This window comes from Oncorhynchus keta, chromosome 17 (genome assembly GCF_023373465.1).
Source record: "Oncorhynchus keta strain PuntledgeMale-10-30-2019 chromosome 17, Oket_V2, whole genome shotgun sequence".
Taxonomy (NCBI): domain Eukaryota; kingdom Metazoa; phylum Chordata; class Actinopteri; order Salmoniformes; family Salmonidae; genus Oncorhynchus; species Oncorhynchus keta.
In genome coordinates, this window is record NC_068437.1 from 40,796,266 (window position 1) to 40,868,354 (window position 72,089).

Genomic DNA, 72,089 nt, shown 5'->3' on the forward strand with positions numbered 1-72,089 from the left:
GATTGATTCAATAAGGATTCAAAATGATTGGAAAATCCTATTGTACATGTATCTCGTGTTGTTGCATGTCAAGACCTTCTCAACATTTGGCTTTGGGTAATGTATATCATCCCTGATTGTGCATTACTGTGTACATGTAATGTAGAATTGTGCGGTATATAACTGTGCAGTGTACTGTAATTTGTTAATGAGGCACAGTACTGACTTGAATGCCCCTCTCCTCAGCATCATCTCTCAGCATCATCTGCCAAACCCACCTCATCTATCGAACCATACTACACAGTCATTAGAAAGCTATAAATGTACCGTTTATGCCGACTTTATCTTGTTTGCATGTGGCTTGGATTGAAATTAGCTGGTATTTTCTCTGTCCTCTATACTTTTCAGAGATCAACCACCTCCACTTAAAGCAGAATGAAACCTCCCCAATGGGAGCTCTCTTCAACCAGATGTTCACTATCTGACAACTCTGAGTGCACATTTTCCATTCCACATAAACACTTGGAAAACAAATAAGAGAAGACTGGGAATAGAGTTTTGGCACTATAAACTGGCATGAATTTCTGGTTTGTAGACAATACAAAGCAGTAGCTAGAATGACTACACATTGGGGGAGAGAAAAATACACATTTGTCAGTGTGAATTTCCATTATATTCTTGTCATCCTTTCTGGTTCCACAAGTTATTTTTAGAATTTTGTTTATTAATGTATGTTTATTAATCTAAAAGTCAAAAATGAGAATCTGATTTGATCTGCGTTAAAAACTGTTCCTTTTACTCATAACAAAGCATTAGAATGAAATGCAATGGAGAGAAAACATGCATTCCTGGACTGCCCCAGAGCTAAGAATTGTCAGGTCTGTTTGATGCCCAGTGCTGTAGTAGGCTAGCCATAACATTCAATAAGACTGTGACTTGTGGTGCTCATCTTCATTGGATTGCCACTGGACACCTGGGCTCATAGTCTGTTGGGGGGTTTCATCATGTATGATCTACATTCTGTGTCTCTGGAACTAACGCTGTAAATTGCTCAAGTCATTGTACGTATCTGTCCTTAATACTACATTGATGTGCCTCCTCCAAAATGAATGTAAGTTGTACAGTACACATGGTTCAACACACAGAGTTGTGCATATTACTGGCAAGATATGTATCACACTAAACCATGAATGCTGAGCACAGTCCATACTTCTTAGCTGCCACGTTGCAACATCAATTATTACCGCACAGTGTGTCCAACTGATTACCATTCAACATACAAACGCATCATTTATTAAGACTTTAATGTTTTGTATAGGCACCCAAGTTGACCCTTCTGGAAAAGACACAGGAATTTCACATGTGAGTGTAACCGATGTGAAATGGCTAGCTAGTTAGCGGTGGTGCGTGCTACTAGCGTTTCAATCGGGTGATGTCACTCGCTCTGAGGCCTGAAGTAGCTGCTCCCTTTGCTCTGCAAGGTCCATGGCTTTTGTGGAGCGATGGGTAACGCTGATTTGAGGGTGTCAGTTGTTGATGTGTGCAGAGGGTCCCTGGTTTGAGCCCGGGTATGGGCGAGGGGACGGACTAAAGTTATACTGTTACATTGATGCTGTTGACCCGGATCACTGGTTGCTGTGGAAAAGGAGGAGGTCAAAAGGGGGGTGAGTGTAACCGATGTGAAATGGCTATCTAGTTAGCAGTGGTGCATGCTAATAGCGTGATGGGTAACGATGCTTTGTGGGTGACTGTTGTCTGTGTGCAGAGGGTCCCTGGTTTGAGCCCGGGTAGGAGCGAGGGGACGGACAAAAGCTATACTGTTACATGAACACATCTGAAGTGTTCCAAAAACACATGTTTTCATGTGAGCACGTGATCTTATGTGAAGTAAAGCAACATGTTATAACATGAAACTACACATGTGAAATCATGTGATTTTCCACAGGTGAAAACATTGTTTTTCTGTAAGGGGAGGAACGACATTGTAGCAATGTTCTACTAATTTAAGACACTACAGTACTGCATGTACAAAGCCTGCAGCGTACTACTAACCATAACACTAAAAGATGCAGCCTGTGGTACAGAGTCATTATAAATGCACATTTCTTGGAAAGATTTAAATGGTTTGTGAATTTAAATGCTTTTCGCCTCTAGTTTAAAGATCCATTAAAGCCATTCAAAAGTAGGATAAAGTTTGGTGTGTGTGTGTGTGTGTGTGTGTGTGTGTGTGTGTGTGTGTGTGTGTGTGTGTGTGTGTGTGTGTGTGTGTGTGTGTGTGTGTGTGTGTGTGTGTGTGTGTGTGTGTGTGTGTGTGTGTGTGTGTGTGAATGGCACAGTCTGGAGAGAGAACACTTTGTATAATAAGACTAATGCGCTCTCAGCGACACTTCTCTCTCCTGCTCAGGGAGGACGATAGTGGAGACAGCATGGAGGTGCACTGAGCTGAGCCCAGCATGAGAGACACAATACAGAGAGGTTCACAACAGATGGAAGGAGCTTATGATTTAATAACATTGTTTATACCTGCTGGGTTGATAACATTTCAACACATTGAGAGGAAAGACTGCGTGCTGATGAATGTCAGCCAGAGGACACAGAACTGCGTATTTTTTAGAGGATGACTTTCAATGTTTCACTTTAACTATGTAGTATAATATCTGTAAACTAAAGATCTTATAAAAAGGGCATTAAAAAAACTTTGGTAAGGGGTTCATTTTAGCATATTAGTCAAAAGATCCACTCAAACTACTCTGACTTTAGCAGAGTAGCTAATTTGATTCTGGGTGCCGGGATTACACTCAAGCTGATTTACTTCAACTAGTATTCCAGTTTATCTCAACCTATATCAAATTGAACAGTGATATTATTGCCCATGTTGTTTGGTGGTTACAACATACATCCTTTAGATATTCAACAGTTGTAATAGTTTCTGCAACAATATCAATATCAAGACAAGCCTGACCTCTAACCCCAAATATTTTAAGAACCACACAATAATACATGTGTTACATTTTGCTTTGCAGCAAAAACCTCTATTGGCTTTGTTGGATCATGAAAATTCCCTTATGTAGAGAAAAGAAGAACAACTTGCAATTGTTATTAAACATGTGGCTATGGTTATGTGGAAAGGTTGAAAATTACACTGGATTTGCAAAACATCTTATGATCAACATTCGGAGCTCCATGCAGCCAATACAAACCAAAATCAAATATTTCACAATGGCTGTTTTATCTTCTTGGTTTAGTGGTTGTAAAAAAAAAATCACTTGCTAGCAAAACGTCAAACAGGACCATCCTCCTGATACTAAAGTTCTGCGATGGCAAATCAACTGGAATTTCATCATTTAATTTAGTCCAATCCCCCAAAAAGAAAACAAACATATATTATCAGACTGAATGACATTGATTTTGCCTGATTTGTAACCTCGCATTAGGATTGTCAGCTTCCAAGACACTGGCCAATGATATACAGTTGGTGACATAGCCTGTGTACTCTAGAAATGTATAGATGATACATTAGCACACTGGGAGGAGGGAGATATTGAAATATGTGTCCTGTTTGTTTAACTTGGAACAAGGCGCAAATCTTAGCACATTTTGGAAATGAAGGAATATTTCTATCTTAAACACATCTTATCCCTGACAAGAAATGAATCTGAATGTGTGTTTTTTCTTTTTATTGACTTGCCACTGGGAATTAGATTTCCAAGGCATTGTAATAGTGTTTTATGAAGAATGTCTTTCCCTGAATGATGCATACTGCTTATTGCCTGCCAACTCAACCAGGGCAGGGGCATACTGTATAAACCAATCTAGCTGGGGTCTGTTTGGACTGCTGTGGATTTTCAGAGGTGTTTGTCAAAATGTCCTCTACTCTCACTGTGGTCTGGAAGACAGAGTTATAAATGCTACCCTGCTCAGGCCCAATGGGTGCAATGAAAATCCACACAGCTCTAAATGGTACTTACTTGTATTGCATAAGCTTTATTCAGAAAGCCTTTATGATAATTTCACACACCCACTCCCAACACATAATTCTCATTGACAAACCATGAATTAGTAGGAATATATTTTTCTAAAAAGCATCTTCTTCGCAGCACAGATCTGTCATCTGGGGATCTCTGTCATGTGGTGGATATTCTTGTTTCTGCTGCATGGAAGATTTCCATGATGTCATAGGGTCTATGACATAGACCAATATCATCTCCAGAGTGATGAGGATTGTTTACACACACACAATAGAAAAGTCCTTGTCGGTTCTATAAATGTGTAAAGGTTTTATGTCACCCTCATAAAACAGGATCAGATCTGGTTTTGATTGTAGTCTGATCTGGTGCTATTATTGCAAAAGCATTCCTCATATCAGGTTTTCAATGGCTACATTTCTGACACCTAACATACAGTAAATATACATATACACTACATAACCAAGAGTATGTGGACACCTGCTCGTCGAACATTTCATTCCAAAATCATGGGCATTAATACGGAGTTGGTCCCCGTTTTGCTGCTATAACAGCCTGCACATTTCTGGGAAAGCTTTCCACTAGATGTTTGAACATTGCTGCGGGGACTTGCTTCAATTCAGCCACAAGAGAATTAGTAAGGTTGGGCACTGATGTTGGTGTTCGATGGGGTTGAGGCCAGGGCTCTGTGCAGGCCAGTCAAGTTATTCCACATCGATCGAGCCAAACCATTTCTGTATGGACCTCGCTTTGTGCACAGGGGCATTGTCATGCTGAAACAGGAAAGGGCCTTCCCCAAACTGTTGCCACAAAGTTGGAAGCACAGAATCATCTAGAATGTCATTGTATGCTGTAAAACAGCCCCAGACCATTATTCCTCCTCCACCAAACTTTACAGTTGCCACCATGCATTGGGGCAGGTAGCGTTCTCCTAGCAACCGCCAAACCCAGAATTGTGATTCACCCCTCCAGCTGACACTTGGCATTGCACATGATGATCTTAGGCTTGTGTGAGGCTCCTTGGCCATGGAAACCCATTTCATGAAGCTCCTGACGAATAGTTATTGTGCTAACGTTGCTTCCAGAGGCAGTTTGGAACTCGGTAGTGAGTGTTACAGACGATTTTTACACACTACGCGCTTCAGCACTCGCCGGTCCCATTCTGTGAGCTTGTGTAGCCTACCACTTCCCGTCTGAGCCGTTGTTGCTCCTAGACCTTTCCACTTCACAATAACAGCATTTACAGTCGACCGGCCAGCTCTAGCAGGGAAGAAATTTGACGAACTGACTTGCATCCTATGATTGTGCCACGTTGAAAGTCACTGAGCTCTTCAGTAAGGTCAATGTTTGTCTATGGAGATTACATGGCTGTGTGTTCAAATTTGTACATGTGGCTGAAATAACCGAATCTACTAATTTGAAGGGGTGTCCACATACTTCTGTATATGTAGTGTATGTTATACATGTACTGTTCTGTACTGTAGGGTGCATGCTCACACACTTACAAACTGACACACATACTTAATCGACTTAACTCGAACGTGTTCACAGTTATACTGTACACACACACACACACACACACACACACACACACACACACACACACACACACACACACACACACACACACACACACACACACACACACACACACACACACACACACAGTGAACCACAGACAGACGCATATCCCTCTGTGACTAATGAACTGATTTGAGTGTTTTCTTTGGCTCATTTGGTCTTCTTCATTAATCAAACCGGGAAGAAACTTCCCCTGGCCCTTTGAACCATAAAGAGTCAAAACACAAATAAAAGTGAAAGTTTGCCTCAGAAAGGCTGAGCCGGTGAACTTGAGCAACGTGGCTGGTGTTCCTGCGTGTGTAGATTTATGAGATAAATGGTTGTCCAGAGTGTTCTCGGTAATGTGTATCCACAGTACTCATCATCAGAAAGCTGAGAGAGAGGGATGGCAGCCCTGGAGACCATACAGATGGACTCCCAGATCACCTTTCAATACCACACTGAAAGCCCCGCTCTCTTAGCTGCTAATGTTTATGTAAATAACTTGAAAAGGAAATGTTCGGTTCCCCACGGAATGTTAATCGATTTACCCAGACAATGTATTAAATCACTACATAGCCAGCCAACAGTAAATGAGAGAATAACATTTTTTTGGTAACAATTTATTTGGATAGTCCATCTGTAGATGCTCTATAGACTATCTACAGACTATCAGTAACATTTCAACATTTCATAACTATCTACTAACCCTATCCCTATCCCTTAAACCTTATTCTAAACTTAACCCTTACCCTAGCCCTTATTCTAAACCTTACCCTAACCCTAACCGTAACCTCAGCAAGCAGTTGCTTATCAACAGATAGTCAGTTGCTTATCAACAAATAGTTTGTTGATAGTATGACCATCTGTAAAACATCTACAGATGGATTATCCAAATAAAGTGTGACCCGTTTTTCTTTATAGAATCATTTGGATTACATTGCATTTCACTGTAAAAGTATAGATATCTTGATTTGGTTTAGTGGCAGCAGAGAGATGAAATACGGAATGTTTGTTTATGCCTGTACATCATTTGCCTGAACCACTGTTCGTTGGGCTAGCTACACATTGGAGCTGGTGTGATTTACTGTGTTGGATGCCTTTCCCATTGAGTCAGCAGGGAAGAATGCACCTTGACCCACGTCTTCCAGTAAACCTTAGACAGTCAATTCATTGTAACTGGAATACAAGAACAGTCAAGACCCTATATTTAAGCATATGCTATTGGTCATGTCCTTGTTTTTCACCAGGGCCAGGCAACACAAAAATGTTGTGTGTCCTTGTAATGTCAGAGTAATCACTAAATGCAATTGATTTTACATTTAAAAGTTCTTAATTTTCCTAAAGTCATTTAATAATAGTCTGCTGATAAAATAGTGTGTACTTTGACTTGCTAGTTCATTATTAAAGAGATCTAATGACTTGCAAAAGCTAAATTAGGATGATTAATTGACCCTCTGTTCCCAGAACCTCTGTTACCATGGAACAGTATGGATGCTTGTTTTGAAGTGGTCTGTTGTTGTGCACGGCAAAGGGAGGGACCTGCCTGCTTAGTTACTCTAACAATCATCTCCTAAAGTCTGTGAAGCAGTGAGTCGGTCAGGCAGGCAGTGGTGCCAGTGGTGAGATCAGACGCCAGGGCAGCGAGTAGCTCAATATTCCCAAACAAAGAAAAGTTGTTTTGATTTGACCCACTATTGCATGTGACTTCAGAATAATCCTTGGTATGATACAAGTCTCTTTCCCGAAACTCTTGAACCTTGGTGTGAGTTGCATGTTACCAAATCAGTTTGGTAACAGGATTTAATCAGCCAGTGCTGGCACGAGCAGCCATAGGCTGAGCCTATAATAAAAGACTCAGTGGACTCAGTGGAAGATGTTTTCATTCACTTTCTTGTTTGAAAGGGTAACACATCTACTAGACTTACTGTGCTCCCACTCAAACTTGAGTGTTTTTGTTTCCATGGCTTGCTGGGAATAACAACAAATGTCATGTGTTATTTCAAGAATCAGGCTACAGTATTATCAGTATATATGTATACAGGACACAGTATTAGAGGTTATGTTTACTGCTGCTATTTTTACAAGTGGCTATTGTAATGGGGAATTCCATAATATATGAATGTCTGGACTTATAGTATGTTGCATCATTTGTCTAGACTTATTTAACATAATTTAACACATAAAGCCCTCAGCCTGAACTAGTGGCTGGACTGTGTGAACCTAGTAGATGTCTCTGTTTCTTTTAAGGCTGAAAGTTGAAGGTCAGGTGAGATTACAACACTAAAGTGATGGTGGAGATCAGAGGACATAAGAGAAACCAGCATATTTCATTTAATTTCTTCATCAATGCATTGTCTCAAATAATATGTGCTTTGAAGTTTTGCATGAAATACTTCCCTCAACCTCTGGGTTCCACCATAGGGAATTCCTCTCCTCTAATTGGGACATTAGACTTACTCAAACTGCATTTACAGTCAAAGAGCAATGCTTGCATTTAGCACTGGACTATGATTTCATTACAGATGCTTTATTTATTTATATAAACTGATATGACTACGAGGCAACGAATCGATGATAGTGCGACAAGCCACCCTATCCATCTCCTCCCAACCTCCCCTCTCATCTTGGCTAATCAACAGGTCAACCTGCTCCACACACCATTCATCCATCGCTGCTTACAGCATCCTAATAAAGTCTATCCCTCTCTTGAACTGTGTTTGGCTGACACATACTCCAGCCTAAAGCGTTGGCGCCAAGTGCACAGCTGTGAAAACAATCCTTTCACATGCATTTCCCAATTTTAGAGCTTGAAATCATTTTACATGTGGGGTCTTCCCAGCTCGCACATTTGGTTCTTTGGAAGTTGTGGGAACATATGTTTTCAGCTTCACATTGGTTCTATGAAGGAAGCCATACGTTTCCTAACCGGTAAAATGTAGCTTTTTAAAAACATTCTGAGAACGTAAGTAAACATTTCGCATGTTCTGGGAAAGTTTATTTTTAGGTTGCATGGAGGTTCTGGGGGTATTTTACTCTGGTTCCTTAAGTTTTCTTGGGAAGTTTTATTACCGTTCTGAGAACGGAAATTATAGGTAATTTCAGGTTTTAAAATAAATTCCTTAAAACTTACACTGAATGTTTCAATAAAACTTCAAGTAACACTGCTAGCTTGTTTTGAGTTAACATTTTTTAATCTACAAGCACAGATAGAACACATGGAAAATAATGTATTTAGGCATTAATCAGATAACACATATTTTTTTTATTGTGATATTCTAACTTATTATATATTCTGTTCTATATCCATGGAACTAGTCTACTGCGCCACCAGGATGGAGCCAGCATGGCATGTTTTTTAACTCATACAAAGCTGTTATTTTTTGTCTATTCAAACAGACCCCATCAAAGGAAACAAAACACTCGTTAAGATCAACACCTAAACACACTTTAAAAATATATATATATTTCACCTTTATTTAACCAGGTAGGCCAGTTGAGAACAAGTTCTCATTTACAACTGCGACCTGACCAAGATAAAGCAAAGCAGTGCGACACAAACACATATGGGATAAACAAACGTACAGTCAATAACACAATAGAAAAATCTATATACAGTGTGTGCAAATGTAGTAAGATTAGGGAGGTAAGACAATAAATAGGCGAAATTATTACAATTCAGCAATTAAAAACTGGAGCGATAGATGTGCAGAAGATGAATGTGCAAGTAGAATGTGCAACAATATGGGGTTGAGGTATTTGGGTGGAATATTTACAGATGGGCTATGTACAGGTGCAATGATCGGTAAGCTGCTCTGACAGCTGATGCTTAAAATTAGAGAGGGAGAAATGAGTCTCCAGCTTCTGTGATTTTTGCAATCCGTTCCAGTCATTGGCAGCAGAGAACTGGAAGGAGAAGCGGCCAAAGTAGGAATTGGCTTTGAGGATGACCAGTGAAATATACCTGCTGGAGCGCGTGCTACGGATGGGTGCTGCTATGTTGACCAGTGAGCTGAGATAAGGCGGGACTTTACCTAGCACTGACTTATAGATGACCTGGAGCCAGTGGGTTTGGTGACGAATATGAAGGGAGGGCCAGCCAACGAGAGGATACAGGTCGCAGTGGTGGGTAGTATATTGGGCTTTGGTGACAAAACGGATGGCACTGTGATAGCAAATTGGATGCAGTCTGAGTAGAGTGTTGGAGGCTATTTTGTAAATTACATCGCCGAAGTCGAGGATCGGTAGGATAGTCAGTTTTACGAGGGTATGTTTGGCAGAATGAGTGAAGGAGGCTTTGTTTGCGAAATAGAAAGCCGGTTCTAGATTTAATTTTGGATTGGAGATGCTTAATATGAGTCAGGAAGGAGAGTTTACAGTCTAGTCAGACACCAAGGTATTTATAGTTGTCCACATATTTAAAGTCAGAACCGTCCAGAGTGCGGGCAGCGATCGGTTGAAGAGCATGCATTTCATTTAAGCATTTAAGAGCAGTTGGAGGCCACGGAAGGAGTGTTGTATGGCATTGAAGCTCTTCTGGATGTTTGTTAACACAGTGTCCAAAGAAGGGCCAGATGTATACAGAATGGTGTCGTCTGCGTAGAGGTAGATCAAAGAATCACCAGCAGCAAGAGTGACATCATTGATATATACAGACTAGGCATCCTCAACTGACGGGATGAGGTCAATATCCTTCCAGGATACCCGGGCCAGGTCGATTAGAAAGGCCTGCTCGCAGAAGTGTTTTAGGGAGCATTTGACAGTGGCCCAGTAGCGGATACAAGCAATGAGGCAGTGATCGCTGAGATCCTGATTGAAGACAGCAGAGGTGTATTTGGAGGGCAAGTTGGTCAGGATAATGTCAATTAGGGTGCCCATGTTTACGGATTTAGGGTTGCACCTGGTGGGTTCCTTGATGATTTGTGTGAGATTGAGGGCATCTAGCTTAGATTGTAGGACTGCCGGGGTGTTAAGCATATCCCGTTTTAGGTCACCTAACAGAACAAACTCTGAAGCTAGATGGGGGGCGATCAATTCACAGATGGTGTCCAGGGCACAGCTGGGAGCTGAGGGGGGTCGGTAGCAGGCGGCAACAGTGCTGCTTCCTGCTTGCTGAAGTGTTTTAGGGAGCGTTTGACAGTGATGAGGGGTGGTCGTTTGACCACGGACCCATTGCAGAGCCAGGCAATGAGGCAGTGATCGCTGAGATCCTGGTTGAAGAGAGCAGAGGTGTATTTAGAGGGCAGGATGGTCAGGATGATATCTATGAGGGTGCCGGTGTTTACGGATTTAGGGTTGTACCTGGCAACAGTGAGGGATTTATTTCTGGAAAGGTGGATTTTTAAAAGAAGATGCTTGTTTGTTTGGGAACAGACCTGGATAGCATGACAGAACTCTCTGCAGACTAACTCCACCCCCTTTAGCAGTTCTATCTTGGTGGAAAATGTTGTAGTTGGGGATCAAATTTTTGGTGGCCTTCCTAATCCAGGATTCAGACACGGCTAGGACATCAGGGTTGGCGGAGTGTGCTAAAGCAGTGAGCAGCCATCAGCAATCTTAGGGAGGAGGCATCTGATGTTAACATGCATGAAACTAAGGCTTTTACGGTTACAGAAGTCAACAAATGACTGCACCTGGGGAATAGGAGTGGAACTGGGGGCTACACAGCCTGGGTTAACCTCTACATCACCAGGAACAGAGGAGGAGTAGGATAAGGGTACATCTAAAGCTATAAGATCTGGTCATCTAGTGTGTTGGGGACAGAGAATAAAAGGAGCAGATTTCTGGGCGTGGTAGAATATATTCAGGGCACAATGTACAGACAATGGTATGGTAGGCTGTGAGTAAAGTGGAGGTAAAACTAGGTGTTGAGTGACGATGAGAGAGGTTTCGTCTCTGGAGGCACCAGTGAAGCCAGGGGAGATATCCGCATGTGTGTGGGGTGGGACAAAAGAGAAAGAGAATATAAAACGTTGTGGGAAGGTTGTTTTCAAAATATCCATAGGACAGCCACGCTCTCACCAAGCTCTAAGAAACATGTTTCTCAGAACGTTATGTGCTAGCTGGGCAAAGTAATGTGAAGTAAAGTAGTGAAAGATGTAACCGTTTTAATATAATTTCAGTGACAGCCTTTTAGAATATTGATTTCTGACAATATTGCAACAATGCAAATAATGTCAAATAATTGCCATTTCAAAATAGTGTACATGACTTTATATGTGCGTGTGCATATTTTTTATTTAACTAGGCAAGTCAGTTAAGAACAAATTCTTATTTTCAATGACAGCCTAGGAACAGTGGGTTTACTGCCTGTTCTGGGGCAGAAAGACAGATTTGTACCTTGTCAGCTCTGGGGTTTGAACTTGCAACCTTCCGGTTACTAGTCCAATGCTCTAAACACTAGGCTACCCTGCCGCCACAGCTAAACTGACCATATCATCCAGGTTCTACGTGATAATGCTCGTTGTGGCCATTAAAAAGGGGATTTCCTCCTTGGCAGACTATTCAGGCCATAGGCCCAAGTCCCAGATCCCAGCAGGAGATGTGATCATATCCAAAGTAATAGCCTTAGACAGAGGCTTCACAGCCCATAATAGTGCTTCAAGGTCACTCTCTCTGAGGCTTTTGCAGTTAATACCCTTAACCAAGAATGAAAGAGTTCAGGACTAGGATTTGATGTGATGGATTTAAACGGGCCGTACATTTAAACACACCGAGGCAGCTTTGACATTGAAGTGGTGTTAAAACAATACAAATGAAGTGGTGTTAAAATATTTTAATGTACTACTCAAGTCATTTTTGGGGTTTCTATTTTTTAAAACTTTAACTCCACTAAATCATAAACTATATCCCGAGTCAAAAACAGTACAAGGGGATAGGCAGGCTGGTAGTCAGAACAGGCAGAGTTGTAAGGCAGGCGGGTTGGAGTCAGTAAGGGCAAGGGTTGAAACCAGGAGGACTATAATCAAACAGAGACTGGGAAAGATAGGAGCAAGGGGAAAACCGCTGGTTGACTTGGCAAACAAGACGAACTAGCACAGAGAGACAGGAAACACAGGGATATATACACTGGGGATAATAAGCGACACCTGGAGGGGGTGGAGATAATCACAAGGACAGGTGAACCAGATCAGGGTGTGACAGTAACGCATTGTCATTCCTACTGCCTAAACACAAATAGCATGTTTGTAAATGATGTCTAAGAGTTGGAGTGTGCCCCTGTCTGCTTGTAAAGAAAAAATACAAAAATACATGTGTGCCTTTTGTTTGCTTAATATAAGAGATTTGATGTATAGCAATTACTTTTACTTTTTACTTCTACTCAAGTGTGACAATTGAGGACTTTTCCCACCACTGTACTTAAGTACACTTAAAATCAGATGCTTTTAGACTTTCACTCAAGTTGTATTTTACTGGGTGACTCACTTTTACTTGAGTCATTTTCTACTAAGGTATCTTTACTTTAGCTCAAATCTGACAATTTAGCACCAGTTCATTCACAGTACAATTGACACTTTCTTGCCTGTCACCTTGGACATTGTTTACTGTCCCTCTCTGTGTCTCTGTGTCTCTGTGTCTCAATGTCTACCTCTGTCTGTCTGTCTGTCTGTCTGTCTGTCTGTCTGTCTGTCTGTCTGTCTGTCTGTCTGTCTGTCTGTCTGTCTGTCTGTCTGTCTCCCTCTTTCTCTTCACCTTTCTCATGAAGCAAGTCAACAATAGGCAGGCCCAGGTGGATGAGAGGAAGTTGTGAAAGCTGGTACAGAGCAGAGGAGGATCCAAGAGGAGTAGGAGGAGACCTTGGACCTGAGAAAATAAATGACAGAAGGTCTGGCTGGCTGGAGGTCTGGAGTCATATCAGTAAAGTGTCTTAGAGTAGGAGTGCTGCAAGGGAGGGGTTTCTGATCCTAGATTAGTACTCCTACTCTGAGGCGTTTTGGACCCGATTCAGACTTAGGAAATGTATCCCTTTCCTACGCACACCTTTTTCTACGCACTTCTCAGTAGTTGGTATTCATACTTACCTTATGCAGTTGTGTAACGGGCTTTGCAGACGTTGTTCCCTTGCGGGCACTGAATACATTTAATTCAACCACTGAAAAGCTTCCCACATGCTGGCCAACAGATTTTCTCATGGATTTTCTCGAGTGGACTAATGAAACAAATACCAAAAGATCATTTGGGGTTTTCCTTTAAGTTCAAGGTCAGAACATTCATAGAGAGAAAAGTGCATATAAAGGGAATTGCGTTCCATTTATGCACACTAAACTCAGGTCGGAATTTCCCCCAATGAATACGAGCCCTGGTGTCCTGTGTGCTAAGAGTGGGGTGAGAGAGCCTGAAACCTCATGGAGCTTCTGGCACTGTAGTAGGATCATCTGTCGCCCCCGGAGACCGGAGGAGGTGGATTGTGGGGCGATGAGACCGGGATGTTGAGCAGACTTTATTAAGGTCTGTGTGTCTCAGGGGGGAGTCGAGTGTTTAGGATCTAAATGTTTTGGTGAGCTTCACGGTGGAAATGGGAGACAATACGGTGGAGTTCTCAGAATTTCCTCTATATTCTCCTTTTGAAGTCTCCTTTTTTAAATGAAATAAAAAGGAAAGGAAAGTATTAACAGTACAATTTCAGATGGGAACCATAGAAATGAAGTCTAAATAAAAACAAGAATGTTCACGAATCACAAATATTTGGTGCCTCATAACAGTTTAACTTCTGAGAACCTTTGTGTAAATAATATTGTTCAAGAATAACAAATATTTGGTGCCTCATAACAGTTTAACTTCTGAGAACCTTTGTGTAAATAATATTGTTCAAGAATCACAAATATTTGGTGCCTCTTAACAGTTTAACTTCTGATAACCTTTGTGTAAATAATATTGTTCAAGAATAACAAATATTTGGTGCCTCATAACAGTTTAACTTCTGAGAACCTTTGTGTAAATAATATTGTTCAAGAATCACAAATATTTGGTGCCTCTTAACAGTTTAACTTCTGATAACCTTTGTGTAAATAATATTGTTCAAGAATAACAAATATTTGGTGCCTCATAACAGTTTAACTTCTGAGAACCTTTGTGTAAATAATATTGTTCAAGAATCACAAATATTTGGTGCCTCATAACAGTTTAACTTCTGAGAACCTTTGTGTAAATAATATTGTTCAAGAATCACAAATATTTGGTGCCTCATAACAGTTTAACTTCTGAGAACCTTTGTCTAAAAGATGTTCCCTTTGGCGTTCTTGCTTGTATCGAGGCTGAAGTCATCTTTATAACCTAGACTGATAGAAAAATCATACAACATTATCATAAATCCACACCAAAGATTTCATTTTTCCCTCAGTAGATATGCTGGAGAGTCATTATTGAAGTAATCTGAACTGCATCAAGGTGGAGTATTGTCCATATTTGACTAAATCTGACCATAGTGGAATATTGTTTTATTCTTTTCTCATAGGTTTAATATATAAATGGAGTTTTTCGCTCAGTGGGGGATTTAATACTGTAATTTGCCAGAGTAATTGTGCTCAGTCAGTGCAGGATCCAGCATTTCCCACAATGCTATTTTCGGTGCAGATTTGATATAGCAAATATGGCCTGTCCTAGAAAGTCACGTTTTCTGTGGGGATTTGTTGACTGATTCATGTGGTTAATTACAATGATCATTCGGCTGTCTATGAAGAACAGATGGACAATGGATTTGATGGTCATGCTTGGTGAAGTGTGAATAAATAAGGGGACATTTGTTCAGTCCCAAACCTCAATGTTGGTAGAGTTTTAAAAGGAATGGTGGAGGGAGAATTCACCAACTGAATTTAGCCTGAGGATAGAGTACTGTAATGATGACAGCTGGCTTCTGAAGCGACTATGATCTCTCTGGAGCCAGATTGGGAAGTGCCTAGAGTGTAATTTAGCTAGGATAAGACATTAAGTTTTCAGCCACCAACGTAGCATCACTGTAGGAGAATTATGATTTATATTGGTTTACCTTAAAAGAAAACTATACCCAGAAATTATCTTTTGGCATTTGTTTAATTAGTCCATTGTTGATATTGGCCCAAAATGTTTTGCATGTCAGCAATCAAATTGACAAGATATGTAACATTCAAAATACAGAAATCTGGCCCGTATGATGCATTTATCATCATATAATGCCAAACGCAGCATCATATATTGCCAAACGCAGCATCATATAATGCCAAATGCAGCATCATATAATGCCAAACGCAGCATCATATGATGCCAAATGCAGCATCATATAATGCCAAACGCAGCATCATATAATGCCAAACGCAGCATCATATGATGCCAAATGCAGCATCATATAATGCCAAACGCAGCATCATATAATGCCAAACGCAGCATCATATAATGCCAAACGCAGCATCATATGATGCAAAATGCATCATACGGACCAGATTTCTGTATTTTGAAAGTTACACATATCTTGCCAACTTGATTGCTGACATGCAAAATAATTTGGGCCAATATCAACAATGGACTAGTTAAACAAATACCAAAAGATAGTTTCTGGATGGAGTTATCCTTTAAGGTACACAATGCTGTTCTGGATAGGCCTATTGGTTTAGGCAGAATATTACCAATACATCAGAACACTATTTGCCGAATTTCCAAAGGGAATTATCTTTGCTGATCTTAAAGGTATACTCACCGTGCTTCTATAGCTGTGCACTGTTGCTTTATGCATTGCTGTGAAGCTGACAGATAATCAGGGTCAAAGGTAGTTGAGGGAATTCGCTGAAAGGTTCTATTCTGTTGGCTGCTGTCATCTAGTGGACATTTGATGGTAGCATTGATGGTCTCAGTACATTTTCAAACAAACCCTAAATGAGTACAGTCAATTTAGTTGAAGTTTTTGATTGGCCTACAGTATTAGAATTGACTGGGAGCATTAGTTTGAGAAGACTACCATCTTCTGGCACATTGCAGTAGGACACTGAAGTTGCTTCATTATGTAATCTTGGCACATAGAACCAGACCCCATGTTCACTCTGACCAAATACTTAATGGTAACAGTCTGTCACAAGAGACTACTTTAGTAGATGATGGGAAGCATTGAGGATCAAACAGCGTGGTAATATTACAGTATGCATGCCTGAGCTGGGTGAAAACGTGGACGATAGACAGTGAACCTGGAAAATCCTTCCAAGAAATATTCCATACATCACACAGTAGTACACATGATGAATCAGAATGTATCTGCCCAGTGAAAATCTCATATTCTGTTAACCCAAATCATGTTGTTCACCTGTCTTATGCTCATATTTGTGGTCAAAGCATAAATTGGAGAAAAAACACTTCAAAAACTCCATCTCAAACCTGTATCTCAAACAGAATGTTTGAAAACACTTGCTATTTTATCATAGAGAATTATGTCATCCTTCCTCATTGGCTAAGCTGGCCAATCAGCGGTCATCTCACATTAATATTTGTAATGGCCGGTGTACGGCCACACCATTCGGTTACACTTTATTTGGATAGTCCATCTGTAGATGCTCTACAGACTATCATTAACATTTCAATGAACTATCTGTTCTGTAACTATCTATCTGTACCCTTGTCCTAACCCTAGCCCTAACCATAACCTTAGCAAGCTTTTTAACAGACCTAATTTAAACTCATTATAAAGAAAAGCATTTCACTGATATTGTAATGAATTATAGGTCATATTTCATAGAAATCTGAAATACGGGCCAGATACTTGAAGGGTTTGTTCTAGATGTAACAGTTAGTACTACATGTTTTACTCTTCTGGCTCTGTTGCATAACTCCAGTCCTAGAATTCTGTTAGAACTTAAGCATGTCCTGAAGAAAGTTCCTCACATATTTAAGTTTGTCAATAGATAACTTTACTTCTACAATAGATAAATGTACGTCTACAATAGATAACTTTACTTCTACAATAGATAACTGTACTTCAACAATAGATAACTGTACTTCAACAATATATAACTTTACTTCTACTATAGATAACTGTACTTCAACAATAGATAACTTTACTTCTACAATAGATAACTGTACTTCAACAATAGATAACTGTACTTCAACAATAGATAACTTTACTTCTACGATAGATAACTGTTCTTCTACAAAAGATAACTGTACTTCTACAATAGATAACTGTATTTCTACTTCTACTATACTTTTTGCAAAGCTATGTCTATTTGGACATGACTTTTACTGTAACAGCATAAAGACAATTACCTTCTCCCCTTTTCTAGGAATTTAATGAAACTAGATAAATATTCACTCACATATCAATTATTTCACATCCTCACAGACTGTGGTATTACTAATAGGGCTAGGAGAAGAAACTACGTTACACAAGGGCAACTCTTTGAATTGGAGTGTGACCAAAAACAACCCATTTTCTTTTAATTTCCCCTGTGAGAATATAATGTTTGTCCAACTTATTGTGTTCTAATTTAGAGATTCTATGGTGGCCCCATCCATCTTTCCAACTTTAACACTGTCTCTGCATTCCCTGGCAGCTTCATGACTGCCACATCTCATCAGCATGAGAGTGTCTCACTGGTCCTAAAGAGAGAGGAGTTCAACTTCGAATTGGAGGATGAATTATTAGTTAAGGAAAAACTGAGCTCTTTCTGAATTACGTTTAATTTACTGTTACAACTATTGTTAGCTATAAGTTGCACAGAATGAAGCAAATTACACAACACTACTAAATCACACATTTCTTCTTTGTGATGTTTCTTCTTTTGGTGATCTTACTGCCAGCCTTGGAATAGGACATGTTTATTTGAAGAAGCTGCTTCAGATGGTTTGTATATAGGCGTTGGCTGTGCTCCATTCCACTGTGTGTTTGGATAGCTATAAGCTCTAGTAAAAAATAATAATACTCATAATAATCATAATCATAATAATAATACATTTCATTTGTAGAGCAACAATATGCTGTGTTGGGTTGTGTGTTTGGAGTGTGAAGTCTCTACACTCCACCTCCCAGAAAACAAAACTGGGTTGGTTCCCTGAAGTGTTCCTGGCACAGACACACACGTTCCAAGTTCCAACCCTCCCAAGGATCCTCTCGTTAGCATAAGCAGAACTAATGTTGACCATACAGAAACATGGTTCAGCAGTCTGGACAACAATAAATGCTTGCATTCATCCATTCACAAACCTCAAACTCAAGGCAGAGTCCAGTAATATGTCCTCAAAGCATTTTTTAAACAAAAAGGGAGCATACACTGATTATACAGTTGCATTGAGTTGCATCCCACCTTTTGCCTTCAGAACAGCTTCAATTCATCGTGGAATGGACTTTACAAGGTGTCGAAAGAATTTCACACAGATGCTTCCCACAGTGCTCAAGTTGGTTGGATTTCCTTTGGGTGGTGGAACATTCTTGATACACACGGAAACTGTTGAGCATGACAAACCCAGCAGAGTTGCAGTTCTTGACACAAGCCTGGCACCAACTATCGTACCCTGTTCAAAGGCACTTAAATATTTTGTCTTGCCCATTCACCCTCTTGAATGGCACACATACACAATCCATGTCTAAGTTGTCTAAAGGCTTAGAAATCCTTCTTTAACCTGTCTCCTCCCCTTCATCTACACTGATTGAAGTGGATTTAACAAGTGACATCAGTAAGGGATCATAGCTTTCACCTGGATTCACCTGGTCAGTCCATGTCGTGGAAAGAGCAGGTGTTCTTAATGTTTTGTGTACTCTGTGTATATTATTGATGAACACAAGATGTTCCACAGAAGACTTCACTTATTAACATCAATGTAATTAACGTGATCAGGACTAGGAGGACAGTTCAGCATTAAGGAGAAGGAGGAAGAAGAGAAAAGGGAGATAATGAAAGAGAAAAAAGGAAATGATCGTAAGGCGCGCTTACGGTCAGAAGAGGACAAGGAGGCAACAATAAGAAGTAGACGTGTCTCTCTGGGTCTGATGACTGCCAGATGACAGCACCAACAGTGTCAGCTGGTGAGAGAGAGAGAGAGAGAGAGAGAGAGAGAGAGAGAGAGAGAGAGAGAGAGAGAGAGAGAGAGAGAGAGAGAGAGAGAGAGAAAGAATTTCAGAAAGGAGGAGCGCAGTTGCAGTGGTGGGATGGTCTGAGGTTTTTCCCAGTGGAGTGACTGTGGTCCTTGATCGTGGTCCTCGACCTGTGGCTCTGTCCAGTCTGTCCCTGGCTACTGGATGCCAGGTGGATGCCAGGTCACCATGATGCCCTGGAAGATGGTCATTGTTGCACTATTTTACTGCAATATCCACACATGTGCCACTTATCGGCATAACAAAGGTAAGAATATCTTCACCTATATTAATGTGTTCAATGGAAATGTTATACAGTTTACAGTATGTTTATATGCAATGATTATGTTTAATGTTGCTGTATAATTGTAACCTGTGCATTTGCCCTTTTAAAGGGTACGTTTTGCTGCAGTAGTTGTCCATAAATATAATTGATAGGAATGCACCTCATTCCCAGATGCTACACTAAACTCAACAGTAATTCTGCCAAAAGAATTCAAGGCATTACTGAGAATCAGCTCATTGTGGATTAGAATATGTATCCAGTGATGGAAAGAAAGATGTAACGCTCTTATTCCAGAGAAAGGACAGATTAATGATCATTCTGTTATGACAGTCACAAAGTACAATATCATTCCTGGTATCAAATGTCAAGCTAAAGTCATTTTACATATGCTTCTCTCTTGGCCTCAGCATCGCCGTCTCAAATCCAGAAGACTAATACAGAATATAGACTTACCCTATCCCATCCCCATCACACAGAAAACTGCAATCAATGGTTAGCCTAGTCACACATTTAATTCTGTCCTCTGTGCTTTGTCTGTCCAGCTCTAACCTCTGATTGAGCAAAGTCATTTCACAACAGTATGTGTTAACATGACTGATTAGTATGTACACAGATCCAGCAGCAGCATCCACCAGCACAGCTGTAACATGCTGCACACATCACAACAATGTGCAAGCTGTGTGGTGGGGAGTGTACTGGGGATATTTTGGTATTTTGATTTGTTTCTGTTTTTCTTTAGGGTTAAAGGAGGAGTGACATTGAAATCATTGTTTTCTCTCCAGCTGTTTCGATCCATCTGAAATTCAAGTGCCCTACAGATTGACCTTAATGATGCTGAGCAACTGTAGCAGTTCTATACTTTGTTGGATAAATTATTTGACATCAGAAAAATCCAGATAATACACTTGGAAAAAAGGGTTCTAAAAGGGTTCTGCAGCTATCCCCATAGGGTAACCTATTTTGGTTCCACGTAGAACCCTTTTTTGTTCAAGCTAGAACTCTTTTGGGTTCCATGTGGAACCCTCTGTGGAAAGGGTTCTACCTGGAACCAAAAGGTTTTTTAAAAGGGTTGACCTATGGGGACAGTATAAGAGCCCTTTTTGGTTCTAGATAGCATATTTTCTCTAATAGTGTACAGGTGTAGCTGCCAAGAACTCACATTTCTGGTCCTGCAGAACAGTTGGGTCCCATTTTCTAGCACAATTCAACTATGGTCCTTAACGACTTGTATGTTTAAAGTTCCATTTCAGTTTATGTGTCGGCTACTGGGCTCAATGTGTGTATGAACTATCCGCATCTGTTTCTGATATGAAAACAATGAAAGGGCTCCAAATATGAACTGCAGCAGGAAACTGATAGGCCCCTGAAGAATGAAAAACACACCACCAAAAAGTTTTCAAAGCTGTCTTGAATCTGGCTAAATAAGGTATTTTGTGGTTTTTGTTTCAGTTATTGTAGATATTATGTGATGTGTTGTGGCAATTGGATCATACGAAAAAACATATTCTTAGAATGAGAGGATTGAGGCTCAAACAGTACAATGACAGCTCAGGAGTACTGTCTTTCTAGCTTTTCTTGGATTACATTTGTTGATATTTGTTTCTCCTGGCTTTACTATGATTTTTGTATGGGTGGAGCATCTGGAACATTGTTTGACATGCTCTGGTATATCTGATGAAATCATATCAACTTTGTGTTTGCTATTACACACATTCTGAAGTCATAGAAATCTCAATTACCTCAATGGAAAAGTAGTGATCAAATAGCATGAATTGTTTGATTTCATCATATGGCATCAACAAATCTTATTAGCTGAATGTACTAAAATAAAGGCAAACAAAAACCTCCATGTAGAACATTTGACTATTTGTCAAATGTTTGTGAATAAAAATATTTGGAAAGTTTTGCCCACGATGGACAACATATATGTGCTAGTACACTCTTAGAAAACATAGTTTCAGAAAGGGTTCTTCAGCTGTCCCAATAGGAGCAACCTTTTTGGTTCCAAGTAGGACCCTTTTCAGTTCCAGGTAGAAGTAGAACCCAAAAGGGATCTACCTGCAACCAAAAAGGGTTCTTCAAAGGGTTCTCCTATGGGGACAGCCGAAGAACCCTTTAAGGTTTGAGATAGCACTTTTTTCTAAGAGTGTATGCTTGTATGCTGAACCCTTCGTTTGTCTAGGTGTCTACTGCATGGCTCCTGTCTCTATGGTCCTAGGACACAGGTTTCCAGCTTGCAAACGATAGCTTTGTTATGACACACTCCTCTTCGCTTCCTGATGATTTTCTTCTAAACTTATCAGCCCTTCTTAAACAAGTACTATTTCAGGGCCTTCATTAGCTGGATTGACTGTAAACACCAAAGGAAGCACTGGAGAGAATATTCCAAAGTTTCATTCCTGGTATGTGCACTCAGGAATGTGCTCATGTCCAATAATGGATTTCCTCCTTAGAGTTTGTTTTTCAAAGAACATCTGAATAAGATTTGCTTGTCAATGCACACTGAGTTTACAAAACACTACGAATAACTTCTTAATATTCAAAAGCTTTGCACGTTTACAGCACCTCTATCTGACATTTTAATGGAGCTACAGTGGATAGCTGCCAATTTACGGGATTCTGACCAAGTCTGCTATTTATATCGCAAATTCTAACCAGCAACCTTTCGGTTACTTGCCCAACGCTCCTAACTGCTAGGTTACCTAATGCAGGAAAACTGAAATCCATTTTACCTCATTTCTACCAGCATGTCACCTGTGCTACTGGAGGAGACAAAACTCTAGATCACTTTTACTCCATACATAAACGCATACAAAGCTCTCCCTTGCCCTCCATTTGGCAAATCTGATCATCATTGTATCCTCCTGATTCTTGCTTGCAAGCAAAAATTCTGAAGTACCAATGACAGCTCAATACGGAAGTGGTCCGATGAAGCGGACGCTAAGCTACAGGACTGTTTCACTAGCACTGACTGGAATATGTTCCAGGATTCATCTGATTACATTGAGGAGTTTACCACATCAGTTACCTGCTTCATTAATAAGTGCATCGATGATGTCATCCCCACAGTGACTGTACGTACATGTCGCAACCATAAGCCATAAATTACAGGCAATATCTGTACTGAGTTAAAGGCTAGAGCTGCTGCTTTCAAGGAGTGGGACACTAATCCAGACTCTTACAAAATATCCCACTATGACCTCTGACAAGCCATCAAACAGGCAAAGCATCATTATAGGACTAAGATGTAATCGTTCTACGCCGGCTCTAATGCTCGTCGGATGTGGCAGGACTTCTAAACTATCATGGATTACAAAGGGAAACCCAGCCACAAGCTTCCCAGTGACTTGAGCCCACCAGACGAGCTAAATGTCTTCTATGCTCACATCGAGGCAAGCAACACTGAACCATACATGAGAGCAGCAGCTGTTCCGGACGACTGTGTGATCACACTCTCCGTAGCCAATGTGAGTAAGACCGTTAAACAGATTTACATTCACAAGGCCGCAGGGCCAGATGGATTACCAGAATGCATGCTCTGAGCATGCGCTGACCAGCTGGCAAGTGTCTTCACTAATGCTCTCAATCCCTCTCTCTCTTTATTCTCTATATTTTTTCCCTCTGTCATGTACAGAAACAATGCTTGTTCAGCATAACCGGTTTGTGTCTTTACAATATTTGTGGACTTGCGGAAATATGAATAGCTTTGATGTTATAGAACAGGGGTCATCAATCAGATTCGGCCGCGTGCCAATTTTTTCTTGAGGGGATGATCAGGGGGCCGGAACATAAGTACAAATAATTTGTAGACTGCAAATTCACTGGAAGAAGCCCAAACAGATATAATATTTGACAAAAAACATAATCATTTCAAACCCTGCTTGCTTTTGTATACGATCACCACTCTCTATTATGCTGGGAATAAAAAATCATTTGGAGCTGATTTCCTGGGTTTATTATAGTCTTTTATGTCCAACAATAAAAATCGAACAACAAAAACCCTTGGTGTTGGGGAATAAAACCACTCGCGCCAGTTGAGAAACTCTGTCATAGAATGATTTACAATCCTGTATTTGGATTGAGATGAGAATCCAGATAGCAGATTTCAGTAAGTGGTGGTCCTTAACTCAAAAGATGAGTAGGTGAAATGTTATTTGGGAAGTGTCCTGCTATGACCAGGTCACATATTCTGGTTAGCACTCACTCTTAAAACCAGCGTCCAACGTTGCTCTGGTAAGTGAGCTCTGGTATTTATGAAAAGTAGACTCATCTCCAAGTCAGTTGCTCTCTCTCTCTCTCTCTCTCTCTCTCTCTCTCTCTCTCTCTCTCTCTCTCTCTCTCTTTCTCTCTCTCTCTCTCTCTCTCTCTCTCTCTCTCTCTCTCTCTCTCTCTCTGTCTCTCTCTGTCTCTCTCTCTGTCTCTCTCTGTCTCTCTCTCTGTCTCTCTCTGTCTCTCTCTCTCTGTCTCTCTGTCTCTCTCTCTCTCCCTCTCTCTCTCTCTCTCTCATCCCATGTGCCTCTCTGCTTTGAATTCTCTGCCTTTGAAGCCTGAGGTCATTTCTTACAGTCTGCTGATCAGAGCTATTCGTAAGGTCACACATTTCAGGTTTCTCAACTGAACCGTGTGGTGCTCTATGGTCCTCACATGTCTGTGAACATTATGGCTGTAAAGTCTACCTTGTTATATACAGTACCTGTCAAGGCATGCAAGGTGTACTGTATGTTAGCCTTGTCTCGGGAATTCATCTTAATATGCAATACATCTGGTTCAAGCCACATGGTCCGCATCGCATGATGAAACCCTGGGCAAGAGTTAAAGAGAAAGTAGTAGGTTGGATAACATTCTATCTCTTTCTCTCTCTCCCTCCCTCTTTCAGTCCTTTACCCATCAACGTTTCGAGTGAAGAGAGGAATGGCATCAATGGTGAACCCCACTTTTCAGAACTCCATAGAGGATGTCAATTTACTATTTGAGGTGAGACATTTTCCTTGGATAACGACAGTAGCAAATATTGTATGAATCCTCTAAGTTAGCAACCAAGAATATGGGTTTGTAATGAGTCTACTGTTTTTGGCTGTGCTGTGTAGATCCTGCTGGCTGGCCTGCAGTTTGGAGACGAGCACACTCTGTTCTCCGTGCAGGACGAAGAGTTGGCCTCCCTGCGGAAGACCAAAAAGCTGGAAGTCATCTGCGAGGACATCCTGCCCAAAACACTCTCTGATATCCATCGCCTGACCTCTGACCTTTCCAATCACATGGGCCACCTGCGCCTGGAGGACTTTGAGCGCACTGTGCTGACCATGGTGTACACCGCCCAGCGGCTGGCCAACGCTACCACAGACCATCAAAGAGACTTGTGGGCAGAGTCCTTTGTCAGTTTGTACAGAGCTATCAAGCTGGACCTGACAGCTGAGAACGACCTCACAGCTAAATGATATCGCAATGTTGGGGATTGATACTGCCTTTATTTCCAGATCTCTATTGGAGAAGGAATTTCTCTAATTTTCTATTTTTCATTATAGATACGATGTTTCAGCATGATATTCTTGGCAACCCTTGAGTACTATAGATCACATGGACTCAAAATTAAAGTTTCTGAGATATACTTTAATCCTATTGCTGTTTTTTAAATGCATTGGGACAAAATATTTATTTGATTTATTTCAAACTTTTTAAAAGGTTTATTACTAGTGTTACCCTGAACCAACTTGGAAATGCAGAGAAATAAGTATGATTATATTCATTTTAAAAATCAAGGTTTTTCTTTAAAAAGCACACATTTTTGTAAAATTTGTATACAGTTCTTATACATAGTGTTATCATTAAATACAAGATCCACTGAAAATAAAAAAATATTAACAATGTACAACATTTCCAAGCAAAAATGTATTCACACCCCAAAAAGCCAAAAGATCCCTGCCAAAAGTTCATTTAGAAAATACAAAGCAAACCTATACAAGGGCCAGGATTCAATCTGACCAGTGGTAACAATCATTACCAGACAAACGCAGAGCTTTTCATAGATTCTTTTGTGGGACATTTATCTGCATTACATGCTAACCATACCGCACGCATCGCGTGCGTTGCAAAATTCACATACATACATCAATCATTGCACCCACACTGCTCACGCAAGTCAACAAGCATCTGCGTAGCCAGGTGCTAAAATATAACTTGGTTGCATTTGTGACGCTCAACGCGCTGCAAGTCCTTCCTCTCCCATCTCCTCATTGGTTATTAGGAGCATATACCAACATGTGTGATTGAAAGATGAACTGAGATCCACACTCCAGTCGGTTGTGGTAATGCACCTTAAAGTTGGTTGCCAACTGGCATTTAAAGTCCTAATAATAAAAAGAAGCCTGAACGAAGGAGGAGAGATGACTAGAAACTAATTTGGTTTACCGTTTTATCTGTGGATTAATCGTTGGAGTAGAGTACTTGGCGGCAGTGTAGCCTAGTGCTTAGAGTGCTGGACTAGTAACCGAAAGGTTGCAAGTTCAAATCCCTGAGCTGACAAGGTACAAATCTGTTGTTCTGTCCCTGAACAGGCAGTTAACCCACTGTTCCTAGGCCGTCATTGAAAAAAATAATTTGTTCTTAACTGACTTGCCTAGTAAAATAAATTTAAAAATCACTTGTGCATTTCAGGTAAAATAACAACCCAATGTTTATATCCCAAGACAAATGAGCTATCAAAAGCAAGCAAGCTAGCTAAATTGCCATGAATGTTTAATGCTTTTCATTAATTTGTCCCCAAATAAATATAATTGGTTCAGAGTTTGTTTTGATATCTGAAACTGCGAGTCCTGATTGCGTCTGGTGTGGGGGGACAAAATCAACATGTGCGCAATGGTGCACGCAGATGTTAGAGCTGTCAATATGTATAGCAGCAGCTGTTGTAGTCATTGTCATGAAACCACACCTGTCCTGATATCCTAGCCATGTTAAAGGTTCAGAATGAGAAAGTGCAGGCTTTATAGAAATAATTACACATTTAAAGTCATTAAACAACATAATAGGGATTTATATCAATATAATCAAGATGTACATTACATCCCACATTCCAGTGGGATGGCTGCATGGGATTTCTACTAATTCTACACGGTGCATCCAATGGCAATGTGTGCGATAGGTAATGCCAGGAGCCGCTTGTGGATTATTACAGCTCTAATGCAGTTACACCTCCGACACTGCCTAAACAAAAACAAAGCTATGCATTTGTTGGCTAACGAGGGTTACTGCTAATCTGATTCTGGCCAAGAAGTGAGTAGAAAATGTCTGACTAAATAAGTATGGATAGCGTTCTTTTACAGTGTCTTAAGAGCAGGACAGGTGGTCCAAGTCACGAGAGCTGCCTTTGTTATTGTTGTTGTTGTTATAGCCAGAGTCTGGGCTTTCTCAGTGTTCATAGGGCCACTGATCTGATGATATGTGAGGGCTCTGGCTTCCCAGGTTGCTTCTTGGCCTCCAAAGAGTCCACCCCGGGCTTGTCCTGTGAGCTGGGTGCATTCAGAGGGAGGAACGGCACATATCGAACCCAGGTGTAGGAGGAGAGGCAAGAGCTGATTCCAAATGGAAGGTTGTACACCTCGCTACTCTCCAAGGTGTTGCTGGAGTCGTCCAGGTGGATCTTGTTCCAGGCTATGATGCCTCGCTCTCGCTTGGTTCCTGTGTGGCACAAAGCAGTGGCGTTAGAATGCTTCAACTCACCTATAACAGAGACTTGTGAATCTTGGGAAAGATGTGTAATGTTTTTGAGGTCTGGGGAGGAGAATAACTAACACTGAATATATACCCTTTACCTAATCATTACTCTATGTGAAACAGTTGGATAGATATTCCCCCTTATTCCTGGGTGGAAGCTTACCAGGAATGGTGTTGTCAAGGAAGAACCCAAAGAAGCCTCCAACAAACATGCTGGTTGTCAGAAGCACCTGCAGCAGTTGGTCCAGCTCGACCACACCTGACAAAGAGAATAGAGTTCATCATACTGGGCCAATTCACGTACTAGAGGAACCTTAGATCTCCATGTTGATCTTCTGTTGAGCTTTTCCCCCAGATTTTTTGAAGAAGTTTGAATGTTTTGTTTTACAGTGTTACATGCGTTATCTGCTCTGATACCTGTTGCTATGGCATCTGGGTTCTTGAATATCCAGTTTGGAATGACCAGTCCGGAAAACATGGAAAACCCAAAGATAAAGATGTTTCGAGAGGAGTTCATGTCTGCATACTGTCAAATGATAAGGAGAGAGGAGATGACAAATAAACAGAGCCAACCAGTCATTAGGGTTGCAAAAGTCCAATAGCTTTCCCCAAATTCCCATATTTTCCATAGATCCTGGTTGGAAGATTCCCAGAGATCCTGCTTATTCCCTCCTGATACCAGACATATTTTAACTGGGATTTCTGGAATTTTCCCTGAATTTTGCAACCCTACTTGTCAGTAAAGACCTGAATGAAAAAGCCTTCATATGCTAAATGTCTTGTGGCCATTGTACAATAACAATGGGTAAATAAACCTAGGAAATTGTCCAAACTGGTGTGAGTCTCCACAGGAGTTTACCTGCAGATTTGAAACTCCAGCTGCAGATATGACCCCAAACATGACCAAGAACATTCCTCCAACCACAGGTGTGGGGATGGTGGTGAAAATGGCTCCAATTTTACCAAACAGTCCCATGATGATCAGCAAGACGCCACCAGCAATGATCACCATTCGACTGCCCACCTGCAAGAAAAGAGAACATTGTCTATTGAAAAGTGTTCACAGCAAATAGCTTTTATAAGTTCCATATTCCCAAAAAACATTGATTCAGCTCAGTTTAACATCTAAAAACAGATTCTATATTGAAAAATAGCCCATCTCACCTTGGTGATCCCCAATGCTCCCACATTCTCACTGTAGGAGGTGGTTCCGTTGCCTGTGCCCCAGGCCCCAGCCAGCAGACAGCCAAGTCCCTCGATGCCAATGCCCCTGTTGATTGCATGTTTTGGGGGAGGAGGGGCCCCTGACAGCCTGGCACAGGCGTGGTAGTCCCCCACCGACTCTATCATGGAGGATATCACCCCAGCCAAGATCCCTACCACTCCTGCCAGGCTCACTGTTGGTAAGCCCCACTGACCTGAGTTTGGGTGGTCCAGTTAATGTATAATACATTAGGGTCTTTTTAATAATGCACATATCAATAAACCATACATATTCATTACCCATATAGTGCAAAGGGTTAGGGTTAGGGCTAGAATAGGTGATACGCCGTGAGTTTTTCCTGACCATGTGACCTGACCATGTAACAAGACCATGCGACCTGACCATGTGACCTGACCATGTGACCAGACCAGGAAAAAACGTATCCAAACTTCTGATTATCAGGTTATGGAGTTGTTGCTTTATGATCCCCCCTGAGCGGCTGTGCCTCCTACCTGGGTATGGGAATCTGAACCAGGGGGCCTGGACTATGACATCCCCTTTCAGGTCTGTGCGAGCCAGGTAGCCATATTGCCCCGGCTGTGAGGGCAGGACGTCAGAGATGGTGAAAATGTAGCAGATCAGCCATGACAGTGTGATGCCAAGGAGCACCTGAGGAAGACGTCACATACAGTACATGTAAATATGTTACACCAGTCATTATTAGGACCAGGAGTTTTTCCAGACCACAGAAACTGACCAGGGAAAACTCTGGGTCCTATATAAGGGCTTGAGAGAACAGTGAACAGCTTTGAGTCTTAATTTTCCAATGGACTTACTGGTAGAATCTGGAAGATGTAGATCTTGGTGGTGTGGAGTTTCTTGGTCTTGCTGTATGTGGGAAATGGTACAGGGATGTGTCGGAGGTACTGGGAGAACAGGATGATCAGAGCAGTCGTCCTGTAGGAAAGAGACTAACTCTGTTCACAAAGCAGAATGTGCCCTCTAGTTATGCAGTTAGCATGGGTACCATCTTACAGTATGTAGCAATTGACATGCATGAATTCATAGCTACGCCAAACCTGGTCTGGGACAGCTAGAGGGTGAGCATGCTTTTGTTACAACCCTAAATCCAGCCGATTAATTGAATCTGGAGTTTTAATGCGGGGCAGGAACACAAACCTGCACACCTTATGGCTCTCCAGGTCAAGGATTGATGACTACAGGCTTGTGCAGACTTAAATAACCATACTGAGAGGTACATACATAGTTGAGATGCCCCAGTGGTTCCCTGCATTCATTCCAGCTGAGTCGTATAGGGACAGGCCAATCAGAGAGATGGTGGGTGCGATGGTGAGGGGGCCAATGAAACGCATGAAGAGACCGATGAGGCCAGAGAAACCCACCAGGACCTGGAACAAGGAGCCCACCATGATGGAGCCCTGTAACTGTAGAGGAATAAACCACATAAGCATATACACACAATCAATAACCACAATAAGATGGGAAATCCTATAGATGGGAATCCTGTAAATAATGGGTTGTCAAGGGTTATTAAGACATTTCAAATGTGGCTAAACTCGCCCTCTCTCTCAATAAAATACACTGAGTGTACAAAACATTAGGAACACCTTCCTAATATTGAGTTGCAACCCCTTTTGCCCTCAGAACAGCCTCCATTCGTTGCGGCATGACTCTACAAGGTGTCAAAAGCATTCTATACAGGGATGATGGCCTATGCTGACTTCAATGCTTCCCATAGTTGTGTCAAGTTGGCTGATTGTTCTTTGGGTGGTGGACTGTTGAGCATGAAAAACTCAGAGGGGCTACAGTTCTTGAGACACTCAAACCGGTGCACCTGGCACCTACTACCGTACCCTGTTCAAAAGCACTTACATCTTTTGTCTTGCCCATTCACCCTCTGAATGGCACACATACACAATCCATGTTCAATTGTCTCAAGGCTTAAAAATCCTTATTTAACCTGTCTCCTCCCATTCATCTACACTGACTGAAGTGGATTTAGCAGGTGACATCAATAAGGATTCACCTGGTCAGTCTAGGTCATGGAAAGAGCAGGCGTTCCTCATGTTGTGTACACCCTGTGTACTGTTTATGCCATTTAGCAGACGCTTTTATCCAAAACACACAGTCAGTACATACATTTTACAATATTGATGGTTCTGGGAATCAAACCCTGGCACTACAAGCGCCATGCTTCTCTCTCTCTCTCTCTCTCTCTCTCTCTCTCTCTCTCTCTCTCTCTCTCTCTCTCTCTCTCTCTCTCTCTCTCTCTCTCTCTCTCTCTCTCTCTCTCTCTCTCTCTCTCTCTCTCTCTCTCTCTCTCTCTCTCTCTCGTAAGTGTGTCACTCACCGCTCGCATGCGGCTCTGCCACACCTCTACATACTCAGGAGAGGTGGCATTGACCAAGGAAGCGTTCTGGGTCCAGGCAGGGCATGTCCACTCTGGCATCGACAGCATGGCCATAGAGGGAGCCAGCAAGGTGAAAGTACCCCCCTGTAGAATGGGCAGTCTGAGGGGTAGAGAGAGAGAAAGCACGAGGGGGGGGGGGTATGATGTCTGAAATCACAATTGCAAAGATGTTCTGTCTAAAGTGTAGAGACTAGTACATAAGGAATTCATCCCCATAATCAATTTCACAGTGAATTGGGATGAATTTAAATCCCTTTGCTTTGTAGTATCATCTTGTCAATCATCCAAACAAAAGTTGCCTTTTATGAATCAACCCCTCCTTTTCTTCCGTAGAGAACAGCCTCAATCAACTCCCAGCCAAAGTGCAAGTCCTTAGCTCATCCGATCCAAAACACGCAACCTCTAGGTTCAAACAGCATGGCCTGAATCACACAGGGCACATTGTTTCTCTAGATCTACTTTTAGGCCTTGAAGGGCTGATTCAAATCTTGTGAGGACGTTATGTAAAAACCATGTCTTTCCAATCAAGACTCATACAGGTTAATGTAATGACTATCTGCTGTGTGTCTCCATCCTCTGATACATTATGCCCCACTTTCAATTATACTATTGTTGACAGATGGATCAGTAATAACAATGGAGCCACTAAATACAGTGAAGTGGTCGTTTGTCTGTGTAAATGTTGACTCCTATGGCATTACAATACAATCATATCATATTCATATCATATCATATCACATCTCATATCCTGATCAGGGCTGTGCTGGAGTTTCACTCCCTACTAGTGAGTTCAACACATCCATTGTTTTCCTCACAGCTGACCTCCAGGCTTTTGGAGATATTTGCCTGCAGGAATGTGGACTTAATGTGAGCTAGTTTATCAACCTAATAAGATGGAAATTCCTACCTAATCCTGTTATGATGATATGATGCAGGACTCTGGGTCAGGTTATGGTTGGCCAGGTTGGACCTGGGCAGCTGGGCAGTGCCATACATGGCCTTACAGTACACCATAGACAGAACAACACCTTGCTTACAGTACACCATACTGTAGATATAAAACAACAAATTGCTTACGGTACACCATATATAGAACAACACCTTGCTTACAGTACACCATATATAGAACAACACCTTGCTTACAGTACACCATAGATAGAACAACACCTAGCTTACAGTACACCATATATAGAACAACACCTTGCTTTCGGTACACCATAGATAGAACAACACCTTGCTTACAGTACACCATACTGTAGATAAAACAACAAATTGCTTACAGTACACCATATATAGAACAACACCTTGCTTACAGTACACCATATATAGAACTACACCTTGCTTACAGTACACCATATACAGAACAACACCTTGCTTACAGTACACCATATATAGAACTACACCTTGCTTACGGTACACCATACTGTAGATAAAACAACAAATTGCTTACGGTACACCATATATAGAACAACACCTTGCTTACGGTACACCATAGATAGAACAACACCTTGCTTTTGGTACACCATATATAGAACAACACCTTGCTTACGGTACACCATATATAGAACAACAAATTGCTTACAGTACACCATATATAGAACAACACCTTGCTTACGGTACACCATATATAGAACAACAAATTGCTTACAGTACACCATAGATAGAACAACACCTTGCTTACGGTACACCATAGATAGAACAACACCTTGCTTACAGTACACCATACTGTAGATAAAACAACAAATTGCTTACAGTACACCATATATAGAACAACACCTTGCTTATGGTACACCATGGATAGAACAACACCTTGCTTACAGTACACGATACTCTAGATAGAACAACACCTTGCTTACTGTACACCATATATAGAGCAACAAATTGCTTACGGTACACCATAGATAGAACAACACCTTGCTTACAGTACACCATATATAGAACAACACCTTGCTTACAGTACACCATACTCTAGATAGAATAACAAATTGCTTACGGTACACCATATATAGAACAACACCTTGCTTACAGTACACCATATATAGAACAACACCTTGCTTACAGTACACCATATATAGAACAACACCTTGCTTACAGTACACCATATATAGAACAACACCTTGCTTACAGTACACCATAGATAGAACAACACCTTGCTTACAGTACACCATACTGTAGATAAAACAACAAATTGCTTACGGTACACCATAGATAGAACAACACCTTGCTTACAGTACACCATATATAGAACAACACCTTGCTTTCGGTACACCATAGATAGAACAACACCTTGCTTACAGTACACCATACTGTAGATAAAACAACAAATTGCTTACGGTACACCATAGATAGAACAACACCTTGCTTACAGTACACCATATATAGAACAACACCTTGCTTACAGTACACCATAGATAGAACAACACCTAGCTTACAGTACACCATATATAGAACAACACCTTGCTTTCGGTACACCATAGATAGAACAACACCTTGCTTACAGTACACCATACTGTAGATAAAACAACAAATTGCTTACAGTACACCATATATAGAACAACACCTTGCTTACAGTACACTATATATAGAACAACACCTTGCTTACAGTACACCATATATAGAACAACACCTTGCTTACAGTACACCATACTGTAGATAAAACAACAAATTGCTTACAGTACACCATAGATAGAACAACACCTTGCTTACAGTACACCATATATAGAACAACACCTTGCTTACAGTACACCATATATAGAACAACACCTTGCTTACAGTACACCATATATAGAACAACACCTTGCTTACAGTACACCATATATAGAACAACAAATTGCTTACAGTATACCATATATAGAACAACACCTTGCTTACGGTACACCATAGATAGAACAACACATTGCTTACAGTACACCATATATAGAACAACACCTTGCTTACGGTACACCATGGATAGAACAACACCTTGCTTACAGTACACCATACTCTAGATAGAACAACACCTTGCTTACAGTACACCATATATAGAACAACACCTTGCTTACAGTACACCATATATAGAACAACACCTTGCTTACAGTACACCATATATAGAACAACACCTTGCTTACAGTACACCATATATAGAACAACACCTTGCTTACAGTACACCATACTGTAGATAAAACAACAAATTGCTTACAGTACACCATAGATAGAACAACACCTTGCTTACAGTACACCATATATAGAACAACACCTTGCTTACAGTACACCATATATAGAACAACACCTTGCTTACAGTACACCATATATAGAACAACACCTTGCTTACAGTACACCATATATAAAACAACACCTTGCTTACAGTACACCATATACAGAACAACACCTTGCTTACAGTACACCATATATAGAACTACACCTTGCTTACAGTACACCATATACAGAACAACACCTTGCTTACAGTACACCATATATAGAACTACACCTTGCTTACGGTACACCATACTGTAGATAAAACAACAAATTGCTTACGGTACACCATATATAGAACAACACCTTGCTTACGGTACACCATAGATAGAACAACACCTTGCTTTTGGTACACCATATATAGAACAACACCTTGCTTACGGTACACCATATATAGAACAACAAATTGCTTACAGTACACCATATATAGAACAACACCTTGCTTACGGTACACCATATATAGAACAACAAATTGCTTACAGTACACCATAGATAGAACAACACCTTGCTTATGGTACACCATAGATAGAACAACACCTTGCTTACGGTACACCATAGATAGAACAACACCTTGCTTACGGTACACCATACTGTAGATAAAACAACAAATTGCTTACAGTACACCATATATAGAACAACACCTTGCTTATGGTACACCATGGATAGAACAACACCTTGCTTACAGTACACCATACTCTAGATAGAACAACACCTTGCTTACTGTACACCATATATAGAGCAACAAATTGCTTACGGTACACCATAGATAGAACAACACCTTGCTTTTGGTACACCATAGATAGAACAACACTTTGCTAACAGTACACCATACTCTAGATAGAACAACACCTTGCTTACAGTACACCATATATAGAACAACACCTTGCTTACAGTACACCATACTCTAGATAGAATAACAAATTGCTTACGGTACACCATATATAGAACAACACCTTGCTTACAGTACACCATATATAGAACAACACCTTGCTTACAGTACACCATATATAGAACAACACCTTGCTTACAGTACACCATATATAGAACAACACCTTGCTTACAGTACATCATAGATAGAACAACACCTTGCTTACAGTACACCATACTGTAGATAAAACAACAAATTGCTTACGGTACACCATAGATAGAACAACACCTTGCTTACAGTACACCATATATAGAACAACACCTTGCTTTCGGTACACCATAGATAGAACAACACCTTGCTTACAGTACACCATACTGTAGATAAAACAACAAATTGCTTACGGTACACCATAGATAGAACAACACCTTGCTTACAGTACACCATATATAGAACAACACCTTGCTTACAGTACACCATATATAGAACAACACCTTGCTTTCGGTACACCATAGATAGAACAACACCTTGCTTACAGTACACCATACTGTAGATAAAACAACAAATTGCTTACAGTACACCATATATAGAACAACACCTTGCTTTCGGTACACCATAGATAGAACAACACCTTGCTTACAGTACACCATATATAGAACAACACCTTGCTTTCGGTACACCATAGATAGAACAACACATTGCTTTCGGTACACCATAGATAGAACAACACCATGCTTACGGTACACCATAGATAGAACAACACCATGCTTACGGTACACCATAGATAGAACAACACCTTGCTTTCGGTACACCATAGATAGAACAACACCATGCTTACGGTACACCATAGATAGAACAACACCATGCTTACGGTACACCATACTGTAGATAGAACAACAACTATCATTTTCCATTCTCAGTCAGAAAATAGATGTTTCTGAGAAAAATCTAGCACTTGCATACCATACTAAGACCTAGCTAGTGCACAATAATGGCACATGCTTTAATAACCTAAAGCCCCAGTGCCCACTGCATAATATCCTATTGTGTGAGGATAATGCATCACACGGACCGGAAAAAACATGTTTCAAAGGTCAACAGAGGTTTAGAAGGAAACTTAAGAACCCATAGTATACTGCCCAGTTCAGGGGTGGCAAACTAATTTAGCCCCGGGGGCTTCATTCGGTCTCCAACAAGGTCTGGATGGCTGCACTACATTATAATTTTTTCCGATCAAAATTTGCTAACAAATTCCTCTATCTATCCATTGTTTTGGGAATTTTCGATGCTCCCTGACTGTCTAGCGTTCTTTTGGGTGATTATCAGCGAGCTAATAACATGTCTACACAGTTTAGATTTGGTTTCATTGGTTTTAAAGTATATTGATGTCATGGAATTTATGGCACTTTGACAACAAGGAGATGCCAAGCCTCACCCTCTACCTGTATGGTGTCTCCATATATCATGGGTAACTCCACCTTCACAAGAGGTTATCTCTTTAAAGTCAATCTTCATTGGCCCCTTTCTTCTTTCTTCCCCTTGCTGTAGGCCCCCTTTATGTCAACAGTCACTCTGTTGTTGCTGATGAATGATTGGCCCAAAGCCATATCCAACCAACCCCAGATCCCCTCCTCACCTGATTCCAAAGGTGACCTGCAGCAGGGTGCACACGCCTGACACAAAGAAGATGGTGCTGATAAGGTGACCCTGGGTCAGGCTGTCATGCTGCAGACACAGACCCTGAGACAGGATCAGAGGGATGGCGATGATCCCTCCAAACGCTGTCAGGCAATGCTGAGGAGAGACAGTGAGGATGGAGGGGAGAGAGGAAGAAGAGGAGATGCACTGATGAGGATTAAACCCACTGAGGATACTGAAGCCAAGATGAGCAGCTGAAATCACAGGTACAGGTTCAGTGTTTGCCATCAGCCTCAACAAAAATCTCGCTGTTGAATATTTAAGTTTGAGGTCCTCATGTGACTTGGTGGCTTTCTTTTTAATTCGAGCCCAAATGAATCCTGGTAAACTAGGTTATTTGACTGTTCATCCAATTGATTACACGGCCTAATCAAATCAATGGAGCCCCGAGGAGGCCCATCCTCAGCTGCACCCAGGCCAACCTCTACCAGTGAGCCTCCAATTATACAAAGTAGGGCTTTGAACTACCTGGATGCCCAGAATGATGCAAAGGTACCAGGGTGGGATGTCTGTGACACAGTAGGCCAGTTTGTTCTTGTCGTCTTCCTCAGAGAGGTCGGAGCCCTCTCCATCCTTCTCCAGATCACAGAAACGCCCATCAATCTACAGGACAGAGACCAGGGTCGCATTCATTGGGGTACAAATGGGTCTGACAGACATAATATCACTCATAACACAGGCATAATATCACTCATAATATAAGCTTAAAACCTTTTAATGCAGTGAGCTAAATCAGGGTCACACAGAGTGATTATTGGTAGTCTTAAATAAATCGACTTTGAAACTAAAGAATATACCTCACACACTTACAATAAGGGCTTAAAAAAGAAGACACCTATACCATGTCAGATATTGAGTTGAAATGTATTTAATTTTGAGTTTGCATCCCAATATGACACTTTATATACATTACAGAAGACTTAAATACAACAAAACTGTTTGACATAGAAACACTGAATTTTCATTATATGATTTTGATCATGGGGTTGGGGAGGTGTGCCCCTTTCTGTACAATGAGCTGATTTTTGGACAATATTTCTGCAGAGAATAAAAGCCTTAATAGCTACTTATATACACAATTATAAACTACAAATTAGTGGCTAATATGTGTAGCTAAATACATTTTCATGGCTTTCATGGACAAAATCAATTATGTTTGTCAATAAATCAACAAATCCAACAACTCACATAGAAACCCAGTATCCTTCAAGTTTCTTCTTGCCCCTTACTGTCATTTTGCGGTCAATTATTTGCACCAGAGAGCCATTATAAGTCAGTTATGCATGAGGGATTAATTGTGGGTCAGGTGATTGTACCGACAGAACCGTATAGAAAGTTAACAACACTTCTCAGCCTAATAAGAATGAGCAGCTTCATTCTGCTCAACCAAACCCATATAATAGAGCACACATCCTATTTCAAGGTATACATGTGACGGTTGGCTTGAAGTAGCATTCATATAAACCAGACCCATTCTAAGGAATTCAAGTCACTCAGTTCTTATGAATTCACTCAGACTTCTTGGAAATGATTAACTTACTATTGTAGCCCGTTACATTATTACAATACTACAGTATGCAATCTGAAGAGTACCACATATGTTATGATATGGTAATCAGTTAAGAGGAAGAGATCAATATATCACCAAGGCTGAAAATCACTGGGAATTTGTTTCTTTGTTTGAGTTTACACATTCATCTATGTGCAGAAAATGCATTACATGTGTTCCCTCAGAACGTGTACCTGTAATAGGTGGCGCTCGCACATAATCTTTACTCAAATACACTGCAGCAAATGTCAACATAATCCTCCAGCACGGGAATAATTGTGTTCATACTTACAGCAAATGCATAGTTTTCGAGACCATTGCTTTCCTTTTCTGGAGCCATGGCTCCAGTCTGAACTCAGCTAGGATGTTGGGTCCTCTGAGTTATGAGTGAATAATCTCAACAGGCGAGCAAAGAGGAGAGAGAATACAGAAGAAGGAGAAAAAAAGAGAGCTATAGTATGCAGGGAGATGGGAGAGAGAGAGCAAGATAGGGGAAGGAGGGATGGAGAGAGTTAGAGAGAGTAAGTAAAGAGAGAGTTGAACACAAGACTACTGCTGTTGCTGATTGTAACTGAAATGAGTCCCACCACCAGCCTCTCATGTGAACCCAATTACAACAGCAAGGCAAGCAGCTGATCCGGCCCTCGCGACCGTAGAATAGATCCTTTCAGGACACTAGCTCTACCTCTCTTTCTCTCTCTCTTTTATTGGCATGACAAAACATTATTGTGTTGCTAAAGCACAATGTTGAACTAATAGAAACAATAACACATTTAGAGTAATTGGAATCCTACACACTCTTCACTGTATAACCCTGACATCAGTACCGTATACCAGAGAAAAACACTGTATGTGATTCAACCTCCTCCCCCTTCTCCCCATTCTAATGAGCATATAACATATGCTCATATAACATATGACATATAACATCTCTCTCTCAATTCAATTTCAATTTAAGGGTGTTATTGGCATGGGAAACATATGTTTACATTGCATAAGCAAGTGAAATAGATAATAAACAAAAGTGAAATAAACAATAAAAAATGTACAGTAAACATTACACTTTAAAAAGTTCATATTATGTATATATACAGTATTGTAATGATGTGCAAATAGTTAAAGGCCAAAAGGGAAAATCAATAAACATAAATATAGGTTGTATTTACAATGGTGTTTTTCCAAAATTGGATTTGTTTTCAAATTCTTTGTGGGTCTGTGTAATCTGAGGGAAATATGTATCTCTAATATGGTCATACATTTGGCAGGAGGTTAGAAAGTGCAGCTCAGTTCCCACCTCATTTTATGGGCAGTGTGCACATAGCCTGTCTTCTCTTGAGAGCCAGGTCTGTCTTTGGCGGCCTTTCTCAATAGCAATGCTATGCTCACTGAGTCTGTACATAGTCAATGCTTTCCTTAATTTTGGGTCAGTCACAGTGGTCAGGTATTCTGCCCCTGTGGACTCTCTGTTTTGGGCCAAATAGCATTCTAGTTTGCTCTGCATTTTTATAAATTCTTTCCAATGTGTCAAGTAATTATCTTTTTGTTTTCTCATAATTTGGTTGGGTCTAATTGTGTTGCTGTCCTGGGGCTCTGTGGGGTCTGTTTGCGTTTGTGAACATAGCCCCAGGACCAGCTTGCTTAGAGGGCTCTTCTCCATGTTAATTTCTCTGTAGGTGATGGCTTTGTTATGGAAGGTTTGGGAATCACTTCCTTTTAGGTGGCTGTAGAATTTAACGTCTCTTTTCTGGATTTTGATAATTAGTAGGTATCGGCCTAATTCTCCTCTACATGCATTATTTGGTGTTCTACGTTGTTCACGGAGGATATTTCTGCAGAGTCTCAATTTGATGTTTGTGTCACGTTCTGACCTTAGTTCTTTTGTTATGTATTTGTTTTAGTATGGTCAGGGCGTGAGTTGGGTGGGTTGTCTATGTTAGTTTTTCTATGATTTGCTATTTCTGTGTTTGGCCTGGTATGGTTCTCAATCAGAGGCAGCTGTCTATCGTTGTCCCTGATTGAGAACCATATTTAGGTAGCCGGTTTTCTATTGTGTTTCGTGGGTGAACTGTTTTGTGTCGTTCACTCTCTTTGTTGTTTTTGGTCATTTAGTGTTCTGTTTATTTTATTAAACATCATGAACACTTACCACACTGCACCTTGGTCCTCTCCTTCATACGACGACCGTTACAGAATAACCCACCACCAAAGGACCAAGCAGTGTGGTAACAGGCAGCAGCAGCAGGAGCAGCGCTATAAGGAGGAATGGACATGGGAGGACATTCTGGATGGCAAGGGTTGCTACACATGGTAGGAGATCTTGGCTGGAAGGGATTGCCACCCATGGGAACAGGTGGAGGCAGCCATGAGAGCGGAGGCAGTAGGTAAAGGGAGCCAGCGCTTTGAGGGAACACGGCTGGAAAGGAAGCCCGAGAGGCAGCCCCAAAAATGTATTGGGGGGGGGCACACGGGAAGTGTGGCTAAGTCAGGTAGGAGATCTGAGCCAACTCCCCGTGCTTACCGTGGAGAGAGAGGGACCGGGTTATGCCGGTGTCCCCGCACGGTGTCCGCATGGCACCTGGTGCCATGAAGCCGGCTCAGCGCATCTGGTCTCCAGCGCGTCTCCTCGGGCACATGGCACCAGCCTTACGCATGGTGTCCCCGGTTCGCCAGCACAGCCCAGTGCGGGCTATTCCACCTCGTCGCACTGGCCTGGCTACGAGGAGCATTCAACCAGGTAAGGTTGGGCAGGCTCTGTGCTCGAGAGCTCCAATGCGCCTTCACAGTCCGGTCTATCCGGTGCCACCTCCACGCACCAGCCCTCCGGTGGCAGCCCCCCCGCACCAGGCTGTCTCTCCGTCTCCTCCCTACAGGTGCTCCCGCCTGTCCTGAGCTTCCAGAGTCTCCCGTCTGTCCTGAGCTGCCAGAGTCTCCCGTCTGTCCTGAGCTGCCAGAGTCTACCATCTATCCTGAGCTGCCAGAGTCTCCCGTCTGTCCTGAGCTGCCAGAGTCTCCCTCCAGTCCTGAGCTGCCAGAGTCTCCCTCCAGTCCTGAGCTGCCAGAGCCGCCAGTCAGCCAGGAGCTGCCAGAGCCGCCAGGAGCTGCCAGAGCCGCCAGTCAGCCAGGAGCTGCAAGAGCCGCCAGTCAGCCAGGAGCTGCCAAAATCGCGTGGCTGTGTGTTTTGGGATTTCGTGCCCTTATGGATTGTGCAGATGATTACGGGTCTCGTCCCGTGTGTTAATCATTGTGCGTGTGTGTTATTTATTTGAGGTACACCTCGCTCTTCTGTTTTGGGTTTCTACCCTGTGTGTTTTGTTACGTGTTTATTTGGTCTTCGCCCCTGTGCCTTTACACGGCACGCCGTAATTTGGGCTGAATAAAACCCAGATCACGCATTCCTGCGCCTGTCTCTCAAATCATTGTTACCAACGTGACAACTGACTGTGAACGCTCTAAAAGACTCTGGGTTGTGGTCAGTGATAAATTAGTCTACAGTACTACTGCCAAGAGGTTAACTATACTGTAGGTATACAGTACCTACCATAGGAGTCCCCTCGAAGCCTACCATTGACTATGTACATATCCAGCGTCCGACAGAGCTGCAGGAGTTGTGACCTGTACTTGTTGGTTATGTTGTTGTAGTTATGACTAGGGGGGCATATGGGGGAGGGAATGCTGTCACCTCCAGGTAGGTGTTTGTCCCCATGTGTGTCAGGTTCTTGTCCAGTTCTGGCGTTTAGGTCGCCACAGACTAGTACATGTCTCTGAGCCTGGAAATTGTTGGTCTCCCCCTCTAAGATGGAGAAGCTGTCATTGTTAAATTATGGGGATTCCACTGGGGGGATATAGGTAGCACATATGAGGACATTTTTCTCTGTTGAGATCATTTCCTTATTCATTTCTAGCCAGATGTAAAATGTCCCTGGTTTAGGTCTGCTCTATACCAAATTAGCATACCCCCTGAGTCTCTTCCCTGATTTACACCTGGTAGTTTGGTGGATGGGACTCTGTAACCTAGATGGCAGCCAGTGGGTCTGTCTCCTTTATACCATGTTTCTTGTAGGACTACAATGCCTGCATTTTCAATTTCTTTGAGGAATCTGGGTTCCTGCTCTTTACGCCAAAGGCAGTTGACCTCAGACCATTTATATTCCAGGATGAGACGGTCAAAGTTTTGTGTTCTATAGTGTCTAGTGTTATTTTTGTGTGGTTTATGCCCAGACCGTCATAGTAGGGTCTCGCTCTCTTTCTTTCTTTCTCTCTCTCACAGACACACACACACACACACACACACACACACACACACACACACACACACACACACACACACACACACACACACACACACACACACACACACACACACACACACACACACACACACACACACACACACACACTGGGCACACAGTCTTATCTCAGGGCAAAGGTTCTTTTACATAATTGAAAGATTGCATGAGTGGAGTAAATATTTTTATTGAAGGATGATCCTGTGTACTAAGCGTCACTATAGAGACAAAGTAGAGTCACAATTCAACGGCTCAGACATGAAAGGTATGTGGCAGGGTCAACAGTCAATCACGAACTACAAAAGGAAAACCAGCCACATCGCGGACAAACTAAACAACTTCTTTGCTCGCTTTGAGGACAATACAGTGCCACTGACACGGGCCGCTACCAAACCCTGCGTGCTTTCCTTCACTGCCACTAATGTGAGTAAAACATTTAAACGTGTTAACCCTCGCAAGGCTGCCAGCCCAGACGGCATCTCAGTCGCGTCCTCAGAGCTTGCGCAGACCAGCTAGCTGGTGTGTTTACGGACATATTCAATCAATCCTTATCCCAGTCTGTTGTTCCCACATGCTTCAAGAGGGCCACCATTGTTCCTGTTCCCAAGAAAGCTAAGGTAACTGAGTTAAATGACTATCGCCCCGTAGCACTCACTTCCGTCATCATGAAGTGATTTGAGAGACGAGTCAAGGACCATTTTTCAGGGAAGAAGCCTGGCAGTTATACACAGGCAGTTAGAAAAGCCAAGGCTAGCTTTTTCAAGCAGAAATTTGCTTCCTGCAACACTAACTCAAAACAGTTCTGGGACACTGTAAAGTCCATGGAGAATAAGAACAACTGTAAAGTCCATGGAGAATCCTCCCAGCTGCCCACTGCACTGAAGATAGGAAACACTGTCACCACTGATAAATCCACTATAATTGAACATTTCAATAAGCATTTTTCTACAGCTGGCCATGCTTTCCACCTGGCTACCCCTACCCCGGTCAACAGCACTGCACCCCCCACAGAAACTCGCCCATTTCTCCTTCTCCCAAATCAGGTCAGCTGATGTTCTGAAAGAGCTGCAAAATATGGACCCCTACAAATCAGCCGGGCTAGACAATCTGGACCCTTTTTTTCTAAAATTATTTGCCGAAATTGTTGCCACCCCTATTACTAGCCTGTTCAACCTCTCTTTCATGTCGTCTGAGATTCCCAAAGATTGGAAAGCAGCTGCGGTCATCCCCCTCTTCAAAGAGGGGGACACTCTTGACACAAACGGCTACATACCTATATCTATCCTACCCTGCCTTTCTAAGGTCTTTGAAAGCCAAGTCAACAAACAGATTACCGACCATTTCGAATCTCACCATACCCTCTCTACTATGCAATCTGGTTTCAGAGCTGGTCATGGGTGCACCTCAGCCACACTCAAGGTCCTAAACGATATCTTAACCACCATCGATAACAAACATTCCTGTGCAGCTGTATTCATTGATCTGGCCAAGGCTTTCAACTCTGTCGATCACCACATCCTCATCGGCAGACTCGACAGCCTTGGTTTCTCAAATGATTGCCTCGCCTGGTTCACCAACTTCTTCTCTGACAGAGTTCAGTGTGTCAAATCAGAGGGTCTGCTGTCCGGACCTCTGGCAGTCTCTATGGGGGTGCCACAGGATTCAATTTTTGGACCGACTCTCTTCTCTGTATACATCAATGATGTCACTCTTGCTGCTGGTGAGTCTCTGATCCACTTCTACACAGATGACACCATTCTGTATACTTCTGGCCCTTCTTTGGACACTGTGTTAACAACCCTCCAGGCAAGCTTCAATGCCATACAACTCTCCCTTCGTGGCCTCCAATTGCTCTTAAATACAAGTAAAACTAAATGCATGCTCTTCAACCGATCGCTGCCTGCACCTGCCCGCCTGTCCAACATCACTACTCTGGACGGCTCTGACGTGGACAACTACAAATACCTAGGTGTCTGGCTAGACTGTAAACTCTCCTTCCAGACCCACATCAAACATCTCCAATCCAAAGTGAAATCTAGAATTGGCTTCCTGTTTCGCAACAAAGCATCCTTCACTCATGCTGCCAAACATACCCTTGTAAAACTGACCATCCTACCAATCCTCGACTTCGGCGATGTCATTTAGAAAATAGCCTCCAATACCCTACTCAACAAATTTGATGCAGTCTATCACAGTGCCATCCATTTTGTCACCAAAGCCCCACATAATACCCACCATTGCGACCTGTACGCTCTTGTTGGCTGGCCCTCGCTTCATACTCGTCGCCAAACCCACTGGCTCCATGTCATCTACAAGACGCTGCTAGGTAAAGTCCCTCCTTATCTCAGCTCGCTGGTCACCATAGCATCACTCACCTGTAGCACGCGCTCCAGCAGGTATATCTCTCTGGTCACCCCCAAAACCCATTCTTACTTTGGCCGCCTCTCCTTCCAGTTCTCTGCTTCCAATGACTGGAACGAACTACAAAACTCTCTGAAACTGGAAACACTTATCTCCCTCACTAGCTTTAAGCACCAGCTGTCAGAGCAGCTCACAGATTACTGCAACTGTACATAGCCCACCTATAATTTAGCCAAAACAACCACCTCTTTCCCTACTGTATTTATTTTATTTTATTTATTTATTTATTTTGCTCCTTTGCACCCCATTATTTTTATTTCTAAAAATAAATTATTCTTCACATTCTTCCACTGCAAATCTACCATTCCAGTGTTTTACTTGCTATATTGTATTTACTTTGTCACCATGGCCTTTTTTTTCCTTTACCTCCCTTATCTCACCTCATTTGTTCACATCGTATATAGTTTGTTTTACTCCATGTGTAACTCTGTGTCGTTGTATGTGTCAAACTGCTTTGCTTTATCTTGGCCAGGTCGCAATTGTAAATGAGATCTTGTTCTCAACTTGCCTACCTGGTTAAACACCCTAGACCCACTCCAATTTGCTTACCGCCCCAATAGGTCTACAGACGACGCAATAGCAATCACACTGCACTAACCCATCTGGACAAGATGAATACTTATGTAAGAATGCTGTTCATCAACTACAACTCAGCATTTAACACCATAGTACCCTCCAAACTCGTCATTAAGCTCGGGACCCTGGGTCTCGACCCTGCCCTGTGCAACTGGGTCCTAGACTTCCTGACGGGCCGCCCCCAGGTGGTGAGGGTAGGAAACAACATCTCCACCCCACTGATCCTCAACACTGGGGCCCCACAGGGGTGCGTTCTCAGCCCTCTCCTGTACTCCCTGTATATCTTTTAAATAGAGATATCTCAATCCACCGCATCTGCTGATGTCGCCCTTCCGCATCTGCAGTGAAAGGTGGCAGAGCCAGAGCGGTGTTTGTCAGACCATAAGACATCCTGAAAAACGGTCTTCTCGCAAAATCTTCTGCAGCGTCTTAACGGTCTGAACACAATGGTGTTCTCCGTTTTGCTCTATGACCCCCACAAGCGTCTGAAGGTACAGCCAATCTGCTGTGATCTGTAGCATCTGAACAGTTCAGGCTACACACTAATATGACCCCTGACCATAGAGAGCCTTTTAATAATCTTTTGGTTAGGTCGGGGTGTGACGAGGGTCGGTAATCTAGGTTGTTTTTTTATTTTATTTTTGCATTTTCCAATTAAGAACATTCAAAACAAAAGTGAAAAGATATTAGACAACGATAGGACAAAGTGACAGTAACAGACGAACGTAACAAAAATACATTATAATTATAGTTATATAAACAAACATACAATAATAAAAAATAAATCAAATATTTAAAAAATATTTTTTAAAATAAATAAAAAAATAACGAGACATTGGATCACCTGCCGTAGGCTACATAATATACATTACGTGTGAAACATTATGTGAGGATTATATATAGATTCAATCAATGAGATGTGGGGGGAGATTCTCCATATTGTCAATTAAAGGTTGCCAAATTCTGTAAAATGTCTTTAACTTATTCCTCAAGCAGTAAGTGATTTTCTCCAAAGGGATACAACTATTAACTTCCAAAAGCCACATTGCAACTGGCAGGGAGGAATCCAATTTCCATTTCAAAGCAATACATTTCTTGGCAATCGCTAGCAATATTTCTGTTAGCTTTATAGTATGGCTTTGCCTCAGATTGGTGTTAAGTTGTTACCCAGTAGACAGACCTCCGGGTCTAAAGGGAACGCAACCCCGTGAATTGAGGATATGGTATCGCATACCCCCTGCCAGAAACCGTGTAGTTTTGAACACTGCCAAGTGGAATGGAGGAATGTTCCTTCATCTGAGCCACATCTAAAACATAGGGAGGGTTGAACCTGTGCAGTCTAGATGGGGTGATATAGAGCTGATGGAGGAAATTAAACTGGATCAGTCTGTATCTGGAGTTCACTGTGGATGTAACCCCATCCCTGCATAGGTCACTCCATAGATCCTCATCAAGATCAATACCCAGATCTCTCTCCCATCTAAGTCGGGGTTTATCCAGCCCAGGCAGTGTTAGTCCTGATATAAGAGCATTGTAAACATGGGAAATGGTCTTGAACAGTGGTTGGTCTGCGTGGCAGAGTTGTTCAATAGGTGACATCTTAGGTAGGTTCCATTGTCCCTTGAGAGTCACCCTAATAAAGTTTCATAGTTGTAGGTAGCTAAAGAAGTCCCTGTTAGGCAAGTGGTATTTCTGTTTCAGCTGATCAAAAGACATAAGAACTCCCTCCTTGTAACAATGTTCCAGAAGAGTGATCCCCTTATCAGACCATGGTCTAAAGTTACTATTCTGGAAAAACATATGGATCAATCTATTGTTCCATAAAGGGGTTTTAGGGGAAAGGAATCCCCCTCGTCCGAACAGCTCATGCAGTTTGCACCATGCCAGGACAGAATGTATGATTAAAGGGTTGTCTGTGATGGTTTTTATAGATTTTCTGTCCCATTTATAAAACAAATCTGCCCCAGTGTCATCATTTACCTCAAGCTTTTCAATGTTCAACCATGAGGGAGAGAGACCATTGTCAAACCTCTGAGCCAGAAACCTAGACTGTGCAGCCCAGTAGTACATTCTAAAATTGGGGAGGTTTAAGCCCCCTTGACTGTAATCAATGGTCAGTTTATCCAGGCCAACCCTAGGGGTTTTGCCGTGCCAGATAAACCGTCTGGTCAGCTTGTCGAGAGATGAAAAAAATGCTGCGGGAACAGGGATAGGGAGAGATTGAAACAGATATAGAAACCTGGGCAGGACATTCATTTTAATTACATTGATTCTACCCAGTAGAGTGAGAGGTAAGTCCATCCATTTACAAAGGTCAACCTCCACCTTTTGCAACAAACTGGCCAGATTGAGTTTATAGAGGTTGTTCAGATTACCATCCACCATTATGCCCAAATATGTGAAGCCCATAGGCGACCATCTAAAAGGAAACTTGTGCTTGATGGTATGATGGTCAAAGACAGACAACGGTAAGATTTCGCTTTTATCAAGATTGACCTTATATCCAGAGAAAGAACTATAACACTGTAGTAGGATCTGCAAGTGAGAGAGGGAGTGTTCTGGGTTTGTTAGGAATAAGATAAGGTCGTCCGCAAAGAGTGATCATTTATGGGTATGGGGGCCCACCTCAAAGCCAGGTATGTCAGGGCACGTTCTAATAGCCTCAGCCAACGGTTCGATGGCGAGGGCAAAGAGGTGGGGGCTAATTGGGAAACCTTGTCTGTTCCCCCTATAAAGAGGGAAAGAGGAGGAAGTAATCCCATTTGTAGCAATCCTAGCTTTAGGAGATTTGTAGAGTGATTTTATCAAATTTACAAACACGGTACCTAAACCGAACTTTTCCAAGACGCGAAAGAGGTATGGCCATTCAACCCTATCAAAGGCCTTTTCAGCGTCGAGGGAGACTGCGACACCAGGTATTTTGTTTTTGTTAGCAGGGTGAATTATATCAAAGAACCTTCTGAGATTATTGGAGGACAATCTATTAATTATGAAGCCAGTCTGATCTGGGTTGACCAACAGGGGAAGACATGACTCCAGTCTCTTAGATAGCATCTTGGTGACCAGTTTACAATCTGTGTTAAGGAGAGAGATTGGTCTATAGGAGGCGCACTTTAGCGGGTTTTTCCCTTTCTTGTGGATTACAGTAATCACTGCTTGAGAGAAGGACTCTGGAAAGCAGTTGTCTTCGCTGGCTTTTTTAAATACCTCCATAAGGTAGGGGACCAACAGCTCCCTAAATTCTTTATAGAACTCTGGAGGGAAGCCATCCTCCCCAGGAGATTTATTAGATGGTAAGGATTTAATGGCCTCCAACAATTCAGGGACTGAGAAGTGTTCACTCAGGCGCTCGCTGTCTTCCCCTGACAGGCATGGGAGGTTGAGAGAGGAGAGGAAGGAGTCTATCTCTGATAGATCATCGCTTGATTGGGAAGTGTAGAGGTCTTCATAGTATTTCTTAAAAGTATTATTAATTTCAGTAGGGTCGAAAGATATCTCTTTAGTGAGAGTTTCTATGGCATTAATTGTCCTCTTACTTTCCTCTGCTTTCAGTTGCCATGCTAATACTTAAAAAGAGTAGTCCCTATCCTGTGGGTGCAACTGTCTCCAGATGTCTAGTAAATTGAGATCTTTCATGAATGACATGGTGAGCTTGCCGGCTTTGGTAAGAAGTGAGGGTTTATCAGAAGACCTATCAAGAACTGTATCTAAGCTAAAATTAAAATCTCCTCCAACCAGTAGCCATCCTGGTGGTGCTTGAGCAACCTGAAGGAATACATTCTGAATAAACATATGGTCATCGAAGTTAGGAGCATAAATATTCAATAGGGTCCAAGACTCTGAAAACATATGCCCCTGCACCAAAACAAACCTGCCAGAGGGATCAGAGATGGTGTTGTTGACGCAGAAGGGGATGTGTCTACTTATCAAAATTGCAGTTCCTCTTGCTTTGGAGTTAAAAGAGGATGCAAAAACTTGTCCTACCCATTCCCTCTTCAATTTCTTGTGTTCACTGGCTGTAAGATGTGTTTCTTGTAAAAACACAATGTCAGCCTTTAATTTCTTAAGGTACTCTTTTCCTTTTAATCGGGCTGTTAAGACCTTTTACGTTGAATGTGACATATTTTAGTGGATTAAGCATAGGTTGGGTTTCAAATATGTAACTGAATAGAAATCTATCATATGCAGATAATTAGGAAATGTTTCAACTTTGGTTTGAGCACAAAAGTGACCTGTGTGTCTCTTTAGGAGGGAAACAATAAACATAGAAAAAAGGAAGAAAAAAATAATAAGAATCCCACCCACCCCGATTGTCAGACTAGAACAACAGTCCCAACAATCAAACATGAATACACTTGTAGAGATACGTTGCTGCTCGCTTTCCATCTTGCTCTTACTAGCTAAACCTTTGCGTAAACTAAAACCTGCGAGCTCTCTAAATTGAAAACAAACGTTGTGAATAGATATTTATGGCTGAATACTTACTGCCCAGGGTAAGGGCTGCTTGAGTCTCTTTACGAAAGATTAACATAAATGAGGGGGAAAGCAGTGGGCCTAAACCCACTTATTGCTTCGCCCAGTAGATATGGACTAAACCAAAATATACTCTCCTGTAAATGTAATAGAACTCACCCCGGGAAGATACGGTTAGTTAAAAATGTACAAATCAATTAAAGTGACCGGGAGATACCAGCAATTCAATCCGGATAAGAGAAAACAAACGAACTGCATTTTATCCCCCAGAGAGACCGTCCTGGCTCAGACTCAGACGTTGCTCAGTTCTTTGAGAAAAGTGTGCACTTCTCCCGGTGTGTTGAAGAGATGGCTTCGGCCTTTGTACTGAACTTTCATCCGCGCAGGGTGGATGAGGTAGCCGGTGATGTTCTTCTCCTTCAGTGCTTTGGCGGCAGGTCTGAACTGCTTGCGGCGTCTGGCGAGGTCCGCGCTCATATCCGGGAAAAGGCTGACCCTCTTCCCATCAATGGCGATGTCCCCTTTGGCTCTTGCGAGTTGCAGTATCTTCTCTCTGTCTTGGAAACGAACCTGATCAGGACGGCTCGTGGGGGCTCATCTGGCCGGGGTTTCGGTGCTGATGTTCTGTGGGCGCGTTCGATTTCCAGCGGCTTGGTGAAGTTGGTTATGCCTAGGACCTCCGGGATCCATTGAGTGAAGAAACGGACCGGGTCACGGCCCTCGCTGTCCTCTTTCAATCCCACCACATGGATATTACTACGTCTACTCTGGTTCTCCATCTGTTCTACTTTGTTTTTTGAGGTAGGCATTGTCCTTTTGCAGTTGTGTCAAGACCTGGTCATGTCTAGCGATGGTATCTTCAACTGTGCTAATGCGCAGCTCTGCCTCAGTCGTTCTCAAAAGGAGATCATTCATGGAGGATTTCAGGTCGTCAATGGAAGAATGGAGTTCAGCCGATTTCTTATCGATTTTCAGAGAAAGACCTCTGTTACCATCCTGAATGTTAGAATATTGTTTCAACGTTGTTATTTAGGTAGAAATAGAATAACTTTGAAGAGCTCGGTTTGTCAACGTCTGCTCAGCTCCGCGGCATCACGTGTCTCCATCTCGGTTGTTTTATTTCTATGTTGGCCTGGTATGGTTCCCAATCAGAGGCAGCTGTTTAGCGTTGTCTCTGATTGGGGATCATATTTAGGCAGCCATTTCCCCACAGTTTTTTTTGTGGGATCTTGTTTATGTGTAGTTGCCTGTGAGCACTCCATAGCTTCACTTGTCGTTTGCTCTTTATTGTTTTTTCTGCGTTTCACGAATTAAAAGATGTGGAACCCATATCACGCTGCGCTTTGGTCCGAAGGTTCTTACGACGACCGTGACAGAAGATCCCACCACACCAGGACCAAGCAGCGTGCCCAGGAGGAGAAGGTATCCTGGACTTGGGAGGAGATCTTGGAGGGGAAGGGATCCAGGACTTGGGAGGAAATCCTGCCAGGACAGGATCACCTTCCTTGGCGGCAGATGCAAGGAGAGAAGGGAGGACAGCGCCGACGCTGGGGTTCGGGGCCACAACGGAAGCCCAAAGGACAGACAGCCCCAAGGACATCACCCACAAAATATTGGGGGTGGGGACACGGGGTGGTCGGCGGAGCCGAGGAGGGAACCAGAGCCCGCCTGAGATTCGTTGGAACAGTATGAGGAGGGATACCGGAGAATGGAGTTAGCTAGGAGTATGCGGCAATGCAGGCGTTTTGAGGAACGTGTCATCAGTCCGGTGAAACCTGGGCCGGCTCCACGTATCTGGCCTCCAGTGCGCCTCCCCAGTCCGGTACGTCCTGTGTCTCCTCCTCGCACTCGACCTGAAGTGTGTGTCCCCAGTCCGGTGCCACCTGTGCCGGCTCCACACACTAGGCCTCCAGTGCATCTCCCCAGTCTGGTACGTCCTGTGCCTGCTCCTCGCACTTGCCCTGAAGTGTGTGTCACCAGTCCGGTACCACCTGTGCCAGCTCCACGCACTAGGCCTCCAGTTCGCCTCCCCAGTCCGGTACATCCTGTGCCTGCTCCTCGCACGCGCCCTGAAGTGTGCGTCACCAGTCCAGAGCTTCCGGAGACGGTCCCCAGTCCCGAGCTTCCGGTGACGGTCCCCAGTCCAGAGCTTCCGGCGACGGTTCACAGTCCAGAGCTTCCGGCAACGGTCTACGGTCCGGAACCTCCTACGACGGTCCACGGTCCGGAACCTCCTGCGACGGTCCACTGTCCAGAACCTCAAGCAAAGGTCCACGTTCCGGAACCTCCAGCAAGGGTTAACGGTCTGGAGCTTCCAGGCAAGGTGTCCAGTCCAGCTCCAGGGCAGGAGCCTTCCTCTGTGCCGGTGCCCAGTCCAGGCATGGCGTCCAGGCACGGCGTCCAGTCCCGCTCCATGGCAGGAGCCCTCCTCTGCGCCAGTGCCCAGTCCAGCTCCATGGCCAGAGCCTTCCTCTGCACCAGTGCCCAGTCCAGGCACGGCATCCTGTCTAGCTCCAAGGCCGGAGTCTTCCTCTGCGCCGGTGCCCGGTCCAGGCACGGCGTCCAGTACCGCTCCATGGCAGGAGCCTTCCTCTGCACCGGTGCCCAGTCCAGGCAAGGTGTCCAGTCCTGCTCCATGGCCAGAGCCTTCTTCTGCACCAATGTCCAGGCACAGCGTCCAGTCCCGCTCCATGGCAGGAGCCTTCGTCTGCACCGATGTCCAGTCCAGGCACGGCGTCCAGTCCCGCTCCAAGGCTAGAGCCTTCCTCTGCGCCGATGTCCAGGCACGGCGTCCAGTCCTGCTCCATGGCCATAGCCTTCTTCTGCGCAGGGGCCCAGTCCAGACACGGCGTCCAGTCCCGCTTCATGGCAGGAGCCTCCCTCTGCACCGGTGCCCAGTCCAGGCAAGGCATCCAGTCCTGCTCCATGGCCAGAGCCTTCTTCTGCGCCAATGTCCAGGCACGGCGTCCAGTCCTGCTCCATGGCAGGAGCCTTCCTCTGCGCCGATGTCCAGTCCAGGCACGGCGTCCAGTCCCGCTCCGAGGCTAGAGCCTTCCTCTGCGCCAATGTCCAGGCACGGTGTCCAGTCCTGCTCCGTGGCCGTAGCCTTCTTCTGCGAAGGGACCCAGTCCAGGCACGGCGTCTAGTCCCGCTTCATGGCAGGAGCCTTCCTCTGCGCTGATGTCCAGTCCAGGCACGGCGTCCAGTCCCGCTCCGAGGCCGGAGCTTTCCTCTGCGCCGACGCCCAGTCCAGGCACGGCGTCCAGTCCCGCTCCATGGCAGGAGCCTTCCTCTGCGCCGATGTCCAGTCCAGGCACGGCGTTCAGTCCCGCTCCGAGGCCGCAGCCTTCTTCTGTGCAGGGGCCCAGTCTAGACACGGCGTCCAGTCCCGCTTCATGGCAGGAGCCTCCCTCTGCACCGGTGCCCAGTTCAGGCACGGTGTCCAGTCCAGCTCCAAGACCGGAACCTTCCTCTGCGCCGGTGCCCAGTCCAGGCACGGCGTCCAGTCCCGCTCCATGGCAGGAGCCTTCCTCTGCGCCGATGTCCAGTCCAGGCACGGCGTCCAGTCCTGCTCCAAGGCTAGAGCCTTCCTCTGCGCCGATGTCCAGGCACGGCGTCCAGTCCTGCTCCATGGCCATAGCCTTCTTCTGCGCAGGGGCCCAGTCCAGACACGGCGTCCAGTCCCGCTTCATGGCAGGAGCCTCCCTCTGCACCGGTGCCCAGTCCAGGCAAGGCGTCCAGTCTTGCTCCATGTCCAGAGCCTTCTTCTGCGCCAATGTCCAGGCACGGCGTCCAGTCCCGCTCCATGGCAGGAGCCTTCCTCTGCGCCGATGTCCAGTCCAGGCACGGCGTCCAGTCCCGCTCCGAGGCCGCAGCCTTCTTCTGTGCAGGAGCCCAGTCTAGACACGGCGTCCAGTCCCGCTTCATGGCAGGAGCCTCCCTCTGCACCGTTGCCCAGTTCAGGCACGGTGTCCAGTCCAGCTCCAAGACCGGAACCTTCCTCTGCGCTGGTGCCCAGTCCAGGCACGGCATCCAGTCCCGCTCCATGGCAGGAGCCTTCCTCTTCGCCGATGTCCAGTCCAGCCACGACGTCCCGCTCCATGGCCGGAGCCTTCCTCTGCGCCGATGCCCAGTCCAGACAGGGCGTCCAGTCCCGCTCCGAGGCCAGAGCCTTCCTCTGCGCCGATGCCCAGTCCAGGCACGGCGTCCAGTCCCACTCCGAGGCCGGAGCCTTCCTCTGCGCCGGTGCCCAGTCCAGGCACAGCGTCCAGTCCCGCTCCATGGCAGGAGCCTTCCTCTGCGCCGATGTCCAGTCCAGGCACGGCGTCACGCTCCATGGCCGGAGCCTTCCTCTGCGCCGATGCCCAGTCCAGGCACAGCGTCCAGTCCCGCTCCATGGCAGGAGCCTTCCTCTGCGCTGAGGTCCAGTCCAGACACGGCGTTCTACCCGACTCCATGACCGGACCTGTGGTCTGGGCGGGGGCAAAGTCCCGCACTAGAGCCGCCACCGATGCTGGATCCGAGGGATGAGCGGGTTCTTCCTCTCTGACTGGGGATCATATTTAGGCATCCATTTCCCCAATGTTTTTTGTGGTATCTTGTTTATGTGTAGTTGCCTGTGAGCACTCCATAGCTTCGCATGTCGTTTACTCTTTATTGTTTTTTTGTGCGTTTCACGAATTAAAAGATGTGGAACCTATATCACCCTGCGCTTTGGTCCGAATGTTCTTACGACGACCGTGACACACAGGCCTCACAAGACTCGTCTTAAAGACTCGTCGCCTGGTATGCTGCTGGCAGGGGGAGGGACTATTAAACATATGATGGCACATGAGCAAATCCTGGTCATTAGCAAGCAATAGTGTGGTCACTCTGTAATGGCCAGTTTGAAATCAACTTAATGATGTGCTGGTCAGAGGGGATCTGGAATCTGGCCCAGGATATTGTCATGAGTTCCCCTCGTGTGTGTGTGTAGACATTACTGTCACGTTACCATATCAGTCCCTACTAGTGTCACTCACAAGACTTCCCTCTGTGATGGAGACATGCATCAGACAAGCCAAACACTTTTACTCAAAAGCACATGATGTCCAGACAGGGGAGCATCTGCAATGTAGTCTACATTATGTTTTTATTATTGAATTGGGTTAAAGGTTGTTAGGTATCTTGAAAGGTCTTTCTTGATTTTCATTGAAGTAGATCTACAGTACATGTTTGTTTTTTAAAGCATTGAGTGGTTAAAGACACTGCAGTGGGAAAACCCTCCTGTGCAAGAATCATTCTGACTAATGTACCCTATGCACCCTTAGGGAGGGTTAAGGGTTACATGGAGAAAATCTGACCTCTCTGTAATGAAAATGTATGGCCCTCCCTTCAGCAAAATACATTTGACCTAAACCCTCCCTGAATGCCTGAAAAACAAGTGACTCTCCCCTATACTCAAAATAATAATTAAAAGAATGTGGATAGCAGAGAACACTGTCTACCGTTTCACCTCACTTTTGCACAGACCAGTTTTAGAAACGGGTCTTTGTCCTGTAAGTTTTACAGTGCCTTCGGAAAGTACTCAGACATCTTGACCTTTTCAACATTTTGTTACTTTACAGCCTTATTCTAAAATGTATTAAATATTTTTTTTATCTCAGCAATCTACACACAATACCCCATAAGGACAAAGCGAAAACAGGTTTTTGAATTTTTTGCAAATTTATTAAAAATAAAAAACAGAAATACCTTATTTACATAAGTATTCAGACCCTTTGCTATGAGACTCGAAATTGAGCTCAAGTGCATTCTGTTTCCATATATTCTCCTTGAGATGTTTCTACAACTTGATTGGAGTCCACCTATGGTCTACTCAATTGATTGGACATTATTTGGAAAGGCGCGCAGCTGTCTATATAATGTCCAGTTGACAGAGCATGTCAGAGCAAACACCAAGTCATGAGGTTGAATTAATTGTCCGTAGAGCTCTGAGACAGGATTGTGTCGAGGCACAGATCTGGGGAAGGGTACAAAACAATTTTGGCAACCGTGAAGGTCCCCAAGAACACTATGGTCTCCATCGATCTTAAATGGAATGGAACCACCAAGATTCTTCCTAGAGCTGGCCGCCCGGCCAAACTGAGCAATCGAGGGAGAAGGGCCATGGTCAGGGAGGTGATCAAGAACACAATGGTCACTCTGAAAAAGCTCTAGACTTCCTCTGTAGAGATGGGAGAACCTTCCAGAAGCACAATCATCTCTGCAGCACTCCACAAATCAGGACTTTGTGGTAGAGTGTCCAGGTGGAAGCTACTCCTCAGTAAAAGGCACATGACAGCCCGCTTGGAGTTTGCCAAATGGCACCTAAAGACTCTCAGACCATGAGAATCAAGATTCTCTGATCTGATGAAAGCAAGATTGAAATCTTTGGCCTGAATGACAAGCGTCACGTCTGGATGAAACCTGGCACCATACCTATGGTGAAGCATGGTGTTGGCAGCATCATGTTGCAATTATGTTTTTCAGCCGCAGGGACTGGGAAACTAATCAGGATTAAGGCAAAGACAAACGGAGCGCTAGAGCGCACAGGACTTCCGACAGGGGTGAAGGTTCACCTTCGGGGGTGAAGGTTCACCTTAGGACAACGACCCTAAACACACAGCCAAGACAATGCAGGTGTGGCTTTGGGTCAAGTCTCTGAATGTCCTTGAGGGGCTGAGTCAGAGCTCGGACTTGAACCCGATCGAACATCTTTGGAGAGACCTGAAAAAAGCTGTGCAGCAACACTCTCCATCCAACCTGACAGAGCTTGAGAGGATCTGCAGAGAGGAATGGGAGAAACTCCCAAATACAGGTGTGCTAAGCTTGTAGCGTTCTAACCAAGAACACTTGAGGCTGTAATCGCTGCCAAAGGTGCTTCAACAAAGTACTGAGTAAAGGGTCTGAATAGTTATGTAAATTGTGCTGCAGGTAGCCTAGTGGTTAGCGTGTTGGACTTGTAGCCAAAAGGTTGCAAGATTGAATCCCTGAGCTGGCAAGGTAGAAATCTGTTGTTCTGCCCCTGAACAAGGCAGTTAACCCACTGTTCCTAGGCCCTCATTAAAAATAAGAATTTGTTCTTAACTGGCTTGCCTATTTAAATAAAGGTAATAAAAAATGTGATATTTCATCCTATTTGCAGGTCAGTGAAACATTTGCCTTTTATAAACATTTTTTACATCAAATCAAATGTTATTTTACAATTCTATGTCATTTTACATAATAGCAGAATTTTTCATAACACACAAATTGACTAAATTATTGGCTAAGAACGGACAGAGAGATCAGCCTGGTCTCAGACTAGATGTAACAATAAAAGTAAATCTGTGACACTCAAATTTGTATGATATGGCACATTTGGTATGGTTACACGAGACGTATAACATGAACGTCTAGCAACCCAAAGTTGCAAGTTCAAATCTCATCATGGAAAATTTCAGCTAATTAGCAACTTTTAAACTACTTTATAGATACTTTGCAACTACTTAGCATGTTAGCTAACTCTTCCCCTAACCCTAACCTTAACCCTTCAACCTAACTCCTAAACTTAACCCTAACCCCTAGAATAGCTAACGTTAGCCAGCTAGCTAACGTTAGCCACCTAGCTAGAATTCGTAAAACATACCATAATTTTTCGAGTTCATATCATATTGTACATTTTGTAATTGTAAATAGTGTACATAACATATAATATGAATTGTAATTCGTAACATATCATACAAAACGGGTGATGGACATCCACAAATGACTACATACCATAACATATCATAATAAATGGAGTGTCTCAGATTTACGTACATGATGATATGTAAATGCTCTGAGACTAGGTTTCAGTGATAGGCCAGTGTTCATCTTGTCATATTTATCCAATGCCAACCTAGATATGCCTACCGACACAGAAAAATGTAAGCTACTCTTCTTCCGTGGCTTAACCCAAAAAGAGAAGGTCACATACGTCTCCTTAAAAGCTGTCTGGGTTTAAACATCTTCTATTGTACAGAAAGTGAATAGCTTAATCAATTGGTTGTGACAGAATTTGATTACTTCCCAAGCAAAGTCCATTTTTTGTATCCTCGGCTATAGAAGGTTGTAGCTAAAAACAAAACCATGATATCTCCATATTCATCTGAGTCACGTCTTTCCTGGGTATTTTACAGCTTGTTTCTAGAATAAAGCATTATGAACCAAAGTGCTTCCATAGGTCACTTTATATAATCGGGTCAATTTAAAATCGTAAGCTAACAAAGGGTAGCTAACAAGGCGCACCCGTGGCGCATCGGTCTAAGGCACTGCATCTCAGTGATAGTGTCACTACAGACCCTGGTTTGTTTCCAGGCTGTATTGGCCCAGCATTGTTAGGGTTTTATATGGTGACCTGGTCAAGATAAAGCAAAGCAGTTCGACACATACAACAACACAGAGTTACACATGGAATAAACAAACATACAGTCAATAATACAGTAGAAAAAGTATATATACAGTGTGGGCAAATGAGGTAGGATAAGGATAAGGAAGGTAAGGCAAAAAATAAGCCATTGTGGCAAAGTAATTACAATATAGCAATTAAACACTGGAATGGTAGATGTGCAGAAGATTAAAGTGCAAGTAGAGATCCTGGGGTGCAAAGGAGCAAGATAAATAAATAAATACATTATGGGGATGAGGTAGTTGGATGGGCTATTTACAGATGGGCTGTGTACAGGTGCAGTGATCTGTGAGCTGCTCTGACCGCTGGTGCTTAAAGCTAGTGAGGGAGATATGAGTCTCCAGCTTCATTAATTTTTGCAGTTCGTTCCAGTCATTGGCAGCAGAGAACTGGAAGGAGAGACAGCCAAAGGAAGAATTGGCTTTGGGGGTGACCAGTGAGATATACCTGCTGGAGTGTGTGCTACGGGTGGGTGCTGCTATGGTGACCAGTGAGCTGAGATAAGGCGGGGCTTTACCTAGCAGAGACTTGTAGATGGCCTGGAGCCAGTGGGTTTGGCGATGAGTATGAAGCGAGGGCCAGCCAACGAGAGTGTACAGGTCGCAGTGGTGGGTAGTATATGGGGCTTTGGTGACAAAACGGATGGCACTGTGATAGACTGCATCAAATTTGTTGAGTAGAGTATTGGAGGCTATTTTGTAAATGACACCGCCAAAGTCAAGGATCGGTAGGATGGTCAGTTTTACGAGGGCATGTTTGGCAGCATGAGCGAAGGATGCTTTGTTGTGAAATAGGAAGCCGATTCTAGAGATAATTTTGAATTGGAGATGCTTGATGTGAGGCTGGAAGGAGAGTTTAAAGTCTAACCAAACACCTAGGTATTTGTAGTTGTCCACATATTCTAAATCAAAACCATCCAGAGTAGTGATGCTGGTCGGGCGGGCAGGTGCGAGCAGCGATCGGTTGAAGAGCATGCAATTAGATTTACTTGCATTTAAGAGCAGTTGGAGGCCACGGAAGGATAGTTGTATGGCATTGAAGCTCGTCTGGAGGTTAGTGAACACAGTGTCCAAAGAAGGGCCAGAGGTATACAGAATGGTGTCGTCTGCGTAGAGGTGGATCAGAGAATCACCAGCAGCAAGAGTGACATCATTGATGTTTACAGAGAAGAGAGTCGGCCTGAGATTTGAACCCTGTGGCACCCCCACAGAGAGGTCCGGACAACAGGCCCTCTGATTTGACACACTGAACTCTATCAGAGAAGTAGTTGGTGAACCAGGCGAGGCAATCATTTGAGAAACCACGGCTGTTGAGTCTGATGATAAGAATGTGGTGATTTCCAGAGTCGAAAGCCTTGACCAGGTCGATGAATAAGGCTGCATAGTAATGTCTCTTATCAATGGCAGTTATGATATAATTTAGGACCTTGAGCGTGGCTGAGGTGCACCCATGACCAGCTCTGAAACCAGATTGCATAGCGGAGAAGGTACGGTGGGATTCAAAATGGTCGGTGATCTGTTTGTTAACTTGGTTTTGGAAGACCTTAGAACGGCAGGGTAGGATAGATATAGGTCTGTAGCAGTTTGGGTCTAGAGTGTCTCCCCCTTTGAAGGGGGGGATGACCACGGCAGCTTTCCAATCTTTATGAACCTCAGACGATACGAAAGAGAGGTTGAACAGTCTAGTAATAGGGGTTGCAACAATTTCGGCAGATCATTTTAGAAAGAGAGGGTCCAGATTGTCTAGCCCAGCTGATTTGAAGGGGTCCAGAATGTGCAGCTCTTTCAGAACATCAGCTATCTGGATTTTGGTGAAGGAGAAATGGGGGGGGGCTTGGGCGAGTTGCTGTGTGGGGTGCAAGGCTGTTGACCGGGGTATGGGTAGCCAGGTGGAAAGCATGGCCAGCCGCAGAGAAATGCTTATTGAAATTCTCAATTATCATGGATTTATCGGTGGTGATTGTGTTTCCTAGCCTCAGTGCAGTGGGCAGCTGGGAGGAGGTGCTCTTATTCTCCATGGATTTTACAGTGTCCCAGACATCCGGGTTGGCAGAGTGTGCTAAAGCACTGATAAAAACAAACTTAGGGAGGAGGCTTCTAATGTTAACATGCATGAAACCAAGGTTTTTACGGTTACAGAAGTCAACAAATGAGAGCACCTGGGGAGTAGGAGTGGAGTTAGGCACTGCAGGGCCTGGATTAACCTCTACATCACCAGAGGAACAGAGGAGGAGTAGGATAAGGGTATGGCTAAAGGCTATCAGAACTGGTCGTCAAGTGTGTTCGGAACAGAGAGTGAAAGGAGCAGGTTTCTGGGTGCGATAGAATAGATTCAAGGCATAATGTACAGACAAAGGTATGGTAGGATGTGAGTACATTGGAGGTAAACCTAAGCATTAAGTAATGATGAGAGAGATATTGACTCTAGAGACATTTAAACCAGGTGATGTCACCACATATGTGGAGGTGGAACTAAATGATTGGTTAAGGCATATTGAGCAGGGCTAGAGGCTCTACAATGAAATAAGACCATCACTAACCCGGACAGTAATGGACAAGGCATATTGATATTAGGGAGAGACACACGTAGCCGAGTGATCGTAGGGGTCCAGTGAGTGGTTGGGCAGGCTGGAGACACTGCGATTCAGACAGCTAGCAGGCCGGGGCTAGCAAGCGAGGGACATCGCGAGGGAGCAGTAGAAGGGGTCCGGGTATTGTAGCCCAGCAGTGGCCGATGGGCCTCTTCAGCTAGCTGGGAGATGGGCCTAGCATGGGCTAGCTCCAGGCTAATTGGTGCTTGCTTCGGGACAGAGACGTTAGCCAGGAGTAGTCACTCAGATTGCAGCTAGCTAGCTGCGATGATCCAGGTGAAAAGGTTCAGAGAGAAAATAGGTCTGATATGCTCTGGTGTGAATCGCGTTGTACAAACTGGCGAGAGCTTTCCGAGCTAAAGGTTAGCTGATGACCAATAGCAGTGGTTAGCTGACTACTAGCTAGTAGCTTGTGAGCTGGCTAGCTTCTGTTGGGGGATTCCGGTTCCGAGGTAAATAAAAATACTTTAGAAAAAAACAGATCCACACCACATTGGGTGAGGCAGGTAGCAGGAGAGTATTTTGAAGTTGAGGTTTAGAAAAATATAAAAAAAGATATGCTTAGAAAAATATATAAAAAGATAAATACATGGGACACGACAAGACTAAGAAGAAATACGTCTGACTGCTAAGCCATCTTGGATATTCAAGGATATTCAGGGTTTTGACGGGGTAGGCTGTCATTATAAATAAGAATTTCTACTTAACTGACTTGCCTAGTTAAATAAAGGTCAAATAAAAACAGGTAGATGAAACACATTGGCATGATAACACCAGAGTACAAAACCTGTCACAAAAAGGTCAACATTGAGGCTTAAAACTCTCTCTGTGTTGTGTGGACATCTCTCTCTGTGCCATCCAAAAAAGAAGTGGGACATGGTGTCCTTCCTGGTGCTCCCCAATCTGGTTTGGTAAGGTGTCAGCTGCTTTCAGTATAATGTATGAAAACACAAACGTTTCTGTGTCAATTGAATACAATCAATCTTCAGACAGGTGATATTTTACAAACTAAATTATTACGTTGATGTTATTGGACTGTGATCTAATCCAAAATCTCCTATAGGAGAAAATAAAGATATTTTACTGCCATACTTTTCTCCACCACTAGAGAGAGACACCCTCAAACCTTCGATGGCTCTGCTCTGTTGTACCATAAGAAGTCCCTCACAAACAGCAAACTGAAAAGTGAAGCAAAGTATACACAGGCAGCCCAATTCTGATATTTTTTACTCTAAATTGGTCGATTGACCAATCACATTAGATATTTTTCAGAGCTTTTCTGATTGGTCAAAAGCCTAATTCTGATCTTTTAAAAATCCAAACAAGTGAAATAAAGATCAGAATTGGGCTGCCTGTGTAAACTCAGGCATAGTGTATGAGAGTTAATGTGGAAGCCAGAGTAGTAAAGGTAAAGATATGTGGGTAATATACCTGTAGACAAGGAAGAGCAGCAACAACATGACACGCACAACACAAGATATTCTTAACTAAAGTTTCATAACATTACATTTATTAAATTGATTAGAATTACACAACTATATATAATTAAATATCCTTTCAGATATAGCTAGTGTTGCTATTTTAGATAACGATAAAGTTGTTGGTACGTGTGTTCAGCACTGTTCAAACTGCGCTGGTAGTAAAACATGCAGCAGTGAAAAAGAAAAGGTGACACAAGGTTAATGGATTAACTGACTGTTCAGGGGCAGAACGACAGAGTTGTGTCTTGTCAGCTAGGGGATTTGAACTTGCAACCTTCCAGTTACTAGACCAACACTCTAACCACTAGGCTACCCAGGATACAGATACTCAGTATACAGTGGAGGCTGCTGAGGGGAGGCCGACTCATAGTAATGTCCGGAATGGAGTGAATGGAATGGTATCAAACCATTGTGTGTTTTATACCATTCCATATACTCCATTCCAGCCATTATTACGAGCCGTCCTCCCCTCAGCAGCCTCCACTGACAGGACAGTCGTGGCCAAAAGTTTTGAGAATTACACAAATATTAATTTCCACAAAGTTTTGCTGCTTCAGTGTCTTTGGATTTTTTTGTCAGATGTTACTATGGAATACTGAAGTATAATTACAAGCATTTCAGAATTGTCAAAGGCTTTTACTGACAATTACATGAAGTTGATGCAAAGAGTCAATATTTGCAGCGTTGACCCTTCTTTTTCAAGACATCTGCAATCCGCCCTGGCATGTTGTCAATTAACTTCTTGGCCACATCCTAACTGATGGCAGCCCATTCTTGCATAATCAATGCTTGGAGTTTGTCCGAATTTGTGAGTTTTTGTTTGTCCACCCGCCTCTTGAGGATTGACCACAAGTTTTCAATGGGATTAAGGTCTGGGGAGTTTCCTGGCCATGGACCCAAAATATCAATGCTTTGTTCCCCGAGCCACTTAGTTATCACTTTTGCCTTATGGCAAGGTGCTCCATCATGCTGGAAAAGGCATTGTTCGTCCCCAAACTGTTCCTGAATGGTTGGGAGAAGTTGCTCTCTGAAGATGTGTTGGTGCCATTCTTTATTCATGGTTGTGTTCTTAGGCAAGTCTTCGCCTCACTGTGTGTGCAGATGCACTCACACCTGCCTGCTGCCATTCCTGAGCAAGCTCTGTACTGGTGGTGCCCCGATCCTGCAGCTGAATCAACTTTAGGAGATGGTCCTGGCGCTTGCTGACCTTTCTTGGGCACCCTGAAGCCTTCTTCACAACAATTGAACCGCTCTCCTTGAAGTTCTTGATGATCTGATAAATTGTTGATTTAGGTGCAATCTTACTTGCAGCAATATCCTTGCCTGTGAAGCCATTTTGTGCAAAGCAATGATGACAGCACATGTTTCCTTGCAGATAACCATAGCTGACAGAGGAAGAACAATGATTCCAAGCCCCATACTCCTTTTGAAGCTTCCAGTCTGTTATTCGAACTCAATCAGCATGACAGAGTGACCTCCAGCCTTGTCCTCGTTGTCTCGGCTGGCTGAAGGACTGAACCAAGGTGCAGCATGGTAAGCGTACATTTCCTCTTTATTCAAAAAATGACGCCGACAAAATGAAGAACAAAAACCAAACCAAACCAAACCGTGAAGCTTTGCGCTATGTGCCCTGAACGAAGACAAAGTTAACTTCCCACAAAACAGGTGGGGGAAAAGGGTACCTAAAGTATGGTTCTCAATCAGAGACAACGATAGACAGCTGCCTCTGATTGAGAACCACACCCGGCCAAACACATAGAAATAGAAAATCATAGAACATGGAACATAGACTGCCCACCCTCACACCCTGACCAAACCAAAATAGAAACATAAAACGCTCTCTACGGTCAGGGCGTGACACTCGTCAACACTCACACCTGTGTTAACGAGAAAATCACTGACATGATGTCAGCAGGTCCTTTTGTGGCAGGGCTGAAATGCAGTGGATATGTTTTTGGGGGATTCAGTTCATTTGCATGGCAAAGAGGGAGTTTGCAATTAATTGCAATTCATCTGATCACTCTTCATAACATTCTGGAGTATATGCAAATTGCCATCATACAAACTGATCAGCAGTTTGTAAAAATGTATATTTGTGTCATTCTCAAACTTTTGGCCACGACTGTATATGTGATTGTATAAGACGTGAGTCATGCTTGAGACAGTTGACAAAAACTTCAATAAAAAATGATCCTGTCATTTGTTTCCATGACAAAACAGGGTGAAGAGGCTATCTCTCTGTTTCCGTTGAATGCTTGCTCACTACAGTACGGGCCATTGCAACTACTACAAAAGCTTTACCCAGGGATATTGCCGTTCCAACCTTTTCTACCTATGTTGCCACACCTGCATCATGTTGCCATTCCCCATCCCAATAGTCACTTTCAGTTGACACAATGAACACTAAAGAAATGTATCTTCAAAAGCTTTGTAAATAGGATGTATCTGTATGTTGTCATCTGTGTCCGTGATGAGGGAATCGTGATGCTGCTATCTCAGAAGCTGTTGAAACTGATGAATGAATTGATAATTGAGTAGAATCTCTCACAGATAAAGCAATATGGCTGAGTAAAGTGAATAACATTTTTGTGTTTTTTTTATCAACTCAGTCTCCACTCATCCAGATATGTTGACTGGAATTGTATAATGATATTGTAAATACATGAATACACATACATAAATAAATAATGTAATACATCTAATTCCTAATGATTCCCTTTGTATGGTGTCTGTATTTCTCATGCGGCTGTGGTTCTGAAAATCTTGTTTAACATTGATGATAATCCCTATTCTAGGAATTCTAATGCTATAAATATATGTGAAAGTGTACATTTCCATATATAAAACCCTTTATTTACAGCAGAATGCATCTGAAGCTGCTTATTCAACCGGCAGTACTTGTGTTTTGGTGATAACTCTCAATACGGATATTATGTGAGAAGTGTATTTCTGAGTACAACGGTTTAATGGCATAATTATCTGCAGGACAGAAGGTTTAGGTCTCATCACACTACCTCCTCTTGTAAATCTAAGATAGTGTCACTATTGTATGACATACCCGTTTGACTTTCACATTTTCTCAATGTGTTTATAGTCTACAAAGATCTACTATTGCGTGCCCTAGCAGCCCTTCCCTTCCTTATGCTTTCTATGGGTGTATTGTTATATTGAGCTATAGCTCTCCTTATCTTCATTTAAGCTGGGGTTATTTACGGGTCAGATGGTGAATTCAGAGAACTACATTTCCAAGAATTTCAGCTATATTTGACCCATACTGACAAAATGTAGACCATTTTTTATTTGACCATTTTTTAATGGTCAAATAAATCCAAAAAGAATACAGTGTATCTTGTCCTAGGCAAGATACAGTACATATCTGGTACTGTTATGGTTCAAATGACTCAGAATGTTGGAACATATAGTGCTTGCAACCTCATAATAGACCATTTTGGTTTCTGAAAGGGCCACATACGGAATGAGTTAACTGTATAACTCACTTTGGAGTAAAATTGTCTGCTTATACCTGAAAAAAATACATATTCTTATTTATCACTTATACATATTAACAATGCTGATACACCAATTAGTTAAGTAAAGGTGCATGTGGAAAGTGAAATGATTAACGAATAAAAAACACTCACATTTTCTGTAGTACAATTGCATTTTATTGGACTTCATTTATTCTATATTTATTCCACTGAGCTTCTATTTAGTACTATTTTTTCAAATGAATTACTTCTATTTGTATTACTGTCACATTTTTGAGAGGTGAATGCAAGTACGCATTTCACTGTACTGTGTACACCATGTGTATCCTGTGCATGTGACAAATAAACTTCACTTGACTTGAAGTAATTACTATATGGGGCCAAATGGTGCCATTTTGGATTTGTTGAACATCTCATTCCAACGTCATGGGCATTAATATGAAGTTGGTCCCCCCTTTGCTGCTATAACAGCCTCCACTCTTCTGGGAAGGCTTTCCACTAGATGTTGAAACATTGCTGTGGTGACTGATGTTGTGCGATTAAGCCTGGCTCGCAGTTGACGTTCCAATTCATCCCTAAGGTGTTCTGTGAGGTTGCGGTCAGGGCTCTGTTCATGCCAGTCAAGTTCTTCCACACCAATCTCAACAAACTATTTCTGTATGGACCTCACTTTGTGCATTGTCATGCTGAAAGAGGAAAAGGCCTTCCCCAAACTGTTGCCGCATTCACCTAGCATCCAACAAACCCAGATTAATCCGGTGGACTGCCAGATGGTGAAGCGTGATTCATCACTCCAGAGAACGCGCTTCCACTGTTCCAGAGTCCAATGACGGCGAGCTTTACACCACTCCATCCAACGCTTGGGATTGCGCATCGTGATCTTAGGCTTGTGTGCAGGTGCTACGCGCTTCAACAGTTGGTGGTCCCATTCTGTGAGCTTGTTAGGCCTACCACTGAGCCGTTGTTGCTGCTAGATGTTTCCACTTTAAAATAACAGCACTTACAGTTGAATGGGGCAGCTCTAGCAGGGCAGAAATGTGACAAACTGATTTGTTGGGAAGGTAGCATCCTATGACGGTGCCACGTTGCCTATGACAGTGCCAAGTCACTGAGTTCTTCAGTAAGGCCATTCTAATGCCAATGGAGATTGCATGGCTGTGTGCTAAATGTTAGACACCTGTCAGCAATGGGTGTGGCTGAAATAGCCAAATCCACTTATTTGAAGGGGTGTCCACATACTTTTGAATAGATAGTGTACCTCATCAAAGGCATTTTTCAGACAGGTGTTTGTGAAGAAAAAAAAAAGTAGGTCAGAAAGACCATAAGTTGCGATCTGTTGCCTTTGTCGGTCATTTGGAAGAAGTGAACAATCAGGTATATACATTTCTGTTAATAGGTTTCTTCTTTAAAAAACTGCCTGAAGCAAGCACTGTAAGTTATGATCCTTACTGGCCATTGCTTTGATGTGGGATGTTCCTGTATCATCCATTAGATGACAATGTTGAGTGCAATTAATGTAACCAACATTAACCCAGTTCAAATGAACTGTAGCATAATGAAGCTAATTTAACATTTAAATTATTTTATGCATATAATACACCATAGACATGGGCCTATATGGTTTGGTTATTTCTTCAGCATAAAACACGAATATTGACAGTGATTGAATCCAATATCTCTTAAGAAGATAACCTTTTCGGTATCTCTAAAGATAATATTTGCCTAATAATTGTATATTTTTCAAAATTCTGACCTTCACAGGTTTCAGGTAAGCCTATTAAAATGTACTCAGACAATACATTTTATTTTCTCAGCGTTGACAGGCAAGATGCGTCGACTTGTAGTCCTAGTAACGCCATGAGAGATGGGTGCTTCGTGGACCACTTTTCTTCATAAAAATCGAGAGATGGCGTCCTGCACCCCGTGAATAATCAAAAATGATCATAAAGAATTGATGAAGAGATCACTCTACCGTAATGTATCATTATGCTACGACCCCTCAATTGAAGTAGGCTAATAATCGTCATCTTTCACTGATAGAAACAGCATTTGTTTTGGGGTTGATTCCGCTGCGTTTGTTTCAGCATCCTCCAACTTCCGCCTCTGCGTGTCCAACGCCAGGAGACAGGGAGAGAAGGGCGATGGCTGCCGGTGGAGGATGCGGGGAGACTGTGGATCAGTACCGGGCGAACGTGGAGCGGCTTACCCAGGAACTTGCGGAAGCGAACAGAGAGAAGATAAGGGCGGCAGAATGCGGTCTTGTTGTGTTGGATGAGAACCAGACTCTGAAGCACCAGTATGCCGATCTGGAATCGGAACAGGAGACGCTGAAGCAAGAGTTGGAACAATTACAAGAGGTAGGTTATACAGTATGTTACAGTAGGATACAGCCTTTCTTTCCTTATTCAAGAGAATTCAATGCTGTATGGGTCAATCAGGACCAAACCTATTATTAGATCCTTTTATTTGTATTTATTTTTTATTTCACCTTTATTTAACCAGGTAGGCTAGTTGAGAACAAGTTCTCATTTGCAACTGCGACCTGGCCAAGATAAAGCATAGCAGTGTGAACAGACAACACAGAGTTACACATGGAGTAAACAATTAACAAGTCAATAACACAGTAGAAAAAAAGGGGAGTCTATAAACAATGTGTGCAAAGGGCATGAGGAGGTAGGCGAATAATTACAATTTTGCAGATTAACACTGGAGTGATAAATGATCAGATGATCATGTACAGGTAGAGATATCGGTGTGCAAAAGAGCAGAAACTAGGTAGGCTACATGAAATGGCAAGATACATTTATTGTATATAAACTATAGCATGTTTATTTAAATTTGGGTGAGCTTATTGCCATATGTTGGTCAATTCTGAGACATTAATGACATATTATTTGTATGGAAACGGTGTGTGTGTGTGCGCGCGTGCGTGTGTGCGTGCGTGCGTGCGTGTGCGTGCGTGTGTGTGTGTGCGTGCGTGCATGCGTGTGCGTGCGTGTGTGTGTGTGTGCGTGCGTGCGTGCGTGCGTGCGTGCGTGCGTGCGTGCGCGTGTGTGCGTGCGTGCGTGCGTGTGTGTGTGTGTGTGTGTGTGTGTGTGTGTATGTGTGTGTGTGTGTGTGTGTGTGTGTGTGTGTGTGTGTGTGTGTGTGTGTGTGTGTGTGTGTGTGTGTGTGTGTGTGTGTGCGTGCGTGCGTGCGCGTGTGTGTGTGTGTGTGCGTGCCTGCGTGTGTGCGTGTGTGTCAGTGTGTCAGTGTTCCCATTAGCTGATAATATCTGACTTTATGTAACAACAACAAAAAAGAAAAGCCATAAATAAAATTGGCACCAGCCAATGTCTGGGAGAACAAAACAATCCCATTGCTAACTAAACATGTTTCGCCTATTCCTTGATGAAAACAACCATTCAATGTAAATATAGATTCATTTGCATAATTTAGTGGAATTGGTGCTTGTGTATTTTCGTTAGTTATTATGATTCTTACTTGTCACATGCGCACAACATACAGATACAGAGCCTAGTGTAAGCGGAAAATCTGTCAGACAGAGCAAGAGCTGCTGCTGCAGCTCCTGTTGCTGCTGGAGTCAATTGTGCTTTTATAAACCCAGTGGTGCAAAAAGTACCAAATTGTCATACTTGAGTAAAAGTAATGATACCGTAATAGAAAATGGCTCAAGTTAAAGTGAAAGTCATCAAGTAAAATGTTACTTGAGTAAAAGTCTGAAAATATTTGGTTTTAAATATACTCAAGAATCAAAAGTAAAAGCATAAATCATTTCAAATTCCTTATATTAAGCAAACCAGATGGAACCATTTTCTTGCTTTTGTAAATTCATGGATTGCCAGGGGCTCCAACACTCAGAAATGATTTACAAACGAAGCATGTGTTTAGTGAGCCCGCCAGATCAGAGGCAGTAGGGATGACCAGGGATGTTCTCTTGATAAGTGTGTGAATTAGACCATTTTCCTTTCTTGCTAAGCATTCAAAATGTAACGAGTACTTTTGGGTGTCAGGGAAAATGTATGTGTATGTTTGTATCTGTGGGTTAGTTGACCCATGGGCATGGGGTTGCTGCTGGGAGGTCATTGTGGGCTAATAAGTAATACAGTTCTATCATTCATATACTATCATTTTAGATGACAATGAACATGGATAGAATATGTAAAAATGTCACCATAGACCAGATATTCCCCCTCTGTATCACGTATGTTAGTGAGATGTACACTTCAGTTGTTTTCTTCCGATAAAGAGCCAGGCAGAAGCTGTATTGTGTTATTCATTTCTGAAGTGTTTCATTGTTACTGTAAAGAATATCATAAACTCCATAGGTACTGAGTTTTGTCTGCCTCCACTTGCTAGAGCTTGAATAACGTATGACTTTTTTTTAATGAATTCTGTCATTACTGCAAATATGCATAAAGCAACAGGAAGGGGCAGCTGCTGACAGAGTTCAAAGCGCAAGGTCCTTATGGACATGGGGAAGCTATAGGGCTATTGGGAGGAGAGACTGGAGGCAAGGATGGTGGACGTGGCGAGAGAGGTGGGCAGTAATGGCAGTTTGATATGGAATAACTTCCCTTTGCAAAGCAGCCCGGTTCTATATCAGATTTAACCAGAGTCATCTCTTACAATACTGTACATGGGTAACAAGCACTTACAGTCTTAGTTCTCAGGATGTATTTTGCTGGCCTGAATCTAAAGGCTGGTTTAAACTGCACTTTCGGGCTTCCCCGAATAAAAACAATCTTGATCGACCGGAAGTTTTCTGTTTTTTCGACCAATTGATTGGTCGACATTTTTAAAGGTGTATTTTTATATATATAATTAAATAAATTTAATGAAATCAACTATATTCATTGAGCTTGTCTGATGCTTTAAGCTTACGGTTTGATTAAATAAGACACATGCCTCAAGAGGGCGTCAGAGATCTAGAAACTAGAAATAAAAAAAACTTAACCTGAGCCAACTATTCTCCTCCCGCTCCTGATGGCTTTCGCAGATTCTGCCATTACTCTCCTGAAGTTGCCGGTAATGAGGAGTCGGCAAACTTTCTCATGTTGAATGCCAATTTATCTTACTATTTCTGTGTACCAGTTATGGTTTTCCTGTGCGCATTTTTGTGAAACAGTAACTTATTTTGCCATTGCCAACTATATAAAAATAGCCTACATAAAGTCAACAAATAAAAACATTGCACCCTAAAGGTAGAAAATATCCTGATAAAAATGAATATCCTGTGAATCTCATTGGCTACACATGGCCTGTATGTAACAAACTTGAAACATTGTATCAACTTTTAACTTGGGTCTGGCCTGAAGCTTACACTAGCGAACTAGCAACAATTTATGAAATATTCTGGGCCTTCAGGTCCCTCTGCCAGTGAGCTCGGGCCCGAAGCAGCTGTAGGCTATTTGCGAAAGGGATAAGAAGCAGTGCTTGACTTGTGCAGGAGCTCACTGGAGCTGAGTACCAAATGTTCTACTGCTTGAGTTCCTGTTCCTCTTATAGAATATTAGCTTGAAGGTATTTCAGAGCTCTTGTTACTAAATATAAGCAGTACCAGTCCAAGTCAAGCACTGATAAGAAGTAATCAGGTAAGCCTATTTTATGACCTTTCCACTGGATCAGAGCAGGACATTTTCCCTTTCAAGCTGAGTGGTTATCGAGACCGCACCTCATTAGCTCATTGTTATGTATGTATCCAAAAAAAATTCACTAAAAAACAGCTTAAACATTTGCAAATGCATCTACTTTGCTATTGTTCTGGCTTTCTGATGTGACTGTAAGTTAGATATAGTTGGCTAGCTAGAAAGCAAGGGATAAG

General features: G+C 42.9%; 3 protein-coding genes across 6 annotated transcripts in view; 2 read left to right on the forward strand and 1 right to left on the reverse strand.

Moving 5' to 3' along the window:
* Window positions 1-19,566: 19,566 nt before the first annotated feature.
* LOC118395830 (protein FAM180A-like) lies at window positions 19,567-26,596 on the forward strand. Its single transcript, XM_035789805.2, has 3 exons — window positions 19,567-19,798; window positions 24,693-24,790; window positions 24,904-26,596. The coding sequence occupies exons 1-3, from the start codon at window positions 19,696-19,698 to the stop codon at window positions 25,249-25,251; spliced, it is 549 nt and encodes a 182-aa protein (XP_035645698.1). The 5' UTR covers window positions 19,567-19,695; the 3' UTR covers window positions 25,252-26,596.
* On the reverse strand, window positions 25,465-39,095 carry LOC118395831 (solute carrier family 23 member 1-like). Its single transcript, XM_035789806.2, has 12 exons — window positions 38,794-39,095; window positions 37,421-37,555; window positions 36,891-37,048; window positions 31,099-31,258; window positions 29,991-30,172; window positions 29,564-29,684; window positions 29,240-29,396; window positions 28,688-28,941; window positions 28,383-28,547; window positions 27,941-28,049; window positions 27,687-27,782; window positions 25,465-27,487 (listed from the first exon to the last, which is right to left on the reverse strand). Exons 1-12 carry the CDS (start codon window positions 38,839-38,841, stop codon window positions 27,225-27,227), a joined length of 1,848 nt encoding a protein of 615 aa, XP_035645699.1. The 5' UTR covers window positions 38,842-39,095; the 3' UTR covers window positions 25,465-27,224.
* Window positions 39,096-66,483: 27,388 nt separating this feature from the next.
* LOC118395832 (protein bicaudal D homolog 1-like) overlaps window positions 66,484-72,089 on the forward strand; it is an 81,028-nt gene continuing 75,422 nt past the window's right edge. For 3 of the 4 annotated variants that reach the window (XR_004828060.2, XM_035789809.2, XM_035789808.2), the window contains exon 1: window positions 66,485-68,622. Coding sequence is in view for 3 of the 4 variants with exons in the window: in XM_035789809.2 (XP_035645702.1) it covers window positions 68,407-68,622 (216 nt within the window). In the remaining variant the exon portion in view is untranslated. Of the gene's footprint in view, window positions 68,623-72,089 lie in introns of all 4 variants that reach the window. The other variant, XM_035789807.2, reaches the window with a different exon arrangement.

Bases quoted from the DNA above. Each gene is read 5' to 3' on its own strand.
- LOC118395830 (XM_035789805.2), top strand. From the start codon at position 19,696: ATGCCAGGTGGATGCCAGGTCACCATGATGCCCTGGAAGATGGTCATT. The intron at 19,799-24,692 runs GTAAGAATATCT...TCCCTCTTTCAG, and splicing joins CACTTATCGGCATAACAAAG to TCCTTTACCCATCAACGTTT. The intron at 24,791-24,903 runs GTGAGACATTTT...TGTGCTGTGTAG, and splicing joins ATGTCAATTTACTATTTGAG to ATCCTGCTGGCTGGCCTGCA.
- LOC118395831 (XM_035789806.2), bottom strand. From the start codon at position 38,841: ATGGCTCCAGAAAAGGAAAGCAATGGTCTCGAAAACTATGCATTTGCT. The intron at 31,259-36,890 runs GTGAGGAGGGGA...TCTACCCCTCAG, and splicing joins CAGGTCACCTTTGGAATCAG to ACTGCCCATTCTACAGGGGG. The intron at 30,173-31,098 runs GTGAGTGACACA...ATTCCTCTACAG, and splicing joins GGCAGAGCCGCATGCGAGCG to TTACAGGGCTCCATCATGGT.